The sequence below is a fragment of the Tasmannia lanceolata genome, unplaced genomic scaffold, assembly GCF_043159265.1.
Source record: "Tasmannia lanceolata isolate RefF3 unplaced genomic scaffold, GAP_Taslan_0.1 ptg000013l, whole genome shotgun sequence".
Lineage (NCBI taxonomy): Eukaryota > Viridiplantae > Streptophyta > Magnoliopsida > Canellales > Winteraceae > Tasmannia > Tasmannia lanceolata.
The window spans coordinates 4,903,550-4,957,388 of NW_027518690.1; the positions used below are offsets into that span (position 1 = coordinate 4,903,550).

Sequence of the window (53,839 nt, forward strand, 5' to 3'; positions counted from 1 at the left end):
ATTCCGAGAAAAAACTCTCGGAATTTCGACCAGGATTGTGAAAAACCCATAAATTTACGTATACTTTCTACGGAATTCCGAAAATAAATCTCGGAATTCCGAGAATTTTTTTATTTGCTGCGGAATTCCGAGTAAATGTCGGACTTCCGACCAGTACTAAATTATTTTTTTTCTAACATAAATATCATATGTACCCTATTGTGCTATGTTGGATTTGTTTGACCACCTCCATTATGTCCATTATTTTGGAGCCTTTTCCATCCATCCTATCCCCATGAAAACAAAAAAAATTGAATTTGTTTCGAATAGTGTATCTCACTGCAAGCAGCATATGTGAACTCATGACCATGCGCAACAATCAAATCCTAATCCAACCAATTATTAGATGCCAAGGTCATGAAAGTTACATTCGATTTGAACCTGCATTGGAGTTGGAAAATGGAAGACATTGTCTGATCCTTACACAATGGACAAATTTACACACATTACAATTTGGAACTGAAGAAATGGAATAAGTGGTCTGACAATCACCATAATACATTACAATTTACAGACATTACAATTTCGAAATAATATGTCTCGAGAGCGTCGACCTGCAACAACACCACCACAGCCCCTACAAGTTGACAGTCGTGCCACACCGGCCATCTAAAAAATCCTCCAGTAGTTGTCTTCTCATGACCGTGATCTCTGCCTGACTGAACTTTGGCGGCACATCACGTGCCAGGCAATCCATCTCCTTCAGCACAAACAACCCACAATCATTGCTGCAAAAGAAGAAGACATCATCGACCAAGCTCGTGGAGCGCAAATAAGAGGCACAATGAATTTAAGTTTCCTAACCCCTGATTCTAATGAAATTTAGTACCTGTTTCTCTGTATGGGCCTCTTGTCAAGTTCTTCCACTAGAAACTTACTTACGTCCACCTTCCACTTTTCTAAGTATAGCCCCTCCAGGTATCGAACCTATGAAACAATCATTACAGGGTAACAGTTTTATATACTTACAAATTTAACGAAGGAAGGTGAGACTCGAACTCACCAATGGTCGAACCTCTGTCCAGTACTTAACATCTTTCAAGGAGTTGTAGATGTAGAACTTTTCGTCCACCATATCAAGGACCAGAAGAATCAAATGTTGAGGGACATGCACCGGGAAGAGGACTCTTTTTAGGGTATCCGGCGGGCATTGATTCAAGCGGCAAACGTACTTCTCAACGGAGTCGGGCCCGGCGTAGCCCTTGTCAGTTATACAATCCTACAGAAGCAATACAAGCAAAGTGATTCGTGACCAACACACATTCAAAGCTTCCTAAAAAATTATAAAATGAAAGTTTGGGAATGAAAAACGATTTATTCTTACGTAGAGGTAGGTGCTGATGGAAACACAGGCTCTTTCTCCAGGTTTTCTATTCTGTTCATCCCGGACGTTCAGATACTCGCCGTATACGTTCATAAGCTACGTAAGATAACATATAGATATTAGAGACGAATATCACTACTGAAAGAAGTCAGTATTAGAAAAAATAACCAAAACACTTACCGGAGAAGTTAACCACGCTACGGGGTCGTTAAGAATAACCAAGTCTTCCGCACACATGTACTCGTTGTTGATCTGTATGACTCGGTGGCTGCAAAACTCCGAATTGTTTAGCATTTACAAAGGGTAGATAACTATATTACAGAAGAGCTTCAATCCAATTTACCTTTTCGGAAGTGCAAGAAGCGGTCCGAGCAACCGATGGTTTTGCGGCTCTGTCACCGTCTGTTTATTGTTCGTCTTCTTACGCCCAATACCTCTAAACGGCGAACTAGTGTATTTAGAGGCTTTCTTCCTTCTTAAACCCAGCTTCACTACTCTCTCAATACTCCAAACTTTCGGACCCATAGGTTTTACTGGAGTGTCGTGGATGGAAATTACTACCGGCTCTATTCCCTTTCGTCGGTCTTGGCTTCCAAACATGACCAACTGCTGGTCGTCCCCTCCATCCGGACCTTCACCTTCAACCACCTCCGGTGTATCCTGGCTGGGAATGATGACCAACTGTCGGTCATCCCCTCCTTTCATCACCTCCCCCACTCCTTCATCTCCATCCTGGCCTTCGGCCTCCTGCTCCCCTTCAGCCTCCTGGTCCCCTTCAGCCAGCTTCCTCTTCAACTCAGCTACTTCATCTTCCAACTCAGCCACTTGATCTTCAAGTTGTCTTAACCTCCCCACTATGAAATTTAATTCAGCCCTGCTTATAGGCTTCTCTTCTCCATCCACTTTATTCTTTTCCTTATCAGTTTCTTTTTTTGTCCATCTTCTTCTCTTAACAGGTACGTTGCTCTGCAAAACGTAAATGTGAAGTTAATAACATATGAAATATATAGTTATTGAAAATGAACTATAAAGACCGTACCAGTAGACTCAGGGACGCTATCGTTTCTTCCTCTGAAATGTGAATGTCTTGGAGACGATCATTATCTCCAACACCTTTTCTCTTATAAACCTACGAAGATTAAAGGAAATTTAGATAACTTGAATACAATGACCCTATGTAAGCAAGAGAGTGATGTTCCTTACCACTGATATCGGAGTAGAACGTTTTCCGATCAACACATTCTCGACATCTAAGACATCATCTTCTACGACGGACTGCCGCTGTCCCTCTTCTCGAGGAAGAAGAGGATCGTCGAGATTGTCTACATCATCTGCTACGATGGATAAGAGATTCTCTTCTTCAGGAATAGGTAGTAAGCACTTCACAACCTGAAATCGAATAGTTCATTTCGGTTAGAATAAGTGAGACCTAGAGGAGTACAGAAGCTTTATGTCTCACCTCCTTCTTCTTTAGCTTCCTATCACGGATCAGGGTAATGAGGGTTGTCTGCTCCTTCATCCGTGTATCGATCCTCGAGGTCCACTTCAATAGGCGTGGACGCGCATCTGGAACTGAAGGTTCCCACAGGGTAGTATGCTCGAATAGCCACACCTGGAATGAAGACGTACGATGATTAGAGAACAAAAATTTAACTTACATATCACTTATATGGTACATACTATATGTACTCTTTACCTGTAGCAGAATAGCACAACCGTTGATATATCCCATCCCCTTCTTCGAATATGAATCCAATGACTCTATGAGGAAGTCATAGACAGGGTATGCCCAACCAATTCTTCTGATGGTCTCTGCTTCTAAGTAGGGGAAAATGCAGGATTTCATCTTGTGATCCGTGGCGTCGGCATGTGCAAAAAGCACAGAGCAGCAGAGGAGTAGCAAGACATGTCTGACTGTCGCCTGGATCGATAAAATCTCGTCCGACATGGACTCTGCCCTAATAACCTTCGCAATCTCAGCGAATCTTGCCGTTGGACTGCCAAACCTCCAACCTTCGACCTCTTCCGTCGAATGCCAGTCTATCCTTATTCTATCCCCTTTAAGGCTTAGACCTAATGCTAATGCTACATCCTTAACCTCAAAGGGGACTACGATGCCGCCTACTCTAAATGCCCTGGACTTGGGTATCCAGGATCGCACGAGGGTGGTCAAAATTGCCTTGTGCAATTTTACACCTTCTAGGTTAAGCAAGCCTCCAAATGGGCTTCTACTTAGGATATCAGTATGTACATTCCTCAACTGCAGGGACTGGAAGAAGTCGTAAAACTTGGAGGGGCAGCATCTTGACGTAACATAAGACGGCTGGAAAATAAAGCATTATTAGATATATAGCACATTACCAGAAATACAACACTTAAAAGAATAACAGGAGGCATTACCATGATTTCACGAGATGATTACTATATGCAAAAGATGAATATGAATCCAAATAATCAGATGTGGACCTGTTCAAACACAATGTGAGGAAACAAATTAACAAATATTCATTTAATTTCTTAGAAGCCTATTAGGGTGTTGAGCAAATCTCTAAGGAGAATTAAACCCCTAATTTATCTATTAAACCACTGTGAACATGAAAAATTAGGGGTTTAAACACCTGATTGCTCGCAAACTCAAACCCAATATACCACTGAAATGTCTATTCTATTTTTTAATAGCCTAGTAGGGTGCTGACCAAATCACTACGGAGAATAAACCCCTAATTTATCAATTAAATCACTGTTAACATAAAAAAGTAAGGGTTTAAACAACTGATTTGTAACAAATTCAGCCCCTATAGAGCAATGACATGTCCATTCATTTTATTACAAGCCTATTAGGGTGTTGAGCAAATCACTATGGAGAATAAACGCGTCATTTCTCAATTAAACCACTAATTTCTCCTAAATTAGGTTTTTAAACCACCAATAGTTAGTTCAAACACCTTATTTATCAATTAAACGACTGATTTCTCACAAATTAGGTGTTTCAACAAATAATTTCTCACAAATTAGGAGTTTAAACCACCGATTTCTCAGAAATTAGGTGTTTAAACCACCGATTTCTCAGAAATTAGGTGTTTAAACCACTGCTTTCTAACAAATTAGGGGATTATAACCATCAATAGTTACTTCAAATCCCTCATTTATCAATTAAATCACTGAGATTGGTTTAAACCACTGATTTTTCATAACCCTAACTGAGAAAACGACTAAATCACTGACTTATCAAAACCCTAAATGACAAAACCACATAAAGACTGAAAGGGAGAGAGTGACAGTGAGAGAAATGGGTTACCAACCTGTGAGATTTCCCGCTCAGATTTGCCGCTCAGATTTACCTAGAGAGAGATACAGAGAGGCCGAGAGAGAGAGAGAGAGAGAGAGAGAGAGAGAGACGGAGAGATGGAGAGACTTGCCGGAATTTCTCCGCCGACGCTCGTATTTGCAGCGAGAGAGAGAGAGAGAGAGAGAGAGAGAGAGAGAGAGAGTAAACAGTGGAAGTAAAAAGTAAAAAATAAAATCAAGAGAGTAAAAACAGAGGGAGAGAAAGAGAGTAAAGTTAAAACCGTGTTTTTTAACTAAGGGTATTTCCGTCCCATGGTCATCCAAACCAGTCAACATCACTTCTGTTTGGTGATTTAGAAAACAGCCCTTTTGAAATGTCATTCTCAGTAGAAACCGCTTCTATTTGGTCATTTTCCCAAAAGAAAAAGGAAAGGGAGTTTTATCATTTTCTAGGCTGCTGCAATTGGCGGAACCATATTTTAATAATTGTACAAATTCAGCTTGTTTTTTCTTTTTATTATGAAATAATAATAACCTTTGTGAGCTGTTTTAATAATAAAAGACAAGAAGAGTTTGTGCAACTATGAAAACATTACAGTGCCCATACCAGTAGCCTTCTATTATCACCTGTTTTGGATATAAAAGGGATTTCCTAGGGACCATCGCATAAGGCATTTTGCAGGCTGTTGCATGAGAGAGCAGCCACCTCGGATGAATCAAATGAAAAAAGACAAAATCCGTTGAAAAGTAAGCCTGTGTGGCTGCTCTCTCATGAAAAGCCAATCTGCCAAAGGCTTCTTTGCAAATTAGGGAAAGCCATTTAACGGCTGACTTTAATTCGCGCCAATAGCTTTCTGCCAGATGACCTAGCAAATCTCTAATGGGAAACATGTGCGGTAAATGATCCAAATCCATATATCTTTTCTGTCACAGTTGAAAGCATTATGTTGGGCCCCACATATGAATATAGAGTCATGCATTGATCTTCTCTCGGTATATGTTGTTGGATTAGCATTGACTAATTATCACAATTGTCACATTAATCTTTTGTTCAATGAGCCCACAACATTTGTCACATGAGAATATTATGCTACTATCATTGATTTTTTCCTCTTTCCCGATGGTAAATATTTCTCTAAATATGAAGTGCGAATCAAACCCGATTTGAATTTAAAATTGAGATAGCGATGCAAGTTCTTCCCTTCTGAATCGGATAGATAGATTCATATCTGAAAGAGGCTGACAGTAAGTTCTTTCAAAATTGACTATTTCTTCTTAAGTTAGAGGTGTTTAGCCCCCATTCGAATGACGTTAGGTGTGTTTCGCTTTTGCCAGATCTAGAGAGATACTACGAGTCCTCTTGAATGATCCTAATCAGGGTTTCCTTGGAATCTACCGTCGGTGTTTGAATCCAACTCCATTTGGCAGATCTTCTATTGGGCCACACGGGTCCAACAACAAAGTAATAAACTATTTTACTATCATTACAAAAATTATGGAATTTATTCAATTATCCTAAATTATGTTTAAAAAAATAGTAAATAGAGTTCATAATTTGTACTGAGCCTTGCAAAACATGTAAGGACATTTTTGTAATTCATTGCACTGCCATACAGAGGATGAGACCTAGTGTGTTTTGATGAGTGCTCTAATCGACCCGCTCTGATATCATATTAAGGTAATTATTAGACCTGGCAAACTCGACCCGTGCCCGCGGGTCGACCCGACCCACCCGCAAATTTGCGGGCACGGGTCTGAGTTTTAGTGACCCGTCAGAACTAACCCGCAGGTGACCGAACATGTAAAAACACGGGTCGGGTCGGGTCAACCCACGGGCACCCGCAAAAAAGAATGTGGAGAGATATTATTTGCACCACCCTGTATCTTGATAATGAGGCAAACTCATATTGTCTTTTCCATTTTAATAGGCTGCTGGGAGCTTTTTGGCAAACCCCATACCTTGATATATCCGCCCCTTTTGATATACATATGGTGTTACGGTGTATATGGTGTGTGGTATCAATAAATAGAGCGGTTAGGATCTGTTTATCGTGTGGCCCAGAAAATGGACGGGTTGGATCATCGTATATAGAATGCCGTACAATATATTTTTTTGGAAAAACCACACACCACATAAAAACTCGTAACTAACTCAGAATTTATTTTCCTCACCTACCCGACCCACCCACCCTCTCAATAAATACAAATAAAAAATGCTTCTTTCTCCTCTAAAACCAGGAAACTGCACCCCTCGCGCATCTTAGAAAATGGTAGGCACAAGTCAGCTAAAATCCGCCACTCTAATGGAGCAGATGAAGCTCCATCTCGCCTCCGATGCCGGAAAGAAGGTAGCAGAGAAGATCGGCCACATTTTTCAGTTCAACATCGCTCAAAATGTCTACCCTTTTTATCTTTCTTTTGTTTTCGATACTGAAAAAGGCACGCACTATTGGTTGATCACTTGATCCTAACCCTCTATAGATCAGAGGGTTGGGATCAACCTATTGAAATGATTTTTGGGGCACAACCTATTTAGGCTGTGGGACATCTAATGGACAGTTTGGATCATCCCACGGTGCCGGCCATACCCTACTTTTAAGTTTTAACATTTTCCTAAATTAAAAAATCATTTGAATTTAACCAGTAAACCACTGTTTGAATTTGCGGGTGACCCGGCCCACCCGCGGGTCACGTAAATTCTGACCCGCAAAAATGCAGGTCATTTCCTGACCTGACCCGACCCGTCTGACCCGCACCCGCAGGTCTACCCGGCCCGGCCCACCCGTTTGCCAGGTCTAGTAATTATATATCACAAAACTTGAATGCTCAATAATAAACCCTAATAGTGCTTTTATGGATAAAGAAAGAGATAAAGATAAACATTATCCTAATCTGTCCTACTTACCTTATTTAGCATAGTTGTCTAATCGATCGAAAATACATCATCTAACAACTAATCCAACGGTGAGATCTCATTTAAACAAACAAGTTGCAAGAAAGATGGAAGCTGCAAACTATGAATCCCTACACTGTAAAGTGAATAGATAAACTAAGTATTGTAGATCAATGCAGATGTTGTTGATCTGAACGGCAAGATGAGATGCAAAAAACAGAAACACATAATAAAAAAACACAAACACAAACACAAAGCTAGCTTTATCAATGCCAGCATCACGGTTTATATTAATTTCTAGATTAAGAATGGTTTTGGCCTAATACAAGTTTTTAGCCAAATCAGGAGGTTCTAGAGACTCATTTTATGTAGGGCAATCATTGCCCTCCAAGTGCACTTGTAATCCTTTCTTATTTAATAAAAAAAAAAAAACCTTTCGCCCATAGGTAAATCATTGTCATAATACAAGACATCGGCACAACATATAATTCAGGGGATTTGCTAGCATCCATCGCATAAGGCATTTCGTGGGTGGGCTGTTGCATGTGAGAGCAGCCACCTCAGCTCACTTTTCAGCAGATTTTGTCTTCATTCACGAGGTGGCTGCTCTCACATGCAACAGCCCACCCATGAAATGCCTTAAGCAATGGACGCTAGCAAATCCCATAATTCAGGACAAATATGGACTTGCTAAGATATAAGAACTGTAGAAATGCAGCTCAATATCATTCCTACCCTTTTAACAAATATATGTTGATGGCCTTGCTAAAGAACATGGAGTAGGAATAGAGATCAACATCATTCAAGCCTCTAAATAGACCACACAAGTTTCTTTCATCTCGATGCAATGCCTTTTTATCTTTTTAACCATTTTAGGGGGTGTGGTAGTGAAGATGTTTGAGGTGAATGGCTAACATCTTAAGTGGTTTGCCTGCTTGTGTCTCCATCTTTGATGTAGACATAGCTTGATAGGGACCAATAGTCAATGTAGAATAAAGCTACTTTTAAGAGTTTGGTGATCAAAGTGCCACTTGGGTAGCCCTAGAAACAAGCCCAAAAAATGGGACACTTCTATAGATCACTTTTTTTAGAGGAATGCTAGGGTCAGACTCACAATAGACTAACTACATGCACACTATCATTTTATCGTTTATCCATTTCACAAGGTCCAAATTCAGCTTGCCTGGTTTCTTAGGCCTTGAAATGCGCATACACTTGGGGGAGAGATGCCGTGTAACTGCCGCTGATATTGTTTCAATGCCGTGTTGGACCAGTATGGCAAAGAGAGTCACCGCAGCCACAGACATGAATTCACTCACGTGAGAAACCTTAAAAATATGGGTGCTAGAAAATACTTCGAGGAGTTGAGAGAGAGAGAGAGAGAGAGACAGGGGGGCAGGGGGGGTCGGGGGTGTTCTCCAACCTTCTTTTGATAATCTTTAATGCACCTTTTCACCAAGGTCGCATCTTGGTAACTTAATGCACCTTTTCACCAAGGTAACATCTTGGTGCTACCTTTGGTAACTTCAGTATCCGACCTTATTTTTTTTTTTAGATATGATAAGTTTCATTAATAATTAGATAGCATTCGGGACCAGTAGTCTTAGTCTGCAATTACAAGATATTAACATATGATGGCAAGGGCATACCTAAGGCCAAATCAAAATGTACAAAAAGTGAGGTACAGTTCTTACTACTATTCCATAAACTGCCCATATACAAATCCTCGAAGATTTGCACAAAACCATCTTGTTACTGCTGCAAATATTGATTTACCCCCCAAAAAACTCGAAGACTGTAGATAAACTACTACATCAGACAAGCTGAATCTTGAATTAAGAGACTTCCAACTCAGATACGGACCTCCAAAAAGATATAGCAATGCTACTTAATACTAGATAAAAGCGCAGGCGAAAGAATGAATCTCTCAGGCCATAGCTGTAAATGTCTGGGTTAAACAAGAATCTCAGATTGCCATTTCTTTAAAAATTGTCATAAGGTCCAATCTTTCCCTTTCACCCGTGAAAGTCCTACAAAAATCAAAGCATCGAGATCAAACAACCTCTACCCAGTCACAACCAAGGATAGGGTAAGGATTCAACGAGCAACACCATGTAGATAATCGAAGAAGTCTAATTACTTCTAAACTCCTTCCTCCTTTTTCTTTATCCAGGCATGCCTCCCTGCGCTTATTCAGATTCCTAATTGCCATCGATCTGAACAGGTCTTTAGTAGCTTCAATATCGTCATCGAAACCAATGCCAAAAACATCTCCTACTGCCAGAAGTTCATCCATTTCTGCACCTTCCTCCGATTCCATTGGTTCTACTGCTCTCGAAACTTCCTCTAGGTGCTTCTCCTCCATACCCATCTGAGCTCCAACCTCCAAACTTACCTCCCTGTCAAGGGAATCCCTCGACTCCTGCATCTCGGTAACCAAATTCATTTTTAACTTCTCTAACCTTTCTATCTCTGCAGCCCTGGCTTCCTCCCATCGCTGTCTACGGACCTTTCCTTCTTTCTCTAAGGCTTCCTGAAAAAAATCGAGTTTGTAAAATCTAAAGAAAGTTTCTTTTGGATCCGTTGTCCCTGCAACTTTGAATAAACTATCCTTATTTGCCAAAGCATCCCTCTTAAAAAATTTCCACTTTCTTCTCTCGTTGACCATAGCTATTTCCTTAGGCGTTGGATACTCCAACCTCGCCAGTTCTTCATCGTATTCTAATTCTCTAAGGAACTGGAGGTCTCCTACCTCAAAGGAGACAACCTTTTTCTTTCCAGAAGAAGAAGTAGAATTAGACATGATAAAGGTTTTCAGAGGAAAGGATTTATCAAAATCTTTCAAAAGAGATCTAAACCTGGAGGCTAAGCATCTAGAAGTAGATCTCTCCTTCCTTCGGAAGCCTAAGAGGTCTCGCTTAAAATAAGAAAGGCCACCTTTCATGGCCAATAAATGTTTTTCGAGACATGGTCCTTCCCCAGCCGACTTAAATTTTTACTTAGATTTGGCAATCTTTTCTGTCGACACGAATACCTTTGAAGTGACTGAATTTATCAATCCTGACTCTAGAGCTTTCTTTATTCCTTTTATTTCTGAAAAAAAAAAGATTTTTAAATGCCATCGCCTTTACTACAAACGAAGATTGTAAGGAGAGACAATCAAAAATATCCTTTCTGAAGCCTTTCCTAGGTTTAGTACATTACTGAGTTTTAAATGGCTTCTGACACGCCCCTTTCCCAAAAACTACAGATTTCCCTTTCAATGATGGAATCTGATTTTTTGGTGAATCTTCCAAGTTTTCCTTTCCAGACGTGGATGATAATTCAAAACCTACTTCTGTACTATCCAACGGCTCTGTACTCTTTAAAATTACAGAATTACCCCCATGGGTCATCTGGGGGCCTACCACCGGCGGTCCATCGTCCGACAATGGAACAACTTCGGCTTCAGGTTCCGAGACTAGAGATGAGGAATTTTCCCCTGCCAGAGGGCTCTTGATGGACATTAATGGCTCATCCACCATCTTAATTCCAATTAGATAGATAGTAGAATCTACCATAAGGTTTAGATAAGGTGGTAAGCAATGCCATAAGGAAGTTAGAACCCTAGCAGAGGCATATTCCATACAGTGTTCATGATTCCCATACAGCTGGGTCTCAAATACGTGACCAAATTGTTGACCCAAAACCTCCACCGTAGAGAGCCCCCAAGCATGAAGAGGAATGTTATAGAATCTTAATCTCACCGTTCTAGCTCCTGAATTAACAATAGGAGACCACGGGTGAAGGGATTGAAGAAAACCCCCCAAAGCTTCACCACCCCGCCACAGGATAGATGTGGCTTGATCCTTCAATTCGAAGCTTACCAAAAGGCTTGTTAAGATGTGGGAGGGCCCATTTTCCTTTCGCCCAAGACCATATCTCTTCCAGTAAGAAACCATCCCTCAGATTACAAATCAAGCATCTTTCAAGGTTCTTCCTTCTATCAGTGATCACATCTATAGGTACGGTCAGTAGAGGAAGTTTGTCATCTACTCTTCGATTTTGGTCCTTCTGAGTGGTCTTTGGGACCCAAATTCTCGTTTTCACACCCGGATTGCTGACCTTTGGTTCTAAATATTTCCTACAGATGTTTCGCAAACCAAAATTATAATATTTGCATTTCAAACATTTCCAGTCGCTTACACTATGCTTTGAATCAGTCCTCCTGCCTTTCTCAGTACCATTTTTGAAACCCAACCTCTTGTTCATCAATCCCAGGTCCTCCTGGCTCCCAAGGGATCTAGAATAAGATCTATGGGGAATCCATGGAGGCTCTCTATTTACCCCTTGACTAAGGAAAATCAAGGATCTTTGGCAACAACTTTAGAGATATTAAGAGTGCAGAACGCTTCCTGAGCTGAGTATCGGCAGTCCATAAGATCTAAATAGGACGTGGATACCCATTCTAGGTTACAATCACAAATACTCTGGTCTGAGAAATTCAGCCCAGTCGGAAACTGCACACACTGTCCATGATTAGCATTCCGAAGATTGAAAAAATTCCTCAGTTCAACTTCTTCCCTTCCTTCAAGTTCGGACTTAAAAAAACCCAGTATCCAACCTTATTTATCTGTTGCCTTAGATAATAATAGTGGGGTGGTCATTCGATGGATAGATAGCTGGGTTGAAGCTTGAGATTACAGGGGGGGGGGGATGTTCTTCCGACCCTCTTGATAATCTTTAGTGCACCTTTTCACCACGGTAGCATCTTATTCAACGGTCATAATTTAATCCTCACATGTGTGAGCAGTAGAACAAAGTCTTTTCTTGAAACAGTCTAGCTACTGTTAGAGTTATCGCCAATTCTCGAACCCCAATTCTCGAACACCAACCGAGGGGACGGTCCCACAGCCATACTAGTGGGCCCAACATTTATAACATCTAGAAGAGCTCTTTAAGACTTTTTGTGTTTATTAATATGAAACATGGGTTCTCCTGATAGTTCTACTTACTTTAGAAGTAGACTATTTAATACAGGTAGCTTCTCTAAGAAATCTATATACAGAGATTGTTAGATTTTGATTTTCAAAATCTTAGTTTTTGGTCAAAAGATAGTGTTTGGAAAATGTTTTCTAAGTGTGTTTTGGAAAAGAAAAAACTTTTCTTTGAAAAGAATTGCTTTTTGCAAGAGGAAAAGAAGAGTGCAAAAGTAGTGTGAAAAGATAGTCTCGTACCAACTCATAAAAAAGAAAGAGTTGGGCTTATAAAGCTTAACTCTTTTTCTTTTCTTTGTTATGGTGCACAATGGGTCATAGCCATGGGTTGAACCGCAGGACGGTGCAACGCACCGTTCGCACATGCGCACGCGCGCGGCGTGGGCAATGGGCTATATGGCGCATAGTGACGCTTTTTTAGGCGCACTTTGCACTTCCGTAGAGTCGCGAGTAGACGGGATCTAATGGTCAGAATTCAAACCCGCTGAAAGAATATCCAGAAATGGTGTTTTCCAACGGAAAAAGCCACCAGAAGCTCTATAAAAACAATAGAAAATACTCATTCTAAATTCGGATTTCTACTTTGGCATACCCAAAATTGCTATTTCCAGCACGAGGCGTAGATTTGTGTTTTTAAGTATATCTAGAACTGATGAAGAAAGTCCTCCATGGTTAGAGAGAAGTTTATTTTTATTGAGTCTTTTTTAGAAAAGGGTGTATGTGAAGAAGAGAAGTTTTTAGTTGGTTGAGGTTATACTCTTTGGTTTTTTGTCTTTGTATATAGTACCTAAAGAAAATTAAGGGTTCTTTCTTATATTGAGGGTGTTGAAGTATAAATGATTAAATAACACCAACTCTAATAACTTAAGCTTTTAGACTAATTAGTTGTTTCACATGGTATCAGAGCTATTATCTGGGTCCTAAACCCAACAATTACTTGATATTAAAAATCCACGTGCACATCCAACCGAAAAGAAGGGTCACATGTGCCACGGTCTGCCAACCTAAAAACAGAGGGGCCACACAATAGAGGAGCATTGAAGTATAAATGATTGAAAAACACTAATTCTTAACAGCTTAAGCTTTTGGAATAATTGGGTGTTTCACATAAGGTAGACTAAAAGATTTCATACCCAGACTTCACAATAGAGATTCAAGAGCATACCATAAGGGTATCCGAACTTCTATTGAGAGAGTATTGAAAAATGCAATCAAGTATATGCACTCATTATCTCATATATGCAGTTTTATTATTTTTTGTTGGGTAGAACTCAACAAATGGTATCAGAGTCACTTTGATTCTATAAGAAAAGTTGTGGTGCTCAAACCATGTCCATGAATTCATTCAATGCTCAGATAGCAGTCAACTTAGAACCTACAACGTTTGAAGAAGATTAGACTTCAAAAAGTATGGAATAAAATCTGAATAAAAAAAACTATGGGAGGTAATGTGTTAATTAACTATAGATGTCAAAACACCAAGGCAGGAAGACATTATATGGTTCAAGGCAATCAGTCGAATGATAATATTTTGATCTGTATTTAAGATGTATATTTTTTTAAAGAAAACTGGGATACATTTCTTGGGTTATTCTTGAAAAAGATTACTCATAGTCTCCAACTTCAAAGGAGATTGAGAGCTTAGAACATCAAACTCACTACTTTGGAGTATTCCCCCCCTCAGGAAGAAGTCATGTCAGGAGTTTTCCAAATTGGATCCTAAAAATAAAATCAGAGAAATGAATTAAGAAAATTCTTGATTAATAGTTTGCGACCTAAGTACAAACTATCATTGGCAGCCATTGCCTGTTAACCATGCAAATATTTGAGAATGAGTTAGATAGTCTACTCATCAACCACAAGATGGTGGTATCTAAAATACCCAAAATACCTAACTTGACTGAAACAGTTATCTAGGATGGCATTTTCTAGATAGCTTTATTTATTTTTATCACCACTATAATCCCTTATTCAGCCCAAAGATAACCACAACACCTTTATTTTGATATTGCCACCCCTCAATTTATATTAAATGTTGTCAAATACAAAGACTGAGTATTTACATATTTAGAATAAATTAGTGAAAACATTCTTCAAATTTATAATGAAAATACAAGATTGCCCTTTTAATCTCTTTATTAACCCATGCAAACTTGTGAGAGCACTATTAATTCATTGAACCATAATTGGATAAAAATGTTCAAGGATCCTGATTCATAATTTTCAGACTCTAATCGGATCCTGAAATATGGATCCATAAACTATCTATCAGATTAAAATTAATGTCATTTCTATTTTAATCAGATCAGATCTCGAAGATTATCCATGATTATGCTAGATATTTCTCTAATAATGGTAATTAAAAATTCATGATGCCTGCAACTGCTCATTGGAAAGGTCAGTACCATTCCACATGAATCTCACCCACTCTTTTTTACCTGAAACGAGTTTTGCTTAATCACTCTCACCTTGAAAAGATGACCAAATTTGCATTCCTAGAGCAAGAAATGAAAATTATATAAATAAGAAAGAAAGTTAAAAGATGAAGTTATTTTCAGGCTTTGGCTCCTGCTAAAATGAAATGAATCAAAAGAAACTTATTTACAGTAGATGTTGGATACAAATACAAGTAAGCAAAAAGAGATGGTTTTTTGCAGGAAAAAAGGTAATTATCTAAAAGACAAAGCCCCTAGAATCTTGGAACAAGTCCCTAAAGCACTCTACACATTGTAATGCAGTCTAAAATCTAAGAAGGGTTTTTGCAGAAAAGGTGTTTATCTAAAAAACAAAGACCCTAGAATCTTGGAACAAGTCCCTAAACACTCTACGCATTGTAGTAGAGTCTAACATCTGTTTTTTGCAGAAAAGGTGCCCTAGAATCTTAGAAACAAGTCCCTAAGAACTTTACACATGATTGAGTAGTGGTGTAAGTCGTCAACAGGGGGGAACAAGCCTTGGATTTACATGCAACTCACCTTGTAGAATAGTGGTATGTAGTGTTTGGTTGTCAACCTTGTAGAGTAGTGATAGGGAGTGTCATTACCAATATATATATATATATATATATATATATAGAGAGAGAGAGAGAGAGAGCATCATTCCCAAGGAATCCAAGCGAAAACTCAAACTTTTTGGGTTCTTGACTCGGATTATATTGGGAAGAGACGAGGGTGACACATCAGCAGCAGACAAAGGACTGACATCCCAGGTAGTATTCTTGGCTTTCAATCTTCGTTTGTGAACCAAACAAAGCATAGATGACGTGGCACCCAAAACCTCTAACAGAGCTGGGATATGGGCAACCAAACAGAGCTTAAGAACTCTGAACATTGTACTCAACTCAACTCAACAAAGCCTTTGTCCCAAACTAGTTGGGGTCGGCTAAATGAATCCTTTAGAGAAGAAATCTCATGAAGAAGGTAAAAGGAATCTACCCGGCTCTAATCCTGGTTCTAGTTGGGTTCTTCTACGTGGATCATTTTCTTCCATTCTATCCTATCCAAGGTCATGTTCTCTGTTATGTTCCTAGCGATCAAGTCTTTCCTCACTGTTTCTACCCAAGTTATTTTCGGTCTACCCCTACCTCTTTTTACTCCATCAATTTGGCACGAGTTGCCTCTTCTCACCGGAGCATCCAAAGGCCTATGTTGGATATGTCCAAACCATCTTAAGCGGTACTATTCAAAAAAAAAAAAAAAAAACTACACATTGAGGTGCAGTCTAAAATAATTTAAGATGGTGTTTCACAGAGAAGTTGTTTATCTAACAGAAACGGACTAGAATCCTGGAATAAGTCCTGAACTCTATACATTTTGTGCAGTCTAAAATCCCTATGCATTGCAGTGCAGTCTAAAATCTATTCGTGCTATTAACTTTAATATTCACAGTAATCTGAAGTCCAGAGACGGCAAGTACCAACATCTTATAAGCAAAAGTAGTGTGAAAAGATAGTCCCGTACCGACTCATAAAAAAGAAAGAGTTGGGCTTATAAAGCTTTACTCTTTTTCTTTTCTTTATTATGGTGCACAATGGGTCTTAGTCATGGGTTGAACCGCAGGACGGTGCAACGCACCGTTCGCACATGCGCACGCGCGCGGCGTGGGGAATGGGCTATATGACGCATAGTGACGATTTTGTAGGCGCACTTTGCACTTCCATAGAGTCGCGAGTAGACGCGATCTAATGGTCAGAATTCAAACCCGCTGAAAGGATGTCCAGAAATGGTGTTTTCCAACGGGAAAAGCCACCAAAAGCTCTATAAAAACAATAGAAAATACTCATTCTAAATTCGGATTTCTACTTTAGCATACCCAAAATTGCTATTTCCAGCACGAGGCGTAGATTTGTGTTTTTAAGTATGTCTAGAACTGATGAAGAAACTCCTCCATGGTTAGAGAGAAGTTTATTTTTATTGAGTCTTTTTTTAGAAAAGGGTGTATGTGAAAGTCTTTAGTTGGTTGAGGTTATACTCTTTGGTTTTTTTGTCTTTGTATATTGTACCTAAAGAAAATTAAGGGTTCTTTCTTATATTGAGGGTGTTGAAGTATAAATGATTAAATAACACCAACTCTAATAACTTAAGCTTTTAGACTAATTAGTTGTTTCACATGGTATCAGAGCTATTATCTGGTTCCTAAACCCAACAATTACTTGATATTAAAAATCCACGTGCACATCCAACCAAAAAGAAGGGACACATGTGCCACGGTCGGCCAACCTAAAAACAGAGGGGCCACACAATAGAGGGGCATTGAAGTATAAATGATTGAAAAACACTAACTCTTAACAGCTTAAGCTTTTGGAATAATTGGCTGTTTCACATAAGGTAGACTAAAAGATTTCATACCCAGACTTCACAATAGAGATTCAAGAGCATACCATAAGGGTATCCGAACTTCTATTGAGAGAGTATTGAAAAATGCAATCAAGTATATGCACTCATTATCTCATATATGCAGTTTTATTATTTTTTGTTGGGTAGAACTCAACAAATGGTATCAGAGTCACTCTGATTCTATAAGAAAAGTTGTGGTGCCCAAACCATGTCCATGAATTCATAGCAGTCAACTTAGAACCTACAACGTTTGAAGAAGATTAGACTTCAAAAAGTATGGAATAAAATCTGAATAAAAAAAAACTATGGGAGGTAATGTGTTAATTAACTATAGATGTCAAAACACCAAGGCAGGAAGACATTATATGGTTCAAGGCAATCAGTCGAATGATAATATTTTGATCTGTATTGAAGATGTATATTTTTTTAAAGAAAACTGGGATACATTTCTTGGGTTATTCTTGAAAAAGATTACTCATAGTCTCCAACTTCAAAGGAGATTGAGAGCTTAGAACATCAAACTCACTATTTTGGAGTATTCCCCCCCTCAGGAAGAAGTCATATCAGGAGTTTTCCAAATTGGATCCTAAAAATAAAATCAGAGAAATGAATTAAGAAAATTCTTGATTAATAGTTTGCGACCTAAGTACAAACTATCATTGGTAGCCATTGCCTGTTAACCATGCAAATATTTGAGAATGAGTTAGATAGTCTACTCATCAACCACAAGATGGTGGTATCTAAAATACCCAAAATACCTAACTTGACTGAAACAGTTATCTAGGATGGCATTTTCTAGATAGCTTTATTTATTTTTATCACCACTATAATCCCTTATTCAGCCCAAAGATAACCACAACACCTTTATTTTGATATTGCCACCCCTCAATTTATATTAAATGTTGTCAAATACAAAGACTGAGTATTTACATATTTAGAATAAATTAGTGAAAACATTCTTCAAATTTATAATGAAAATACAAGATTGCCCTTTTAATCTCTTTATTAACCCATGCAAACTTGTGAGAGCACTATTAATTCATTGAACCATAATTGGATAAAAATGTTCAAGGATCCTGATTCATAATTTTCAGACTCTAATCGGATCCTGAAATATGGATCCATAAACTATCTATCAGATTAAAATTAATGTCATTTCTATTTTAATCAGATCAGATCTCGAAGATTATCCATGATTATGCTAGATATTTCTCTAATAATGGTAATTAAAAATTCATGATGCCTGCAACTGCTCATTGGAAAGGTCAGTACCATTCCACATGAATCTCACCCACTCTTTTTTACCTGAAACGAGTTTTGCTTAATCACTCTCACCTTGAAAAGATGACCAAATTTGCATTCCTAGAGCAAGAAATGAAAATTATATAAATAAGAAAGAAAGTTAAAAGATGAAGTTATTTTCAGGCTTTGGCTCCTGCTAAAATGAAATGAATCAAAAGAAACTTATTTACAGTAGATGTTGGATACAAATACAAGTAAGCAAAAAGAGATGGTTTTTTGCAGGAAAAAAGGTAATTATCTAAAAGACAAAGCCCCTAGAATCTTGGAACAAGTCCCTAAAGCACTCTACACATTGTAATGCAGTCTAAAATCTAAGAAGGGTTTTTGCAGAAAAGGTGTTTATCTAAAAAACAAAGACCCTAGAATCTTGGAACAAGTCCCTAAACACTCTACGCATTGTAGTAGAGTCTAACATCTGTTTTTTGCAGAAAAGGTGCCCTAGAATCTTAGAAACAAGTCCCTAAGAACTTTACACATGATTGAGTAGTGGTGTAAGTCGTCAACAGGGGGGAACAAGCCTTGGATTTACATGCAACTCACCTTGTAGAATAGTGGTATGTAGTGTTTGGTTGTCAACCTTGTAGAGTAGTGATAGGGAGTGTCATTACCAATATATATATATATATATATATATAGAGAGAGAGAGAGAGCATCATTCCCAAGGAATCCAAGCGAAAACTCAAACTTTTTGGGTTCTTGACTCGGATTATATTGGGAAGAGACGAGGGTGACACATCAGCAGCAGACAAAGGACTGACATCCCAGGTAGTATTCTTGGCTTTCAATCTTCGTTTGTGAACCAAACAAAGCATAGATGACGTGGCACCCAAAACCTCTAACAGAGCTGGGATATGGGCAACCAAACAGAGCTTAAGAACTCTGAACATTGTACTCAACTCAACTCAACAAAGCCTTTGTCCCAAACTAGTTGGGGTCGGCTAAATGAATCCTTTAGAGAAGAAATCTCATGAAGAAGGTAAAAGGAATCTACCCGGCTCTAATCCTGGTTCTAGTTGGGTTCTTCTACGTGGATCATTTTCTTCCATTCTATCCTATCCAAGGTCATGTTCTCTGTTATGTTCCTAGCGATCAAGTCTTTCCTCACTGTTTCTACCCAAGTTATTTTCGGTCTACCCCTACCTCTTTTTACTCCATCAATTTGGCACGAGTTGCCTCTTCTCACCGGAGCATCCAAAGGCCTATGTTGGATATGTCCAAACCATCTTAAGCGGTACTATTCAAAAAAAAAAAAAAAAAACTACACATTGAGGTGCAGTCTAAAATAATTTAAGATGGTGTTTCACAGAGAAGTTGTTTATCTAACAGAAACGGACTAGAATCCTGGAATAAGTCCTGAACTCTATACATTTTGTGCAGTCTAAAATCCCTATGCATTGCAGTGCAGTCTAAAATCTATTCGTGCTATTAACTTTAATATTCACAGTAATCTGAAGTCCAGAGACGGCAAGTACCAACATCTTATAAGCAAAAGTAGTGTGAAAAGATAGTCCCGTACCGACTCATAAAAAAGAAAGAGTTGGGCTTATAAAGCTTTACTCTTTTTCTTTTCTTTATTATGGTGCACAATGGGTCTTAGTCATGGGTTGAACCGCAGGACGGTGCAACGCACCGTTCGCACATGCGCACGCGCGCGGCGTGGGGAATGGGCTATATGACGCATAGTGACGATTTTGTAGGCGCACTTTGCACTTCCATAGAGTCGCGAGTAGACGCGATCTAATGGTCAGAATTCAAACCCGCTGAAAGGATGTCCAGAAATGGTGTTTTCCAACGGGAAAAGCCACCAAAAGCTCTATAAAAACAATAGAAAATACTCATTCTAAATTCGGATTTCTACTTTAGCATACCCAAAATTGCTATTTCCAGCACGAGGCGTAGATTTGTGTTTTTAAGTATGTCTAGAACTGATGAAGAAACTCCTCCATGGTTAGAGAGAAGTTTATTTTTATTGAGTCTTTTTTTAGAAAAGGGTGTATGTGAAAGTCTTTAGTTGGTTGAGGTTATACTCTTTGGTTTTTTTGTCTTTGTATATTGTACCTAAAGAAAATTAAGGGTTCTTTCTTATATTGAGGGTGTTGAAGTATAAATGATTAAATAACACCAACTCTAATAACTTAAGCTTTTAGACTAATTAGTTGTTTCACATGGTATCAGAGCTATTATCTGGTTCCTAAACCCAACAATTACTTGATATTAAAAATCCACGTGCACATCCAACCAAAAAGAAGGGACACATGTGCCACGGTCGGCCAACCTAAAAACAGAGGGGCCACACAATAGAGGGGCATTGAAGTATAAATGATTGAAAAACACTAACTCTTAACAGCTTAAGCTTTTGGAATAATTGGCTGTTTCACATAAGGTAGACTAAAAGATTTCATACCCAGACTTCACAATAGAGATTCAAGAGCATACCATAAGGGTATCCGAACTTCTATTGAGAGAGTATTGAAAAATGCAATCAAGTATATGCACTCATTATCTCATATATGCAGTTTTATTATTTTTTGTTGGGTAGAACTCAACAAATGGTATCAGAGTCACTCTGATTCTATAAGAAAAGTTGTGGTGCCCAAACCATGTCCATGAATTCATAGCAGTCAACTTAGAACCTACAACGTTTGAAGAAGATTAGACTTCAAAAAGTATGGAATAAAATCTGAATAAAAAAAAACTATGGGAGGTAATGTGTTAATTAACTATAGATGTCAAAACACCAAGGCAGGAAGACATTATATGGTTCAAGGCAATCAGTCGAATGATAATATTTTGATCTGTATTGAAGATGTATATTTTTTTAAAGAAAACTGGGATACATTTCTTGGGTTATTCTTGAAAAAGATTACTCATAGTCTCCAACTTCAAAGGAGATTGAGAGCTTAGAACATCAAACTCACTATTTTGGAGTATTCCCCCCCTCAGGAAGAAGTCATATCAGGAGTTTTCCAAATTGGATCCTAAAAATAAAATCAGAGAAATGAATTAAGAAAATTCTTGATTAATAGTTTGCGACCTAAGTACAAACTATCATTGGTAGCCATTGCCTGTTAACCATGCAAATATTTGAGAATGAGTTAGATAGTCTACTCATCAACCACAAGATGGTGGTATCTAAAATACCCAAAATACCTAACTTGACTGAAACAGTTATCTAGGATGGCATTTTCTAGATAGCTTTATTTATTTTTATCACCACTATAATCCCTTATTCAGCCCAAAGATAACCACAACACCTTTATTTTGATATTGCCACCCCTCAATTTATATTAAATGTTGTCAAATACAAAGACTGAGTATTTACATATTTAGAATAAATTAGTGAAAACATTCTTCAAATTTATAATGAAAATACAAGATTGCCCTTTTAATCTCTTTATTAACCCATGCAAACTTGTGAGAGCACTATTAATTCATTGAACCATAATTGGATAAAAATGTTCAAGGATCCTGATTCATAATTTTCAGACTCTAATCGGATCCTGAAATATGGATCCATAAACTATCTATCAGATTAAAATTAATGTCATTTCTATTTTAATCAGATCAGATCTCGAAGATTATCCATGATTATGCTAGATATTTCTCTAATAATGGTAATTAAAAATTCATGATGCCTGCAACTGCTCATTGGAAAGGTCAGTACCATTCCACATGAATCTCACCCACTCTTTTTTACCTGAAACGAGTTTTGCTTAATCACTCTCACCTTGAAAAGATGACCAAATTTGCATTCCTAGAGCAAGAAATGAAAATTATATAAATAAGAAAGAAAGTTAAAAGATGAAGTTATTTTCAGGCTTTGGCTCCTGCTAAAATGAAATGAATCAAAAGAAACTTATTTACAGTAGATGTTGGATACAAATACAAGTAAGCAAAAAGAGATGGTTTTTTGCAGGAAAAAAGGTAATTATCTAAAAGACAAAGCCCCTAGAATCTTGGAACAAGTCCCTAAAGCACTCTACACATTGTAATGCAGTCTAAAATCTAAGAAGGGTTTTTGCAGAAAAGGTGTTTATCTAAAAAACAAAGACCCTAGAATCTTGGAACAAGTCCCTAAACACTCTACGCATTGTAGTAGAGTCTAACATCTGTTTTTTGCAGAAAAGGTGCCCTAGAATCTTAGAAACAAGTCCCTAAGAACTTTACACATGATTGAGTAGTGGTGTAAGTCGTCAACAGGGGGGAACAAGCCTTGGATTTACATGCAACTCACCTTGTAGAATAGTGGTATGTAGTGTTTGGTTGTCAACCTTGTAGAGTAGTGATAGGGAGTGTCATTACCAATATATATATATATATATATAGAGAGAGAGAGAGAGAGAGCATCATTCCCAAGGAATCCAAGCGAAAACTCAAACTTTTTGGGTTCTTGACTCGGATTATATTGGGAAGAGACGAGGGTGACACATCAGCAGCAGACAAAGGACTGACATCCCAGGTAGTATTCTTGGCTTTCAATCTTCGTTTGTGAACCAAACAAAGCATAGATGACGTGGCACCCAAAACCTCTAACAGAGCTGGGATATGGGCAACCAAACAGAGCTTAAGAACTCTGAACATTGTACTCAACTCAACTCAACAAAGCCTTTGTCCCAAACTAGTTGGGGTCGGCTAAATGAATCCTTTAGAGAAGAAATCTCATGAAGAAGGTAAAAGGAATCTACCCGGCTCTAATCCTGGTTCTAGTTGGGTTCTTCTACGTGGATCATTTTCTTCCATTCTATCCTATCCAAGGTCATGTTCTCTGTTATGTTCCTAGCGATCAAGTCTTTCCTCACTGTTTCTACCCAAGTTATTTTCGGTCTACCCCTACCTCTTTTTACTCCATCAATTTGGCACGAGTTGCCTCTTCTCACCGGAGCATCCAAAGGCCTATGTTGGATATGTCCAAACCATCTTAAGCGGTACTATTCAAAAAAAAAAAAAAAAAACTACACATTGAGGTGCAGTCTAAAATAATTTAAGATGGTGTTTCACAGAGAAGTTGTTTATCTAACAGAAACGGACTAGAATCCTGGAATAAGTCCTGAACTCTATACATTTTGTGCAGTCTAAAATCCCTATGCATTGCAGTGCAGTCTAAAATCTATTCGTGCTATTAACTTTAATATTCACAGTAATCTGAAGTCCAGAGACGGCAAGTACCAACATCTTATAACATTATAGAAAAATCAAAAACATATTAACACAAAACCTCCTCACAGAAGAGAGCTCCCCATGCAGTGTTCCCGCAATCCGACAGTGATAAACTCAAGCCTACAAAACCAACACCAAACATGACATTAAGAAACAACATTTTTATTAGAATTACAAAATGTAGGAAGTAGGGTATTTCCCTATACATGCCCTCCATATTCATGTGGGTGATGAAAAGGATGTAAGAGAAATTGCAGAACAGATAATAAACAGCATCCATGATAAATAGAAGAAAAATATAAATGGTAACCAATGAAAACCCTCAATCTTCTAAAAAAGTACAAAATATTATGGCCTGATTACACAGTACAACAAATCCCATCTTGATTTTATTTTATTTTTTTGAATGACAACACAGCCCATGTTCAGTATTCATCCAAATGAGTTACAAATCATGTTTCAGATGACAATATATAACGAATATTTACAAATTAGAGTTTTGTGCTAACACTAAGACAAGTGCTGAGGACATGTCGTTGGAAGCCACGAGTGGTCTGTACAAACAAAATAAGAGAATTTTTTTTAATTTTTTTTTAATGGTAACGAAATAAAAGAATATTATTATTACTAAAATCATAAATGCATGAACAAATGTTCATGGTGTGCGAGTGAATAGGCATACACTAGAAGTATTTTAGAGAAATGAAAGGCTTGGGTCTCAAAAGCCAATGCAAAGCACACGCGAGAAAGCTGCGGAAAGTGAAAGGCATGGGTTTAAAGCCTCCATAGATGTGTCTAAACAGGAAGATGGTGAAGAAGAGTGTCCCCAACAAAAGAAAACAGAATTCCTCCATCAAAGAAAATCAAAATCCCCAAACGTTCAGAAGTTGAGTAAGAACCACAGAATAAGAAAGTTTAGCCAAAAGATGATAGACCTCATGGATCACAGTAAACATGGCTTCACCTGAGTATGGGGATCAGCTCTAGGGATCGCGTGCCTCCAAAGCCCCACCAATTGCTCAAATCCAGCTCGTGTATTTTCTTTTCTCTTGCTTGTTTTGAGTTTGCCTTCAAGGGTATCATGACCCTGGTTGTTCGGTCCTCTTCCTTAGACATTGTTCCTTGCTTATGAGAGTTCATGTCAGTGGTCTTTCCTCCACCAGTTTCTGTTTTCTTGAATGCTTCAAGGACAGCATGTTGCTATCGTTAGAGAGAACACATAGATATGCATTATGGAGTTTTTATATGATGAAAGGCCTTGTAGTCCATTATTTTTCAAAAAGTACCATACGGCCCACACCATGGGATGATCCAAACCGTCTATAAGATGGGACACAACCAAAATAGGTTGTGCCCCAAAAATCTTTTCCATAGGTTGATCCAAACCATCCGATCTATAGAGGGTTAGGATCAACCCTCTCATGTGCAGTCCCTCTATAGAAGCAGAGAAGATGGGTGAACAGAGACTGGTGGGTGCCCATCTCAGTTGTTCAAATAAAATCAGACTGACAAAAATGGTTAAGCACAAATGCCTAGAAGGAAAACCCTCTGGTTAATATAAGTAAGGTCGAGGACTTCGTGTGGGGAGGACTTTGAAGAGAATCCTAATGAGTGGAGCTTGTCAATCATATGGAAGAAAGAATTCCATCAATGCTGTCACCACGAGGCATTGAAGATCACTTTAAGTAAGCTCCCACCCTATTATAAAGATCATATTTTGAGAATGCAGAGATTCCTGACTTGCACCCGACCTTATTGAAGTTTGCAAAGAGGTACAAGCCCCAAAGGCATACACATTTGTCTATGTAAAAGCTCCGGTGGATGAGAGAGCTCAAAAAATAGTTTACAAATCATAACTACTATGTTTATGCTTGCAGAAAGTAGGTGGTAGTCGAGTACTGTGAAAGACAGAGGATATGCAAGTTGAACCTATAACAGTGTCTAGACTCTAGATGGGTAACCACGTTGTCATCATAGTATTAGAAGACAAGAAAAAAGGTTGTTATCTGTTGTGCAGTCCTTGATATATAAAACCAGCAGTAGACTGAGCTATGAACAATGGTTGATTATCAAGTGATTGGTTATCAAAACAATTATAAATATGGATAAGAAGTGAGGTACCAGAACAATGAATGATACAATTAGAGATTTTAAACAGCTTGTAAAGTGACTGTTTTATGATGGCCTAGGATATGTTGGAAACCTAATCGCAATGGCATATTATATATCTGGATTTACCCACAGTTGTAGAAGATTTGACAGAGCACTGGTGAATTCAACATGGATAAAATGCAAAAAATAATACATGAAAGCAGATATAAATGAACAAACAATGCAACAACAACAACAAAAAAGCATAATACATGCATTGGTTAAACCACTAAAACCTTACAAATATTTATCTTGCATACACACTAAAAACCCACCACGCCGCTTAAACTAGCATTCATTTATCTCACTGAAACCCAAGAAAAAACACCCACAATCAAGAAACAAAATTTAAGGAAACATAGAGACCCATAAATTTAAAGGGAAGAAAAAGTGAAGAAGAGAGGTAATTAAGCACATTATTACCCATACCACCATCATCTTCATCAGGATCATCGCACCATCAACGGCCCGGCAAAGAAGGATTCATCCCCAGTAGCATATTAGTCGGAGGCCGAGATTGACAACTTGGAGATCTTTGGTTCCGGTGGAAGACATGAAGGTGGCAGGGCGGGTTCGAATTTCGAAGATTATGGGTTTTTGGAGGAAGGGGGATGAGGAAGTGAGTACCTAAAAACAACAAAAATTAAAAATGTAAGATTTTGGGACTTAAAAATGATCAAGCATGAATTTAACTTCCATGCTTACTATAGCCATGTCGAAAAGGGTCGTATCTGGCTCCTTTGGGATCCAAAGTCAATCTGATGAGCTTGAAATCCTCCGTTTCTTTGCCATCAGTTTGCTCATGGTTCACTAGTACTTTTGGATCATTTGAGTCCTCTGTTTTCCCTATCTAGTGTGTCTCATAGATAGGGATCATGGTTTGCATACTTAAATGTATCATCTTTCTTTTTATTTAATAAACTAGTAGGGGTCCCCCGCCAAACCCCAGCTTAACTACTCAAATAAAAAACGAATTTAACCAAGGATGTAATACATATGAATTAATAAACAAGAGATAAATGATTGACTAGCAGTTGAAATACCAGCCAGAGAAGTATCATGACCCTTGGTGGATGTATTTTCTTTTCTCTCGCTTGTTCTGAGTTTGTATTAAGGGTGTCATCACCCTAGTGGTTCTGCCCTTTTCCTTAGGGGAATTGCTAGGGTCCATCGCAAAAGGCATTTCGCGGCTGGTCTGTTGCACGTCTGACCAGCCACCTCGTGAATGGAGACAAAAGTTGTTGTCTGCATTCACGACGTGGCAGGTCTGAGATGCGATAGACCAGCCGCGAAATGCCTTCCGATATGGACCCTAGCAAATCCCTTTTCTAAGACATTGTTGAAGGATTGGGCAGTGCTATTGTATCATCTTTCTTTATTTAATATATTCCGGTAGGAGTCCTCCTAAACCGCTTACCTATTAAAAAAAGGAGAGACATAAATGATTGAACGAATATTCTTACTAATACTTGACATGAAGAAGCATATGAAATTTAAACATAGGATAAATTTCGAAGATTATGGGTTTTTGGAGGAAGGGGATGGGGAAGTGGGTACCTTCGCCCACTGTGGAATCGAGGACGCCACGGATTCGGTCGAAGATGACAGCACGTTCGTCTCCATCAACACTGTACATTGAGGAATTTAGGAGGGTTAGGCTGGCGCCTACGGAGATTGCAGCCTCTGGCGAAGTTTGCGAGGAAGGAGACTGCTGATTGGCCATTACGAGCCATTTGGATTGTGAAGGGTTTTGAGGAATTTGTGGATATGGGTGTCTGTTAAATCGAGAGATTGAGAGTAGTTTCTATTAAATTGAGAGATTTGGAATAATTTCTTGTTCTTATGCTGCTTTTTTTTCTTCTTCTTCTTATAGTGGGTTGTGTTGCTAAAACCCTAAACCCTAATAAGGACTGTTTGACAACTTATTTGTGGATCTGGGTCTTTGTTAAATCGAGAGATTTGGAGTAATTTCTGGTCCTGATGCTACATTTTTCTTCTTCTTGTTAAAACCCTAAACCCTAACCCTAATGACGTGTCTGTTTGGTGAAGCAGAGAACGAAAAGGGTTTTGAGTAGGTTCGCCAAGTGAGCGTCATGTTGCGTAGTACACACTGCACGTTTGATATGGATTGTGTAAGCCCGTGTACTCCAGTATTTTTCAAAAATTCGGTGCCTCCCACACCATAGGATGATCAAAACCGTCCATTTGATTGGCCACAGTGTAAATAGGTTGTGCTAAAGATGATTTCGGTAGGATGATCCCAACCCTCCACGATCTATATAGGTTTCCACAATATGCAGTATCTGTTTAGATCGGAGGGCAAGGATCATCCTATGGAAATGATTTGTTTTTTGGCACAACCTATTTATGCTGTGGTCATCAAATGAACGGTTTCGATCATCCTCTGGTGTGGCCCGTACACTACTTGTGGTCCATCAAATGGACGGTTTCGATCATCCTCTGGTGTGGCCCGTACACTGCTTGTGGTCCATCAAATGGACGGTTTCGATCATCCTCTGGTGTGGCCCGTACACTGCTTGTGGTCCATCAAATGGACGGTTTCGATCATCCTCTGGTGTGGCCCGTACACTGCTTGTGGTCCATCAAATGGACGGTTTCTATCATCCTATGGTGTGGCCCGTACAGTACTTTTTGAAAATGACTGGACAACACCATATAAAATCTTAGAGAAGAGTGCTTATTTAGGGATTTGCTAGTGTCCATCTCATAGGCTCACTTTTCAGCACATTTTGTCTTCATTCACGAGGTGGCTGCTCTCACATGAAAAGACCATCCGTGAAATGCCTTGTGCGAAGGACACTAGCAAATCCTGCTAAAAAAAAAAAAAAAGGGTCCAATGTAAACAATTAAAGAGATAGAAGGTGAAGCTCCAAACATTTTACAGATGCAATAGTCTTTCATGGAAATTATGCCATCCAAGTTTTCTGAAACTTTGGATATTGGGCAAATAGAGCATTAGCCCAACAAAATTTCAAATTATGCCTCTAGAAAACAGCAGATTATTCATCCACCTTATACCCTGTTCTTTTAAGATTATGACAACCGATTGCAAGGGCCAAACCGATTAATGGGCTCAAATTTAAACGTAAATTTGAGCTCAATAATAGATTTGGCCCTCACAATTGGTTGTGATAATCTCAAACGAACTGGGCCTTATTTAAGGTAATTCATGCTCAATCCCAATCTCGATTAAGCCGGGAGATGATAACCACAATTCCTTGATTTTGGCAGCCCAGTCTTTACCATTTGCTGTTACAAATTCGCTGCTTTGTTAAGGGGAGTCTTTACCATTTGCTGTTACAAATTCCCTGCTTTGTTAAGGGGAGCCGACACATACATCTTATGAAGTTGACATAAAAGCAAAAAAGCAAAAGTTTTTAAAGTTTGTACTACATTAAACCCCACCTTGTTTATGTGGCTCTTTTGCTTGGAAGAGTAAGCCTTCTTTACCTTTTATTTGAATTCAAAGTAAATGTGTGCATACTCTGGTATGCACAGTACAAATACTGATATGCCTTGAAAAACCATTGGACAACAGAGTAGATATATGTAGCTGTTCCTTGACAACCTAAATATTGGAAAATCCAGACAAAAAAAAAACAACAACAACAACAACTAATCCAAGCCCTGGAAGGACCTGAAACTCTATTAAATGCACAAAAACAACATTTAATTGTTTACAGTGGACTTGGAGAGGGGAAACAGATAAAATGTGACAGAGGACAAAAAAAACCCATTTTCTTTTCTATGGAATCAGCTGTTTTACATGACAGAACAGGCATTTGGGTTTTCATCACTGAACATGGTGTACTGATCATCTTGTTTGGTTGCTGTGCTATAGGTGGCAATGGCTTCAACATTCCTGACATAACCAGGAGGGGCTTTCATGTCATAAGATTGTGCAGTATAGGGCTGAGCCACAAGGTTGTAAGGAACATAAGGCCAAATCTCAGCCTTTTTCCCTATGGATTTAACCTTATTCACCAATTTATTGGCCTCCACATACCCAGTTATAGTCACCTTCTGTTGCTTCCTATTTATTTCCACAGATTCAACCCCTGCAAAGACAATATATCAGCACATAAATTACCATCACAAATTAATAAAGCCACCACCACCCATAGAAACTAGAGTAGGAGAGAAAGATCAAACCTTTCATTGATGAGAGGGCTTTCTTGATTTTGAGCTCACAGCCATCACAATCCATCCTAGCTTTAAGCTCCACAGTCTGAAACTGTTTTTTCTTCTTATTATGGCCATTGCCCAACAAGCCTGAGAAATATTCCAAAGTGCCTCCCATTGTTGTAGTTTATGAAGGATGTTGAAAGATGGTTTCTTTGGAAACTTTTCTAGAGAAGGATAGTACTAAATCTATTTCATAATGTGCTTAAAACTCTATGGTTTTTGGTTTTTCTAGAGGAAAACAAACAAAGGCAGCTTAATATTTTCAGGACTAAATGAGATGAAAGGTTCCAACAAGTGAAGAGCTGGGTGATGAGATAGATTGCAAAAGAACAAGAAGGCTATTCTGTGGGATAAATATGTGAAGAGAACTGATTATTTATACAAAATCCTGATGTGGGTTTCCTATAAACTCCAAGAAGCTTCCTCTTCAGTGATACCTCTTGTACAGCCTTTGCTTGCTTAGAAAATTCCTTATATAAACCTATTCAAAAGGCAAGTAATAACACAAATGCTTTACTATTATTAAACAAGTCAGAAAGGAAAGCTACTGGAAACAACCATCTAAGACTGATTTTGTTGTGACTCTACTTTAATAAAAGAGAAAACAGTTCATATACATATGTGTAGATAAGTTATCTACACACTAGCTTAAAATACAGTGGGGCCACATTATTTGGGTGATCCAAACCATTCACTTTTAAGGTCCTCATATAGATAGGGTGTCCACAAAAAATCAGATCCATAGGATCATCCTAACCATTCGAACTGTGGAGGCAAAAAATAGACTAATTTGTGAAGGCTTAAAGACATCCATTTTACCTCCACAAATCGTAGGGTTGGGATGATCCTATGGATCTGAGTTTTTGTAAACACCCTATCTATGTGAGGGCCTTTAAAATGGATGGCTTGGATCACCCAAACAATGTGGGCCCGCACTGTATTTTAAGCTAGTGTGTAGAGAACTCTCTACACATATGTGTAGGAACCGCTTTCTCTTAATAAAAATAAATTTGGTTCAAGTTTTGAGTATTTAATCCTTGCAGTTCAAGAAATATGCATGAGGCAGTGAATTTCAGTATGATGATGTAAAAAGATTAGCTGGGAAAGTGGGCCATGTTAAAATCCAAGGAAGTGGGTTTGTGCACTTGGAATCTAATGGCATCAACAGGTGCCACGTGTCAGCTGATTTGGTATTATACTGTTTTGGGTTTCTTCCAAATGTCTGATTAGCTTTGGGCAATGGGATTGTTCAAAGGGTAAAAATAACAGAGATTTGGCTTCTTAGACAGGTGCCATGAGCATGCAAAGCTGTAATCATTTCATTTAAATTTCAAGCCTTTCTCTAGAGGGAAATAGATATATGAATACACAGGAAATGATACTTCCACCCCCTTCAGTATTTCCACCCTTATTCTTTTCTTTGTATTTTCCTCAAAGAATATCCACTTCCAAGAAAAGACAAAAAAAAAAAAAGGTAAGAAATGCTAGGGACCATCGCCAAAGGTATTTAGCAGGCCAGCTGTTGCATGAGAGAGCAGCCACATAGGCTCACTTTTCAACAGATTTTGTCTTATTCATTTAATTCATCTGAGCTTATGTGGCTGGTCTCTCATGCGACAGCCGGCGTGGAAATGCCTTCTGTGATGGTCCCTAGCAAATCCCTATAATAAATATTGGCTACTTATTCAGTTATTTGGCACAACCATGTTTTGCTTGTCTTTTCTTTTTAAATTAGCTTATCATAGATTTTTGGGAATTGTAATAACCTTTGACAGCTGTTTAAATAATAAAAGAAAAAGCGAGTTAGTGTAATTATCAAAACACGGCAGTGCCAATATCAGTAGCCAATATGTATAGGACTAACTTCTTAGCCTTATTCTAGGGAAATGATATCAGCACAACCATGTTTTTATAATTGCACTAACTCATCTTGTCTTTTATTATTTAAAGAGCTGTCAAAGGTTACTACAATTCTGAAAAAGCACTCACGAGCCAATTAAAAGAATAAAGACACTCTGAGTTTGTACAATTATTAAAACATGGCTGTGCTGAAATCATTTCCCTTATTCTATTAGAGAGAGAGAGAGAGAGAGAGAGCTTATTAACCTTTCAGATCATTGTGTGATGAATCTGTCACCGGGAAATGTGAAGTAGATTGGCTAATTTCTCACCTACGTTCTATTTTTAAATGTCAAATGAGAAGGAGTTATTCAATCTTTTATACTTTAAGACTCCCCCTCACGTCTGGCCTCTCTTTCTTTGGGTTGGCCTACACGTGGCACATGTGGCCCCACTTTTGGGTTTTGCCAGGTGGATTTTACTATCAAGGAGGTTGGAACCTAGGCATTTACTCTGATACCACGTGAAAACAACCTGTAACTCCAAAAGCTTAAGCTGTTGGAGAAGGTGTTCTTTAATCTTTCATACTCTTTATTTCTAAATGAGTAATAATTTTTATAAATTTAGACTGAAATGTGTGTGTACTATGATGTAACTAGCCATCGATCCTGTCCAGATTCCCTATAGCCAAAATAGCCCATCGCTAGGTGGGCCATAATTTACAATAAAGATCGACTAATGGATGGCATATATCCATTTATTTGTGGCCCATCTGAGAGGCGAGACATCAATTGGACGGTCTAGATTGATGGGAATGCAGTAAAGTAGATGAAAAATATAATTTATACACCAGAATTTCGGTATATAATCTACTAATTGTAAGATAACTCTTTCCAAATACTCAGTTATGGCACTAAGGTAGAGAGATAGTAATGTGGACCCTCCTCTAGCCGAGGATCAGGGGGGTTCATGTGTCTTCAAGTTGGCCTGAGGTAAGAGGGAGACAACTCATAATCAGGAAATGTTCGTCCCATAGTCCAATTGGTATGACTTTTATCAATGAAATATTTACCCTATAGATGTTGTTAAGTAGGTCACTGAAAAAGTCTCTACACTAATCATCAACTCTATTGAGTCCACTTCCTTTTACCTTAGCCAGCATTTTCTTCAGAGTTTGAGTTTTGGCCGGATAAGAAAATCAATAGCCTGGCCGAGTTAATGAAAAGTCGACTCTGTCCAATCGTTAATGTGTCTGTATCAACTCCTTTTTATCTGGTCAGAGTTCTTGTCTGACTCTGAGTTCATAAATATACTCAGTCAGGCGCATCATTCATTAGGCACAGCATGCTCTTCTGGCCAACTCATGGAACCCACAAGGAACGAATGGTAATTTCACATAGGACTTCCCACCCAAGCTGAAGGGACTCTCACCTGTCTTTATTGCCCACTATAGTTCTTGGGGTGGAGTCTCATACCCAAAAGGACGAGGAAAAGAAACAAAAATGGTAGCTAATAAAAGAAAGGACATACACTCAACATCATGGTTTCAAATTTCGGTTTCGGAATGTGTTTCGGTCCTCAAGAAACTGAAATGTCAGCCGAAATTGAACGAAATCAATTAAAATAATATTTTTTCTCATGCAAAATTTTGGTAATTTCAGTCGAAATTTCGGGAAATTATTAAATAATGAAAAATTGAGATTTTTGGGCGAAATTCCATAAGAAAAACGAAATCTCAGTCGAAATTTTGTAACGTATCGTGTAAACCCCATTTCAGTTTCGCAAAATTTCGGATTTCGGTCGAAATTTAAAACCACGCACAATCGGTTTGGGAGAGGGGGTTGTCATTTCCCAGGTAATCACTGAGTTTAGTTGGCAGGCATGTATGGCAGCACATAGAAATGTATGGAGTATGGCAAGCTCTCTCTTCTCAGCCACCCTGGAGAAACATCCCTGCTCTGATCCAAGCAATGAAGGTCCTGAAAGAAACTCAATGGAGAATCAGCCATCTCTGGAGAGAGGCAAACTCCGCAGCTGATTTCCTTTCCAAGCGCAACTGCCCATGCAAAGGCACGGCCATTCCGATCAGCTCTATCCACCAGATCTCACTCACATCCTAAATGAGGATGCTAGAGGCAAAGAATTAGTGCGGCTCTAACTCCTTTGTTATCTATTGTAAGCCCAAAAAGGCATATTGTATGTGCTCTGTCTTCAGTCTCTGTCCTTCTCTATGGCCTCCGAGCTTCCTTGGTTGTTCTCTTGCTGGGAATTTGTTCCCATTTTGTTGGCTTTCGAGCCCCCATTGTTGTACTTCTTTTTTGGTTAATGAAATCTGGTAGGGGTCCAGCCTAACCCCAGCTTACCCACCAAAAAATCAGAAGAAAAGAAGTGGTGGTTTTCCTCAAAAATCTATTATGAAATCATTACATCAGTCTCTTTTGCATGCAACAAAAACCAGCAGTCACATCTTTCTTTTTGACATGCCACTACTGTTGAGTTCACATGGTGAGATTGATATGATAGGGAAAAAGGAGTTTGTTTGAGAGAGGCTTTAGTAAAGGTAGAGAATGAAAAGTGGAACCTTTTATAAAGATGAGCTGTACAAGATATGAGGAAGGTGTTGGCCTATAACCACCAGTCATGCCTAAACAGAAAATTGCTTCGTCTACCACCACATCTCTCTCTACTGCCACCGTCATTTCATCACTCCTCTTGAAAAGTGGTGTAAAAAGTAGGGGTGTCATTACCAATATAGGGTGAGGAGAGATATAGGTAAGAGAGAGAATACATTTTTCACTATTCTTCCACTAAAATTTTACCTTGGTAGAACTTAATTTAAATTTGAAATGGGTGACATGAGTGCCACATAAGCGTCACATGTGCAAAAATGTGGAAACATGGTGAATAGTTGTCTTGAATTTTGAGTTTTTATATGATGCCCGGCCGTCAAGTACCGCCATTGATATTTGATCCAACAGCAGCCCACTTTTTAAGAGGCTAGTGTTGGATCAAATATCAAGGGTGGAAGTACCACCTGCACGCTACTTGAGTGTAGGGCACCATATCGTCTTGAATTTCAATACAATATTGGCAATTCCAAAGGATGCCAGTGTTTGTTTGTACAACCAAACAATGCCTAGGGAATTTTGAAGGAATGGCATTTTGCAGCTGACTTTTCCATGAGAGAACAGTAACACGGGCTCACTTTTCAGCAGATTTTGTCTTATTCATTTAATTCATCTGAGGTGGCTGTTCTCTCATGCAAAAGCCAGCTGTGAAATGTATTTCCGCAAAATTACCTAGCAAATATCGCCGAACAAACTTCCTGACCGGTAGACAGGCAGATAGCCAGATAGCACACAGGGGAATGATATTCCCACCCCCTATTGTCTGTCTTTTCCAAAATACATCTGCATTTTTACCTCTTTTGTTTGTCTCTTCATATTAAGGAAAGGACAAACAAAAGGGGGTGCGAGTGGAAATTCCAAATTTACAACCTGAACAAGACATTCATCTTTCCATAACCGTGCTGCAATAAGATCAAGGGACTGAAATTCTCACCCCATGGTTTTGATATTCAAACCCACACTTGTTACTTTAAAATTATCTGCCCAGCAACCCAAATTTAAAAGAAGAAAACTCAATTCATAAAGCAACAAAATCAATGATTATTCAAAGATAAGAAGCTACATACTCTCTTCTTCCCCAGCTTTATCACAGAGAATATGCAAGCACAAAAAAAAAATAAAGAATACAATTCAACACAAACAAGCAGCAAAAGACAACACACTGTGTTTTTTTTTTTTTACTGCAGAGAGAAAACTACGAGACCAAAGATCCTCTGCAGAGTATATACATCAACATAAAATATAACAAAGAAATAAAGGGAAAACATTTTTCATTTCTCAACGTTACAATTACAGTGAAGGGGGAAAAGAGGGGAGAAGAAAAGATCATTTACCTCGTTAAGGATTGTTATTTGTTCGACCACTGGAATTCGATTTCCAGATTCCGAGAGGGGCCGCTTTTACTTTCCGGCAGCAATGTGTACTCTCCGGCGACTGCTCCCAACATAACCACTCGATCGATTTGAATAGTTACTTTTCCAAATGAGCTCTGTGAATGGAGAAGGGATCATTGTCAGTTTCTAGAAAAATAAAAGACGGGATGAGATATAAGGAAATTTGCTTACCTTTCCAAATTTGCTCTTATTCTTGCAAGAGATATGAAGCTTCTGGCCTTTGGGAGGACTGTCGAATGCCCATGCAAAGCTTTCGTCCCATTCGGGTGAAGGACCGGTAGACAGAACCTAGGGAATAAATGAATTGATATTAGTGTAAATATGGGTGAGTGATAATGAGGATATGAATGACATTATAGTTTTACTGTTATATGGTGAAGTTGTAGAAGAAAATGTTTGCGAGTACGTAAAATGATAGAAGGTTTAGATAGGTTGCATGGAAGACAAAAGTTCTGAATTATATATGCCCAAATTATATGGTATTAAAACCAAGTGCCAACTTTGAAGAATAGAAGAAAAATGGTTTGTTTTTTTCAGAGATCCATTACAGCGGTAAAAAATGTGGTCCAAGGAGGCTGAAAGATTGGAGACTCCTAATCAAAAGAACCGGAGTCTAAACCAGTGATTAAAAGTGCGGATGTAACGTGGAACACGGCCAAGAAAATCCTCGTTGACTCAGCGCAGACGCGGCCAAGAATGCGGTTGACACGGTTGGCGCGGTCATAACTCGGGAGAGTCAAAGGAGTTTTTTGTTTTTATAGACTCTGTATGGCAAAATGCGGAATGCGGATACGGGGCAACGCGGCCAAGGTAAAAGGGAGTCGACTCGGGTGAGTTCCAAGTTGAGTCAACAAGTTTTTAAATACTGGTCTAAACTAGGCCATGAAAGCTCAATGGCCTTTCTCTAAACCAATGATTGAACATCATTGATTTCGCGGATAAGACAAACACTATTAGAACCTTTGGAATGATCCAAATATCTGGCTTTATAAAGAAATGATAATAATCTCTACTTTAAAAAGCCTATGATCAATGTCCAAGGTAAAAAGGAGTAGACTCGGGGAGACAATAGTTGGCGCGGTCAACTTTTGATTTACTCGGGCGAGTCAAGGAACTTTTCTAATGTTTTGAGAGGGAAACATTCGGACTAGGATGAGAACTCAGCCAAGGCAAAAGGAATTCAACGGGGCAAATCGATGATGGAAACGGGGAGCGTTTAAATAGCGTATACGAAAACAGAGTTTGTACTTGAACGGAAATGAAAAATAAAAGGTTGGTACCATCTCTTACCTTAGTTTGTCTGGGTGGAGTGTTTCCAAGCGTGATCTTGCAGTAGACACTTGGGTTTCCCACTGATTGCTTCAAATTATTTCCGCGCTTTATAATAACCATTAATGTCCCCGGCAAACACTGCAAAAGGAGTTCAGCCTTCTCTTGAAACCGAGGTGGGCCCGACTGAATCAAGTATTGCAGCAAAGGAATTGCGTCTGATGCAGCAACCGATTGGACTTTAGAGACTTCAGCTGGGCAAGCCGACCAAGCTTGCCTGAGAAGGAAAAGTGAATCTAATGCCGCTTCTTGAGTTGCCTCTGAGCCAGTTTTAAGGGACGTGACCAGATGAGGAATACATAGTGTGGCTGGTTCTGTGGCTCTCAACCGTGGGAAGTTGCTAAATAATGCATTTAGAGCTTTTAAGTACTCCTCGCTCACACTTCCCGTCGCCCATAACTCCTTTTCAATAGCAGCTGCAAAAGCAAGAAATTAATTGGATGCTGCGGGAAATTATGTATGCATGAAAAGAACTTCAGCGCAAAAATTATAATCAAATATATTAGACTAAAAAAGTGTCATAGAAATAGGAGAGCAAAATGGGGATCACTTTTTATTAAATCTGGAATTCTAGGCGGGGCCGTACTCATGGGCCCATGTAGGTATCTCTTTTTATTAGTTTTAGGGTTATTTTGTTGTTCTTAGGGATATTTTTGGGATTAGTGGTATTATTAGGGTTATTTTAGTCTTATTGCTTTTTAGGGAGTTTGTCTTTTAGGGATTAACCAATTTTCACCTCTTTTGTTAATTTTGATAAATTATTGAGATTATTGAGTGAAACATCTTTCCCTGCCGAATTCTTCTTCTTCTACTTCTCTCTAATTTCTTCTCTTCTACTTCTAATCTTCTCTTCTTCTTCTTCTTCGTCTTCTTCTTCTTCTTCTTCTTCTTCTTCTTCTAGTTCTCTTTCCCAGCCTACATCAGGGGATTCTTTGAATTACCTGCATGGAAGTGTGTCCTAGGATGTCGTTGGGTTCATACTATTAAGTATCTACTAGATGGAACAATTGAGGAGCTGAAATCAGATTAGTGACCAAATGATACACGCAAACTGATGGTACTGCCTATTTTGAAATATTTGGGGCCGTGATTAACTAAATTCAGTTCGAGTAATTATTTCAATTGTAGCAAATAAAGATAGGTCATTACAATAGGTTAATGTTAAGGATGCCTTTCTTCACAGAGATCTTCATGAATATGCTTATATGGAGAAGCCTATAGGGCAGTCTCTTCATGCATGGCTTATATGGAGCAACCTATAGGGCAGTCTCTCCATGCATGGTTCGATAAATTCAACTATATTCATAAAGTTTGGCTTTTGGAAAAGCCATGTGGATCACTTTGTATTTGTACACAGACATGGTAGTAGCATTGCGATTCCATCGCTATACATAGATGACATTGGGGTTATCAGAATAATCAAAAGAAAATAAATGGGATCAAGAGGTACCCACAAGATCATGTACAGACCAATGGTTTAGGACTTTTATGTTGCCGTCTTAGGGTTGAAGTGGCAAGATGAAAATTTGCATTAGTTTGTCCCAAAGAAAATAAGTTACTAAACTTCTGTTTGAGATTGGTATGCTAGGGGCAAAGCCTATCAATACCCCTATGGATCCAATATAAAATTGATCAAGGATAAGGGCAATTTTGTTGAAGATCCTAGTCCATATCGACATCATGATGGAAAACTTATCTCACGATTACACATTCTGAAATCTGCTTTCCTATAAGCATTGTTAGTCAGTTCATGCAAAGTCCTCATGAGGATCATTGTAAAAACATTAGAAGAATTCTAAGATACCTTAAGGCAGCACCAGGAAAAGGACTTGTATACAAGAAAAACAATCATCTCAGCGTGGAAAAATTTTCAGATGCCGATTGGGGGGGATCACCTTCATAAGGACTATCAACTATTGGTTATTATACCTTTCTCTCCTGCTCTTCTACTTTCCTCTGTTCCTTACTTCACCTTCTTCCTACTTCTAATAAGTAAAGACTTACAACTTGACAGGGTTTATTTTCTACTCTCCTCTTCCTTACTTCACCGTCTTCCTACTTCTAATAAGTGAAAACTTACAACCTTGACAGGGTTTATTTTATGAGTTTCATTTATTTGAATATGGCTTCTTAAAAAAGATAAGAAAGAGGAAAGGAAATGGAACCATAACATAACTTTAAACTTCCACCGAAACCGATACGAAATGACTGAAATGTTTCTGTTCCATCCCCACATAAAACAAAACCGAAATGACCGAAATGCATAAACCAAAATCGCGTGTAATAGTGGTATACCATATCAGTATGTGTTACATAATTATATTTATATGAAATGCATGTGATATGGGATGCATGTATTATGGATAAATATTTATATAAATTACATGTGAAATTTGGTTTGTACTAAATTATCAGACATGAGCAACAGGGCATGGCAGTAGGTGTTTGATATTTTTAAAAAATTATGGATGGTTGTGTTTCTTATGTGATTATTTCTATGTGTATATTTGTACTTATTTTAGCATTTCCTGAAATTCCGTGTTTAAATTATGTCATTTACATATGTTTCTATATATTTTTGTGATTTTACAGGATTTCTACCAAAATTTCCAACCGAAACCGAAACGGAAACCGAAATTTAAAACCCTGAACAATAAATGGAGCTAAGTAAATGTGAGGAGTGGAAGAATTAAACTCAGTACGAAGATTCACACTATTTTAGAGATTAAAACCTAAAAGATAAAGAAAAAATAATTAAAACCCTGATATGAAAAATCATGTTCATTTATTTATTATCAATGGAGAGAGAGGAAGAAGAACTAACAGTCTAACATCATTTCTTGAGATCAACATCAAGAATGATGTCTAGCCAAATCAAGAGAAATGAAACAGAATCAACTTAGTCCTAAAAGGCTAAAACAATAGAACCTTTGATACTATATAAAAGGTCGGCCCAGTGCACGAGGCTCCCGCCATTGCGGGGTCTAGGGAAGGCTAGATGTATGCAGCCTTACCCCTGCTTTGCAAAGAAGCTGTTTCCGTGACTCGAACCCGTGACCACCAAGTCACAATGGAGCAACCTTACCATTGCGCCAAGGCTCGCCCTCTTAACCTTTGAAACTATATCAAAAAAAAAAAAAAAAAAAATTTCAAGTGATGGTAGCAATCACTTTAACTATTTTAATGAATGATACTCAACTCCAACATAGAAGCATGGCAAGAGAACCTTCAACATGAAATCCAAACAAATTACATTTTCCCTATGATTTGGCCGACACTTGAATTTATTGCCGACACACATGCCGTGTCGTGTCCGACACATCACCATTGTCCACATGTGTCGACACTCCTTTAGACTCTTTTAAGTTTACTGCTATGTCAATAACTTTATATGTATGTATGTGTATGAGTGTGACACTATTTCTAGATTTTTAGGGGCTGCCATGTTAGATACCTCATATCCATGTCGAAACTCCGCACACGAATCTGTGTACACAAATCATGGTTATATGTACTTTCTATTTTAGGTGAGTCCCCATTTCTAAATTTTGGGAGTTCGCCGTGTCCGACACTCCGTGTTCGTGTCAGCAGGCAACACTCGTGTCCGTGTCCACAAATCATAACATTTTCCAAGTCCCACACAATCTAAGTGTGCCAGTAAAATATAAGTAAAAATAGAACGATTATAGTCCCACGGTAGAGAAGTTTCTTATGGTAATTCAGGCAACCAGTCAGTAAGTTAAGAAAACCAGAAGATAAATCTTATCTAATGCTACCAAGCAGCCATCACAACAGTTGGAGATAGTCACCAAGGCAAATAGATAAGGACATACCTGTTATAGCTCTCACTGTTTCGCTGGAAGCATACTCCTGAATAGTATGGTTAGAGAAGAGAAGTTTAATGAACATTGCGGCCTGAACAGATGTATCTGGATCACTAGAACCAATGAGGTCCAGTACAACCTGCACTCCACCAGCTTCCGCAACAGCCCGTTTATTTGATCGACTATACATTACAAGATTTTGCAGGGCGCAGATAGCCACAACTTTCATTTCTTCTGTCGGTTGATCCTCCAGCAAATTTACCAGAGCTCTACATGCTGACACAGCATCTGTAGTCCGAGAAAGTCCCTCGTTCTGGAAAAGATCGCCAAGAGCAAGTGTTGCTAGCAATCTCGCCTGCTGAGCTTGGGTTTGCGGATCCAGAAGGTACTGGGATAATGGTGAAATTGCGGACTTAGCGGCTTTTGTTTCTCTAATCTTTACATTGTTTAGCAATGCTTCCAGTAGCCTTGCCGCAGTTTCCTCACACTGATGACACCTGAGAAGTTCCAACAGTGCCTCTATAGCACCACTTTCAGCCATGGCCTCTGCACTGGTGGCATCGTCACTTTCCAACACAAGCAAGGCGTTTAAAGCACCAATCACTGTGGTTTCTGTGCCAGAGTGAAGCAACCTTACTAATACCGCAACCGGTACCTCCAAATAAAACTCAGAACTAAATTGCAGAATACTTGATAAAACAGAGGCTGCAGATTCCCACAAAGCATGAGGCAAAGGAGGGTCGGCTTGCAATATTACTTTGGACAGCTCATTGACACCGCCCTCTTTCGCAATTGCATTGGGCCAAGTTAATGCGATGCTAACAAGAGCTTTTATAGCTCTTTGTTGTAAAATGTGTGTACCGGACTCAAGAACTCGAATTAAGGGACAAATTGCATGCTGTGTAATTGCATCCTTCTGGAGATGCTCTTCCATGAGCAGATGAGAAAGAAGCTCGGCTGCCAGCTGTTGCACGGCTTGAGTTGGTGAATCTAGTAGAGTAATAAGTGGTTCAATAGCCTGGTGAGGTGTTAGGCTATGGTCCGCACGACATTGGGGATGCTCCAAGATATTAACAAGGACCTGGAGAGCACTGTGTTGTCCATCAGGGCTGAACTCCAGCCTAGTTAGCAAAAGAAAAAGGGGCCCCACCACTTTGGCGGCAGATGAGCCCTTGGCAATGCTAGTATTGTTGGTCAATATCCGAAGCAATTCCGCAAACACGGCACATAGAAAGTCAGGTGCTTCATGGAGGATATCGAGTATGCTATCAATGACCCCAGCTTTTACCATATCCATCTTACAAGCAGGCCTGTCTTTTCCTAATTTCACCAGAGCTCTTGAAACAGCCTCATGAAGTGTGTAGTTTCCATCAAACAAAAGGCCTACAAGAGGAATGACGGCGCCGTGAGCAGCAACTAGCTCTGCTAATTGCTCATCATCCAACAGTTTATCAAGTGCACGTACCACCGAATGCTGTGCAGGGCTAAACTCATTTACAAGAAGAGAAACCAGAGGCTCGACACAACGAGCCGCGGCAATTGTCGACCTAATTCTTGTATTTCCAAAAAGAACACAGCACAACTCTGCCGCATCTCCCTTCAGATCCATTGAACAATTCGAGGAAAGAATCCGACAAAGGACATCTACTGCATTCATTTCAACATCTGCCACGGCAAGGGCTCTTGATGGGCTTTCACACAGTAATCTAACCAAAGCAGCAATGGCAGCATGTTGCTCCTTCTCCAAGCCAGTGTTAAGAATCTCAACAAGGGGTTGAACCGCTTGCCGAGCTGTTTCTCCGTTCCTGATATGGTCGGCAGAAAACAAGCTCTCCAATGCTTTAGCCGCACTGTACCTTGAATTCCTCCCACCAAGACGCAAAACTGCCACGAGCTGATTGACCGCACCAAATGCGGATTCATGTCGCCGTATTTCCGCACTATCGAATAGAATCCCTAGCAAGTCTGTGGCAGCTTCTTCTGTTGCATCTTGAGGTCCAAGTGAAAGATACTTCGTCAAGGCCTCTAGAACCCCGGCTTCTACCATCACAAGCTTGTTTGAGGGACTATCTTTAGCTAGCTGGGTCAGGAGCCCAAGTGCTAGAAAAGGTGCACCAGGTCGGTCTGGAATTGGTTTGAGCAAATCCACAAGGAAAGGTATTGCTTTCCGAGAAGTTGCACCAACTCTAATGTCATCAACTCTGAACAATCTCTCCAGAGCAACTTGCTCTGGATTGCGCACCAAAGCGAACTCCTCGGAAAGTTCCAGAAGATTGGATATGTCGGAATCGGCACAGCCAAGTAAGGATATAAGACCACCAGCTGCCCCTGAATTAGCAACAGCCAGAAGAGTCCCTCTGCTACCATTACAAACTAGACTTGCCAATGCTTGTGCAGCAAAATATCTGTTTGCCGACTCCTCCGACTTCAACAAATTTGCAAGCACGGGAATGGATCGCATGGTTGCAGGTGCCCGTATGATGTCTCTGTCTTGAAACAAAATCGCAACAAGTAAAGCACAAACCCAAGCACTGCTATCTTCTTTAGAATCGCTCTGCAGAATTTATGAGCATACAGACATGAAAAGTTAGACTTAGAATGATAATAAAGAATTCAATGAATAATGGAGCATCTATTCAAGCATAAACAGATAAACGTATTACCAGGAAAAAAATAATAAATTGTGAATGAAATGCGATTCACAACATATCTTAGAAATAACCTCTTTTTTTAAAAGATAGGTTAGAAATAACCTATGGCACACATAATAATTATAAAACTAAATATAAAGTGCAAAATACCTGCGTAGCTTGGTACAGATATTGAGAGATCTTTTCTGTGAGAATTTCAACTGCTCCAGCTTCCATGATGGCAATTTTACTTTTGTTATCATGACACGCAAGTACAGATAGAAGCCATATGGCTATAGTGTCACCCAAAATCACACCTGTGCTAGTTCCTCCATTTCCATTTTGGTCTTTGTTATGCCTATAAATACTAATGTCCATGCTGTCATTGTCCCCACGGTCTACCGAAGAATATGAATGCATCAAAGGGAGCATTTCAACGAGAGATTGAATGAGCTGGGAGCATGAGTTTGATTCATTCAGAGTTTCTACCAATTTTTGGTGATGCTCTTTTGCAACACAAATAAGAAGTGCAGTACCTCCAACTTTGACTTTAATGTGGTTGGCGGTAATCACTCGTCTCGCAATGGACGATATACACCCAGAGGTATTAGCTATTATATTTCCCAGAACAACAGACTGATCTTGGCAAAGTCGTGACAAAATTTCTATAGCTTTCTCCTGCAACAAGGGTGTTCCAGCAGCAATACATGAAACTAGTGGGATTATAGAGTGAGGATATTCAGAAAGTACGGCCCACGGAGGTTTGATATGCCCACTAAGTACTTTTGACCTTGACAAAAGAGAAAGTGCATCAAGTACTTCTGATGTGGCGGCAGCCTCAATACTAGCAGATTCCAAGAGAGAAACCAGTGCGAGAACTGTGCCAGAGCGATTCACACTATCAGACAAAGCATGATCAATTGAACGACAGTGGAGAAGGCGAGCAATTGCGGCTGCAGCGTGGGTCCTACCATCAACACTGCCATCACGCAAAACCCTCGTAACAGGCAAAATAATCTCTTCTAGAAATGCTTGCTCTGATACTTCATTATCTAAAAGAAGATTAGCCAATGCCCGCGTTGCCTGTTCGGCAATTTCTAGAACTGGTGAGTTAGCAAGCACGACTATTGGAGCAAATGCATCTCTACCCACAGAAGCCACCTCCCGGTTTTCTTTAATTGAAAGGAAAATAGCAGCAAGGCAGCAAGACGACTCTATTAAGATCCTTTCAGAATCCAAGTTGAGTAGCTTCATGGCTGCACAAAGAGCCTTCACGGCAATGTTACTTTCTCGCAGGTCTTTCCGGCCAGCAAATAATCCTGCCAAAATGGATGCCGACTTAGCTTGAGTTTCTTCCTTTGTAGAGCTCAAAATTTTTATTATTGTTTCAATGGCATCATTGGCAGCACTTCCTTCGCGCAATATATCAGTAAGGGGTGCGACAGAGAGCAAACTTTTGAGTGCATCCAAAACATAAACTTTAGACTCAGGGAGATCACTAGTTAGTAAGGCAGTTAGTTGGCTGATTGTCCCTGTATCCGATTTGTGGATTAGATGGTTCAATGTCTTTGCGGCAATCTCTTTCCCATTCTGGCTTCCATTTTTCAGCAGCCATAATAAGGCAGGAACGGCATCAGCACTTTCAACACATGCCCGTATGTCTTCGCTGTGGTTACAGAGATTGCCAAGGATTGTTGCGGAATCTTCTTTGGCTTTTGCTGACCCGGTTTCTAATATTTGAACAAGTGGAGGTATACCACCGGCAGCCGTGATAGCCCATTTACTTTCATCATTTTCGTTAGATAAAAGGCAAAGTAGTGCCGCAGCACACTCTTGTTGCTGCTCTGATGAAAGGCCAAGAAGGGATATTAATAGCTGAACCCCCTCACGACCTTGAAGTGCACGCCATAGACTCCCTTCATTGTTGCAAAGAATAAGGAGTGATCTTGTCAGTTCTTCCTGAACCTCATTCACGGCCATGGTGATCAAACCAACAAGCAATCGTTTTGCATCGGAATTGATTAGTTTCTGAGAGAGGATAGCATTCCCATACAAGCTAGCTAGGGCTTCTATCGTGCGCTCCTGGACAAGAAATGGTAGCCGTGGTTTAAACTGCTTAACCAATATTTGCTCTATAATCATAGGGTCTGATGCTCTAACAGATTCTGCTTTGATATCATATATCATGAGAGCTGAAGCCAAAGCTCCCAATGTGTCGGCAATTTGCACAGGTGATGTGCATGATTCAAGGCTCTGACCAAGGCTTGAGATTACATATGACAAGCCACCAGAAATATTTGCCAGAGCACACATTGCATTTTCCTGCAATGCTTGGGCATGCTCACCTTGCATGAATTCTTTTGACGGAGCTATTGTAGCATTTATTAAAACAGGGATCCCATTAGAATTAGCTATCTCCTTTCTTGCTTCTTTACACTGTCCAGAAAGAGATTTAAGAGCACCAGCGGCTTCAGCTCTAACAGAGGCTTCATTGCCGGGTCCCAGTAGCTTGAGGAGTTGTTTAGTAGCTTCTGCGGATAAAACACTAGAACAAATAGATGCATCTTCCATCATCATACATGCGAGTAGGAAGCAAACATTTGCTTTGGTACTTGACTGTCCTGTTGTGAGCAACTTGACTAGTATATCCACTCCTCCGGCTTCTATTGTTGAAGACCAAAATCCTTCAGTGCCACTGGATAGGTTTCTTAAAGCTCCAGTCAGTAGGTTATCAATTAAGCTTTCGGACTTGAGCCCATTTTGAAGCTGCTCCCACAGCACAGGCACAACTCCTTCAGTAGAGAAAATCTTTGATCCGACGTGGTCCTTTGCCCCGTCTTGAGAAACAGCATAAATAGCTTTGGCAGCTGCGATTTGGCCTTCTGTTGAGCTGGACTTGAGGAGACCAAGCAATGGTGGAATGCAACCCCCTAATAATACCTTCACCCTCAGTTCATCCTCCTTACATAGAGATCCTAAAACAGTAGCAGCTTGCATTTTTACCCCGAGAGACCCTGACCTGAGAAGGGACACAAGTATTGGAACTGCCTGAGAGTGGGACCCGACGGCACTGAAAGCATTTTCGCGAGTATCAATAAGGTCCAGCAATTGTTTCAAAGAGTTCTCTTTCTCTTGCGGGGACGAAGAGCTACGACGCAGCTGCTCAATGCATTGGGCGACACTTGATAAAGTCCCATCTGGATCCTCCATACTACCACTACGGTCCCTGCAAACAAAGCTTATGTGAGACTAAAGTCATGGTTGCAAGATAAAGTTCACAACCTAGAGATGAATCTGAAAAAGGAAATAATTTTAAAGTGCGTTACCTTTGACTACTTAAAAATAAAACAATAGAATGTTCAATAGTTTTGAGATCAAGAGAATGTTCAATAGTTCATTTCAACCAGTTAGTTGAAAACTCGGTTTTCAAAACCTGAATGCGAACCTGATTATGCTCTGAAGAGCTCAACAAGTTTTCCCAATTCAACTAGTTCATGCATTTTTCTAGAGATGCCTTGTTGGTTTTGGGTATCCCTCTATGTTTTCAAGTTTTAAGGACTCAATTTCTAACACCATCCATGTCTATCGGTTCTCCTTAGCTTCCTAAAAATACTATAATACACAATGTAGGCATATGTTTTTCTAACACTATTATGGGGATCCAAACTCACGATTATAAGTGTGCCAATGATGGAGGAGACACAAAGACAAGCAAATGACCATAATCATGCAGAATGGGTAACTTAGTTGCCAAAATTAGCGGGAAATGAGAATCATGCGAGTAAAGGTGCATGTGTAGAAATGACAAAAGTACAAAACTGTCCATTTTATGAAAAAACATCTAGAAAGCATGAGATTACAAAGTGTGACAGCACCGTAAGTATAAGATTCATGCAACTATTATATATTAGACCTGTCCTTACTGGGTGAAGAAAATCAATAAACGAGGTAATATCCTTCCTATCTCTAAACTAATTGATGTTTTCCTTTAAAATTCGAATGCCTAAACAAGAGGAAGTGTGGGAATAAAAATTCGAAGTGAGTCATGTGTCTCGCTATGCATAGTGTTGGGGGGCATAAGGCAGCTATATATCACTTACAAAAAAGAAAATATATACATATGGAAAGTGTTGAAATGCACGCTTTCTTTTATCTTGAAATGACCATATGTTGTTCGAAGATTAATACTTGGAGCAGTTTAGGTGGTGCCACAGTAAAACTGACCAGGAGCTGACAGGTCAACCTTGTTTCATGTAAGAAATTCCAGATTCTAAATAAAGCCTGAGAAAATTTTCAGGAAGTAATTTATCCTTCATGGTGCATGTATCCCACCAAAGGAATGGATGTGCCACAAAAGTGCCCCAATATACCCCTTAGTTTCAGGCCCACCTCGGTTCTGTTTTTACATATATATATATATATATATATATATATATATATATATATATATATATATATTCTGTTGCCCTTTTCAAAAAAATTATACCCCTTAGTTTCAGGCCATTGGGAGAATTTGTCCACTCCTAAGTGACAGGTTTGTAACGTTAAGTTCAACTATAACTAGGTGCAGAATGAAGTATATTGAACGGCTGCAACCACGAACAAATAGATATGTGGTGTTTGTTTAGAAATGATTTGGATTCGATAATAGAGGTTGCAGTTTTCTTGGGCAGAGGTTGTGTGAAGGATTAGATTTGTGGACTGGAATTGAGGTGTAGTGAGTATCATCTGTGGAGTTTGTGCAAGATAAGGGCATGGCTGTGGATAGAACTTTTAGTAGGAACCTAGAGAAGCCTTCAAACAATAGTGGAACAAATACCTTTCACATTTCCTTGCTAACTCAACAGGGGCCTTGTGTGTGTGTGTGTGTGTGTGTGTGTGTGTGTGTGTGTGAGGGATGCAGAAGATAAAATTTTGATATTTTAAGAGATGAAGAATTAGAAATAATCCAATTAGCAGGGGGGATATAGTACTGAATGGGAGACTAATAGAGATTTACAAATGCGTGGGGATTTTAAACCGTGCAAAGAAAAAGGTTTCAAGTTGACACTGACATGGGGATTTCTTCCTTGTTACATAGAATTGTAGACTTGTAGTTGTTACAAGAATTTAAAATATGGAACAAAGAACAGAGAATTGCAGTTCTTCAGTTGAGGTCTCTGGACACAAATTTTGCTCTTATTCCTCACTTGCTCAAAGACCATCAGAAGAAATGAAAATTTGTACTATGGGCCCATATATTGAGATATTTAGAGTGTATTTAGGGATTGCCAATAAATGCACCGTCATAAAATATGAATGACTATCATACACTTCATATCATGTTTGCCTAACAAAAAAGAGAACTATGAATAATACACATGATTTTGGGTTTGTTTGGTTGTGCACCCAACTTCTCTAACAAACAACATTCTGCACACACCTCAAACTCATCTTCATAGCTGACTGGGGAGTTGGAGGCTCCAGGTCCTGATGCTTAGCTTCCATATTTCTTTCCTGTGACCATAAAAGGGTAATATTAGATACAGAAACAGAGGGTAATATAAAAAATTTAGGAACTTATGCATTTATCACATAAGTCTAAGCAGATGTTTGAGAAGCCATAGATTTATTAATATTGAGTGCTACGGCTCAATAATAGAGCCCAATGGTGCAAAATACAAAGGCATGTTGACTTGGTCAATAAAGGGCAAATATATCCAAGCTGACTTCCCTACAGAATAAGTACACACCTGTCTTCTGTTATTCAAAGAGCAAAAGCAACAAGAAAACAAGAGAGCCTCAGCCGAGATGGTCAAGGGAACAAACAACAGCTGCAAGATAGCATCGGATTTTTTTTTCTTCTGTTTTTTTGTTAGTACACACCCATGTCAATTGCAAGGCTACAATTAAAGGAAAATCAAGTACACTAAGGGGCCATTTGGATACGTGGATTTTAGAATCTTCGATTTCATCAAAATCATGAATGGGAGACGAGAGAAAAAGGAGACCAGCCGTTGTTTTCTGATTTCTCGCCCTTCTTTCCAACAGCAAGACAGCAAGCAACAGTCCCATGTTTCGAGGTTTTAGAAATCTTGGGATGGGGGAGAGATTTCTAAAACCTGGATTTCTTACTTAAAATCCAAGAAACGCTGTCAGGACAGCATACAGCAGCTTGATCATGAACCCTCTTTTACACTGTTTTCAAACTAAAACCTGGATTCTAAATTCTGCGTATCCAAACGGCCCCTAAGTGATTTTTTATTTAAAAGGAATTACATGGTGATCTTGCAGGGTTTGTGAAACTTGCTGTTTTGTCATATCAATCACAAATTTGAACATATAAGCAACATGTCAGATAGGTCAAATTCCAAGGTTTTGTTTATTTATTTATTTATTTATTTACTTATTTATTTTGGGTAGTTGTGTGTGCGTGTGTGTGTGCGTGTGTGTGTGTGTGAGAGAGAGAGAGAGAGAGAGAGAGAGAGAGAGAGAGAGAGATGGTGGTATGGATGAAGCATAACCCGCCAAACCCCAGCTTACCCATCAAAAAAAAAGGATGAAGCCTAAACTTCCCACACGTATCACTTGAAACTATATCATTGTTTTATGTATTACCTTTAGCCTAATTTTTTTTTTTTTTTAAAAAAAAATGTATTACCTTTAGCCTTACTTTTACTGTCTCTATCTTTCTTCTACTCGTAAGTTTTTAGCGTCAATTGTTTGCCTGCACATTGGGGTAGAGATCCATGGGTCTAACATGGCACTTGATTACGCCAACAGATAACCAGATTAGTAACCAAAGATTCTGAAGATGAAGAAATAAGCTAACCTAATAAACCAAGGTCATTCCAAGAGTATCAGGTAGCAAATTTGAATCACAAACTCAAGCTCGAATATACCAAACCAATGAATAAGATAACTAGTTAAGTATGGTCTTTTCTGCCAATTTCGGCATTATTGATTCAAGGTCTGAGAAATCAGGATAGAAGTGTATATCTGAGGAAACATTCTAGTCAGTTGTTTACATTTCCTGTTTGCAGATCTTTTCTCAAATTGTGAACGCTAGACCTGATCATAGGCAAGTTAACTGTGGAGAAATCAGCGAAGGGACGAGTTAACACCTAAAGGATGTAGGAGACTAGGAGCAACCATCTATGGATCCTATTTCATGAGAAGTTAATTTATCGTGCTTAGTTTTTTTCCCTCTGTTGACATAAAAACCATTAAGAGAACAGTTGTCCTTTGTCAATTTTGGCCCTAGGTGCTGTAATTCCCTTTTTGCTCCTGAAGGTGAATAACAGGCATCCCAAAAAAGTGAAAGATCAAACCAAATAATGTAGGGGACTAAAGCATCATATTTAACAATAAACAACATGGTTTTTATTTAGAGAACTTGAAACAAAGAAACACACACACACACACACAAGAAGGGGGGGGGGGGGGGGGGGGGGGGTACATTCTCTAAACTCAGTTTGTTCATAATGGCTTGGAATTTGTGCTAAAATTGTCATTTGGAGCAAGCATGCTCAGAACTAAAATATTATATCAGATTCCCCGGCCTGCATATGCAGTGACATAGTAAAGTCTGCATGCCACACAGTGGAAGGGCATGTATTTTGTGTTGAAATACCAATCTCCAATGAACATCAACCTGTGAAGTGCAACCACATGCAAACAAACAGTAACATGCCACAGCGTTTGACCATGAACTATATCCCTTATAAGACTACAAGGAATCTGAAAGAAATCGTTTAAAAGCATTTTTTTTCTGACCTGCAACTAGAAACCAAAACCTCAAGAAATCAAGCAATAGTAAACAAAAAAAATATAACAACTGCTAGGGGCAAAAGCTAATCTGCATGTTCCATAATGATATGCAAAGTTTTAAAACTCCCCCGCGTCATCATGGACTCCTCCGAATTGACTCCCTTTTCCCTTGGCCGCGTTCCACATTTTGCCTTACAGAGTCAATAAAAACCCCTTTGACTCTCCCGAGTTATGGCCGCGTCAACCGATCAGTCGACCGCATCATGCCGAGTTTACTAGGATTTTCTTAGATCGTGTTTTGACCCGAATCCGTGTTTTGAAACAGTGGATAATATGAAATCACAGTTTATTAAAGTTACATGAGCACGATAAATTAGACTATTCATTTTAGCCCGACTAATAATGCAGTGTCAATAATAGCAGCCATAAAAAGAAAAAAAAAAAAGACTGCAAAACCTATTCCACTGCAATAATCAAACAAATTAAACAACTGCTAAAGGTAAACTACTGAGTGGGAATGTACCAGATCATTAGCTCCATGGCCGTTGCCATTGCTGCCTGCAAACCTCCAAGCTATTGTTGCCGCCAGCTTTGCTGCTGTTGAAGAATTCTTCACTTAAACTGATCTAGATCACCTCTACTTTCTAGATCTGCAATGGCAGAAAAGTAATTAAATAAGAAAAAGCTTCCTTCGAAACAAGAAATCAAGATTTGGAATAAGAAAAAGACACGCAGTTGCAGATCAAGTGATGACAATACAAAAGAAAAAATTATGGAAATTGCTAACCTACATGGAAATCGCAGAAACTAGACCCTATATAAACAAGAACAAACAAGCGGAAATATCTCTAAATTACATATGAAAAATACATAAAAAAACAAAAATTATAAACAGAAAACTCAGATCCAGATCTGTAAATGCAAGCAATCCACTTGATCCCAACGCATCACATCAGTAATCTTCAAGGAAGCTACGAATTTCCACTGTTCGAAACAATTGATCTTGAAAGCAACGAGATCAATCGTCCTATTGCAAAATTAACCGAATCCTCCATAGATATTCACTGATTCCACCAAATCTAAAGAACTTCACCAGATCGACTGTTCTCCACCTCAATTTCTCAACATTTTGAGGAAAAACGAACCAAATGCAAGCGATTTCACATAATAAGGCACAAATCTCCAATTCGGATCACTGCAAAGCTCAAGCACCGAAATTTCCCCAAAAAACAAGAAAAGAAAACAGGAAAAGACGTGAATCAACCGAAAATCAACTGCATTTAAGACAGAATTCTTAAAAATTTCAGAACAAAGGAAACAAATCTCCAATTCAGAGCATTGCACAGCTCAAGCACCGAAATTTCCCCAAAAAAACAGGAAAACACACGAATCAATCCGAAAATCAACTGCATTTAAGGCAGATTTCTTAAAAGATTTCACAGAAAGTGTAGCAGAGAATTTATAACCAACACATCCAGCGAATTAGGAAAAAAAAAAACTTCTTAAATCCTTTGAATCGGAGACTACCTGCAGCAGCGATTTCTTCTTAAAAACTGGAGAAGAATTTTGAGAAAATGAGAGCATGTTAGGGCATGGATTTTGTTGAAAAAAAGGAAAGGATTAGAAAGAGAGTATATGTGATGTGGAATTTCTTCAGAGAGGGGACTGGAATCTGACCGGCTTTCCTCTGATTTTAAGGATGGGAGAAAATGCCGGATTTTTCTCTCTTTCTTCACTGTTTTGAGCTTTTTATACAAACTACTACTGGCTCTCTCTCTCTCTCTCTAACCCGCCGACAATTTAAAGCCAAGAAATATCGCGTCAGATGGCTATGGCTCGAAGCCGAGCCCATTTCCGAAGAGTGCCAATATCAAAATAATCGTTTTCTAAAATTTGCCTCGTCCGTTTTTCGTTTTTTTTCCTACCTCCGAAGACGACTGGGTGGTAATATCAAAACATAAGTTTAAAAAGAATATTGATATGAAGACTGAACTTGGGACCGAGAGGCGAGAGCCCAACAGAACTAATACTCACATGTTTGAAGTTTTGATTACTTTGATTATGGCAAAAGTACCACTCCCATGCCATGTGGCGTGTAGAGATTTGTTCGGTCCCCGAATCGGTCTCCACTTTTTGGTTTCTCTCTTTTTTTTCTTTTCTCTATGGCTCTGTTCACTTCTTTTCCCTGGTGCTATTTTCTCTGGAAAACAGCCTTTTTTTTCCCTGACAAGACAGAATTTTTGTATTCACTTCTTCTCCGGGAAAAATTATTATCA

General features: G+C 39.0%; 5 protein-coding genes across 13 annotated transcripts; all 5 read right to left on the reverse strand.

The window, feature by feature from the left end:
* Nucleotides 1-403: 403 nt before the first annotated feature.
* On the reverse strand, nt 404-1,122 carry LOC143891366 (putative ubiquitin-like-specific protease 1B). Its single transcript, XM_077395949.1, has 3 exons — nt 1,043-1,122; nt 869-966; nt 404-767 (listed from the first exon to the last, which is right to left on the reverse strand). The coding sequence occupies exons 1-3, from the start codon at nt 1,112-1,114 to the stop codon at nt 617-619; spliced, it is 321 nt and encodes a 106-aa protein (XP_077252064.1). The 5' UTR covers nt 1,115-1,122; the 3' UTR covers nt 404-616.
* A 1,622-nt stretch (nt 1,123-2,744) lies between these two features.
* LOC143891430 (uncharacterized) lies at nt 2,745-3,833 on the reverse strand. The gene is made up of 3 exons (XM_077396004.1): nt 3,764-3,833; nt 3,060-3,686; nt 2,745-2,975 (listed from the first exon to the last, which is right to left on the reverse strand). Exons 1-3 carry the CDS (start codon nt 3,764-3,766, stop codon nt 2,793-2,795), a joined length of 813 nt encoding a protein of 270 aa, XP_077252119.1. The 5' UTR covers nt 3,767-3,833; the 3' UTR covers nt 2,745-2,792.
* A 19,912-nt stretch (nt 3,834-23,745) lies between these two features.
* On the reverse strand, nt 23,746-28,031 carry LOC143890711 (uncharacterized). 9 transcript variants are annotated; one of them, XR_013255222.1, is made up of 4 exons: nt 27,523-28,031; nt 26,395-26,592; nt 24,779-24,995; nt 23,746-23,934 (listed from the first exon to the last, which is right to left on the reverse strand). XR_013255222.1 is itself a non-coding variant. In XM_077395391.1 (3 exons), the coding sequence occupies exons 1-3, from the start codon at nt 27,686-27,688 to the stop codon at nt 23,877-23,879; spliced, it is 441 nt and encodes a 146-aa protein (XP_077251506.1). In that variant the 5' UTR covers nt 27,689-28,031; the 3' UTR covers nt 23,746-23,876. The 9 variants fall into 9 exon arrangements, 1 of the variants encoding a protein (XP_077251506.1); XR_013255228.1 differs by lacking the exon at nt 24,779-24,995 and adding an exon at nt 26,207-26,272; XR_013255224.1 differs by having other exon boundaries at nt 26,389-26,592.
* A 1,376-nt stretch (nt 28,032-29,407) lies between these two features.
* LOC143889583 (heavy metal-associated isoprenylated plant protein 23-like) lies at nt 29,408-30,641 on the reverse strand. Its single transcript, XM_077393849.1, has 2 exons — nt 30,139-30,641; nt 29,408-30,044 (listed from the first exon to the last, which is right to left on the reverse strand). Exons 1-2 carry the CDS (start codon nt 30,284-30,286, stop codon nt 29,749-29,751), a joined length of 444 nt encoding a protein of 147 aa, XP_077249964.1. The 5' UTR covers nt 30,287-30,641; the 3' UTR covers nt 29,408-29,748.
* Nucleotides 30,642-35,658: 5,017 nt separating this feature from the next.
* On the reverse strand, nt 35,659-53,335 carry CSI1 (binding protein). Its single transcript, XM_077393848.1, has 8 exons — nt 53,091-53,335; nt 52,087-52,213; nt 49,237-49,310; nt 43,986-47,040; nt 41,194-43,738; nt 37,322-37,776; nt 36,203-36,319; nt 35,659-36,126 (listed from the first exon to the last, which is right to left on the reverse strand). The coding sequence occupies exons 3-8, from the start codon at nt 49,299-49,301 to the stop codon at nt 35,986-35,988; spliced, it is 6,378 nt and encodes a 2,125-aa protein (XP_077249963.1). The 5' UTR covers nt 49,302-49,310; nt 52,087-52,213; nt 53,091-53,335; the 3' UTR covers nt 35,659-35,985.
* Nucleotides 53,336-53,839: the final 504 nt, after the last annotated feature.

Bases quoted from the DNA above. Each gene is read 5' to 3' on its own strand.
- LOC143891366 (XM_077395949.1), bottom strand. From the start codon at position 1,114: ATGGTGGACGAAAAGTTCTACATCTACAACTCCTTGAAAGATGTTAAG. The intron at 967-1,042 runs GTGAGTTCGAGT...ATTGTTTCATAG, and splicing joins GGACAGAGGTTCGACCATTG to GTTCGATACCTGGAGGGGCT. The intron at 768-868 runs GTACTAAATTTC...CTTCTTTTGCAG, and splicing joins AGGCCCATACAGAGAAACAG to CAATGATTGTGGGTTGTTTG.
- LOC143891430 (XM_077396004.1), bottom strand. The intron at 2,976-3,059 runs GTAAAGAGTACA...TCTTCATTCCAG, and splicing joins GTTGTGCTATTCTGCTACAG to GTGTGGCTATTCGAGCATAC.
- LOC143890711 (XM_077395391.1), bottom strand. From the start codon at position 27,688: ATGGCCAATCAGCAGTCTCCTTCCTCGCAAACTTCGCCAGAGGCTGCA. The intron at 24,996-27,522 runs GTACCCACTTCC...CTGTCCTTGAAG, and splicing joins CGATTCCACAGTGGGCGAAG to CATTCAAGAAAACAGAAACT. The intron at 23,935-24,778 runs GTGAAGCCATGT...TTGGTTTTGTAG, and splicing joins GAGCTGATCCCCATACTCAG to GCTTGAGTTTATCACTGTCG.
- LOC143889583 (XM_077393849.1), bottom strand. From the start codon at position 30,286: ATGGGAGGCACTTTGGAATATTTCTCAGGCTTGTTGGGCAATGGCCAT. The intron at 30,045-30,138 runs GTTTGATCTTTC...TTGTCTTTGCAG, and splicing joins AGCCCTCTCATCAATGAAAG to GGGTTGAATCTGTGGAAATA.
- CSI1 (XM_077393848.1), bottom strand. From the start codon at position 49,301: ATGGAAGCTAAGCATCAGGACCTGGAGCCTCCAACTCCCCAGTCAGCT. The intron at 47,041-49,236 runs GTGTGTGCAGAA...CTTTGTTTGCAG, and splicing joins GCTATGAAGATGAGTTTGAG to GGACCGTAGTGGTAGTATGG. The intron at 37,777-41,193 runs GTATGTCCTTAT...TTGCTTTTGCAG, and splicing joins AACAGTGAGAGCTATAACAG to CTGCTATTGAAAAGGAGTTA.